Source organism: Abramis brama (genome assembly GCF_963993115.1).
Source record: "Abramis brama genome assembly, chromosome: 12".
Lineage (NCBI taxonomy): Eukaryota > Metazoa > Chordata > Actinopteri > Cypriniformes > Leuciscidae > Abramis > Abramis brama.
Genome location: NC_139974.1, coordinates 6,516,522 through 6,588,610, shown reverse-complemented (window position 1 = coordinate 6,588,610; position 72,089 = coordinate 6,516,522). Strand labels below are relative to the sequence as shown.

Sequence of the window (72,089 nt, the reverse complement as noted above, 5' to 3'; positions counted from 1 at the left end):
ATAAAGGCATGAGGGTGTGAGAGGAAGGAGGAAACATAGAGATGATGGGGTAAGGAAGGAGAAACCCAGAGAAACCATTTACAGCTAGCATGATGGGGTGAGAAGATAGAGAAATAGGGAACAGAGAAATCTAGAATGAAGACCACCTCTCATGTAGCCTTATTCTTATGCCTGTTTCTCTCTGTCTGACACATGACACATGTATAAATAATAAATCTCTTGGCAAAAGTAACTGGTGTAGCTTCCGTGATTCAACAATAATGGGGGAAAGTAGGATTTTCAAATCTACAATTATACACTGCCCATCATTTTAATCCCATATCAAACATAGTATGTTATGTCTATTTTAATTAATTTATTTTATTTCACGTTTTTAGGTACAATATTATGTTAGTCCACAGCCCCCCACCAGGGGGTGCTGATGCTATGACGAGGGGGGCTGCAGCCCCCGCAGCACCCTCCTTCCCTCGCTACTGGATAGCATGTCTATAGAGCAGAGGGTTTCTTTCTAGAAGTTGCATAACCTTAATAACCTTCGTGTTCTTCACATCCTGAATAACCTTCGTGTTCTTCACATCCTGAATTACCTTCACAGCTGAAGATGCGTCTGTTTGTCGTCTCGATGCTGCTGGTGTTTGGCTTTCCGTTCATCATGACTGATGTTGTAGATACATTCACAACATGCAGTCAGTTTTTTTTTAAAGATCAGCCTCCAGTGATTCCTGGCATTCTGGAGAATTCAGTCTCAATGAATCAGAATCGGTACAAAATAATCTGTCAAAAATATGACAACAAAAACAGATTTGCAACTCTCTACGACACAACAAATAAGATCCCGATATTCTCAGCTTACAAATATACTGGGCATGCAGGGACACGACCTAAACATCCTAAATGGAGGACAGAGCCACAGGTAAGGTTGCAATTTCCTATTTTTTTTTTCTTTTCTTTTTTTCAGTTATGTTTTAGAAAAAATCCATTATTGTCTCTTTTTTTCTTTGTCAATTATCTGTTCTGTAGCTTGAAGATTCAGAACAGGCTAACAACAGAGACTATCTGAACAACACAATGAATGTGAATCATGGACACTTGTTTCCCTGCTGCCATGCAGCTGATCAAGACACTGTCGAAGCTACATTCACACTGACCAATATTGTGCCTCAGAACATAAACTTTAACCGCGGTAGCTGGAGGATCATGGAGCAAACAGTTGGAGAGATCATGAATTCTGACTGCCGTGATGAAAATATGCCTGGGAAGATCTTGGCCTATGTGTTGACAGGAGCTGTGCTGAACACTAAAACACCACCAGATTTATTGAATAACAGAGTCAACATTCCCTCACACATGTGGACAGTGTTCTGCTGCTATAACAGTACGAGCAACACATGGGTGTCTCAAGCTCACTGGGCTGAAAACATAGATGGGAGCAAAGAGGAAGACAAAAAGATCATCAGTGTAAAGACACTGGAGGAATTACAGGACTTTCTGAAGAGCAAATATAATAAAGAAAGCTCACTGTTTAAAGGTGACTGTTTGGATCTTTTAGAAGCAGATGTAAGTCCACCTCTAGACACAGATGGTCATGATGAGCCAGACGTCGAGGAACAATCATAGTGGTCGACCATTAGAAATTTACCAGCAGCATTTTGGGCCTGGTTACATGGCTATTATTGAGCTTTTCTAAATGTAGAGTTGTCATGAAATAACAAGTATAACAGATTTCTGTTATTAATTCTGACACTATGTTCTTTGACTACTACAAAACCATACAAATAAATGCTTTCAAATCATGCAAAATAAAACTTGTCTCTATGGGTTATTTCTGTGTTGAACATGTCACTCAACCGTCTCAGTGATTTTGGCATAACTCAAGAAGTAAACCAAAGATACTAGAATGCTGTATAAATGCTGCCAATATTAGTTGTAAAACACACAGACCAGGTCACAAAAGACAAGTCAAATGGAAACTCTAGGGCTTAGGTCAGTTCTAGTGAAATATGATTATGTTGCAGGGCTTGTAGTGGAGCATAATGTGTGAAAGAATCACACTCACACTTCAGTCTGTGGATTCACAGGCTTAGATGTGTGAACATGTGTATTAAAGATCATAATTTTTGCTGCTAAACTATTTAAGTGTGCAAGAACAGAGGCTGACTGAACTGCAAGACTTTTTGTGGAACTAAAGTTTGCTTTAAAAAACATTAACCTCCTACAACCACATTTACTTTCTACAACATTTATTTTTGTTTGTTATTTAGCTCTGCGTGAATATGCGTTTATCGTGAGCGTCCTCGCTGTGCTGCTGGCGTTCAGCTGTCCATTCGTCACGTCTGAAGTTCTAGATGAATTTACACACATTACAGTAATCTATCATTTACTTTTCTTCTGTAAGTGCTGCACCTCTTTTCCTTTAACCTTTAATTCTGTAGTTTTAGTATACATCTGCTATTCAATGCTGATTTTACATCTAGTCTATCAATTTATTGTCTTAAAAGGATAGTTCACACAAAATAAAAAATCTGTCGAATTTCAGTGAATAACTCACATAAAACCTGGTAGTAGTCGAATCAGACAATACTTGATTTTTTTTTTATCCTATAAGAGCTTGACAGATGAATGGTTGTTCCATGGAACAAAAAACTCAATTGAGATTCTTCTAAATTCTAATTTTGTAATAAATAATTTTATTTTACATGAAAATTAGGAGGTGTAAATGAAAAAGGCAAAAAAAAAAAAAACCCCACAAAAAATCTTTTTTGAGTCAATTTTGAACTTACTGCTGAATCTACATTCACACTGACCAACGTAGTGCCACATAAGATCAGCTTTAATGCCGGCAGTTGGAATCGCATGGAAAATGAGACTAAAGGCATCATGAATAAACATTGCTATGACAATATTAATAAAGTTTTAGCCCATGTGCTGACCGGAGCAATACCTGGAAACAATAAACTAAATGAGAAAGTGAACATTCCCTCTTACATGTGGATGGCATTCTGCAGTTACAACAGTGCAGATATATCATGGGTCTCTCAAGCTTATTGGGCCCTAAACAAAGAAGAAAGAAAAGATGAAGAGAAAACGATCAGTAAAAAGAGTCTGAAGGAATGACAGGATTTCTGAGTAAAAATGGGTGAAAAATATACAGTTGTTTGAGAGCAACTGTGCCAAAAAACAAACAAAAACAAATCAAAACAAAAAAACACATACAACAAACATACCAAAAGCAGCATAAGGATTCAAAATCATTGAATTATCAGTTATTACGTTTGTAGGATTAGAAGCCTGTCAAAGGCCATTTTTAGCATTTACATTTCCTATACATATGTCTGAAGTCCAGAGCCTGTTATAAATGGGACTGTGTGTAAACTGTCTTTTCTCTAATAAAGCTTGTGCAAAAGTTGGCATATCAGAGTTATTTTACTGTCTACAGGGAAATGAGGACTAGTTCACGAGTTCACACTTACATACAATTAGAGGAAGTAAAGTTTAATGCATATTTGGCATGCTGTCCGGAGTTCGGCCCGAACCCAGAGTAGTGCGCCTCTGACAACAACACCGTAGTGTCACGAGTGCTCACCCTCTGCCCATATAGCACGCAGCTACATCCTGATTGGTCCAAAGGGTGTGATGACACCACTACAACCAATCAACCTGCTACAGTTTGAAATGTGTTTTAGTGAGTGAGAATGTGTTTAGATTTTTAGCAAAAGAGTTCATGAGATCTGCAAAAGGTGTCTTAACTATCTGAACTTGATTAATGTTTTACTGAAAGAGTGATTTATTCGACAAATTGGTTCAGAGAATGGAGTTGTTTTAGCAATTCAGAAAACAATTAAAACTGCATGGCAAGAAGATTCCAGCATGCTGTAAAGAGGCCTCGAGTGCTGAGAAGAGCACCCTAGCGCAAGATACGAAAGCACTAGAGCAATTGTGGATATTTATTGTCGTTCCGCATGTCAGAGGGTGTGAAAGAAACTTAACGCTGATATTACCTGATACCATGACTCTGTTTCTCAGAAAGTGTACGAGACTTGAGTTCACAGAATTAGATTAGTGTGTGTGTGTGTGTGTGTGGTATCACTGCTACAGCTTTTGTTTAATCTTCAAGTCAAGTCAATAACATTTTTGTGCATGTCTTTAATCAGATATCAGTGTTTCAGTGAAACTGTCTGGCCAACAAACGAATGGCACGAGTAAAATATATTTAATGCACCAGTACAGTCAGCAACATTAACTGTGCACAAAGTGTCTGTTTTCTTTTTTCCACCATTCTCTTCATAACTGTTGCTGTCATGACAGAGCTTGAGGAACTCACAGCCAACTACACCAGTAAGTAAAGTTACATTCAGATTCATACATATCAAAATGTATCACAGTTCTTTTTGTTCAGTGAATATAAGTCAGGCCTTTCAAACACATTTCGACCATTTGTGTTCTTCCTTTTTCATAACTGTTGCTGTACCAGTCATGGCTCACAGACAACTACGTCAGACTGCATTTTCTCTTTCAAAATGTTTGACAAAATTTCTGCACATTAAACCGAGATCACTGTGTGAGTCGAGGAGGACATCTAGTGATCATAAACAGCCAAGCAGAGCAGGTGTGTTCTGCACTTCAACACTTCATTTACAGTATATTAATCCCTTTTACTTCTGTAACATGATGTATTTCTGAGTAAAAAAAATAAAAAAATGTAGGTATTGATGATCATGGTTTAATGACGTCTCTATATATTCATTTAGAATAACATGCCCGATTAATCACTCAATAAATCCAATGAGTAGACAATTTTGATTTCCCACTGACATTAAATATTAGGCTACACATTTATCTGCTCCAAACCTTATGTGCATTATAATATATAAAACAAAATTTTCAATCAAAATTGAAGTTTTTCTCCATCAGAATTTTCTTTCCTCTAAAGTTAAAGTGACGCACTGGATTGGTCTTAATGATTTGGACACTGGGTGAACAACCAGCCACTAAGCCACTCTTCTCTTTATTCCAGAGCATTTGATGTTTTGTATCAATTATCTTTGAACTGATTATGAAACTGGCATGATACATTTACCTGACATAATTGTACTGATGAGTGCCACTAGGGGGCACTAATGCGCTGAGTAGTGCAAGTACAACGGTTCGGGAAAAGAGAATAAAAAGAACGCACATGGCGTGTAGAAACTAAGCATCTGTGTTGGTGGTCTGTGCAACGAGGTAAATGAAACATGGTACCAGGAGAAATCGATTAATAGTGGTAAAATGAGTGTAAATAGCATTCGGCAGCCAAACGAGTTGAATCTGAGCGGAAATATCCATGCAAACTGGAAATCCTTCAAACAGAGCTTTGAGCTGTACCTGTTAGCGACCGGGCTGGAGAGGGATAATGACCGCAGGAAGATTGCACTGCTTCTCACGGTGGCGGGCCGATCCGCGATAGATGTCTACAACACGTTCCAGTTCTCTGAGGAGGAGAAAGATAAGTACGATGTTGTTATGACAAAGTTTGAAGACTATTGTACACCAAAGAAAAACGAAACGTACGAACGTTATGTTTTCCGTAATCGAATGCAGAAAGAAGGAGAGACTATAGAACAGTACGTGACAGATTTACGTCTGAAAAGCCAATCGTGCAATTTTGAGAGTTTGTCTGATTCGATGATCAGGGATCAAATAGTCATTGGCATTCTGGATAAGAAAGTAAGAAGACAGTTACTCGGAGAGACTGAATTGACTTTGGATAAAGCAATTTGCATCTGCCAAGCGTCAGAGAGCGAACGTCCAACTCAAATCATTCGACGCGGAAAGTGAGTCTGCAGCAGCTATGGATGCCGTGCACGAACGCGCAAAGAGAACTGTTAAAGAAAAACACTGCAAACCGAGACGAAAAGAGAGTAAGGACTGTAATAGATGTGGTACCAACCATGCACCACAGAAATGCCCAGCTTATGGCAAAGACTGTCGCAAGTGTGGGGGGTAAAATCATTTTGCAAGATGCTGCTTGACTAAAAGAAAGTTTGAGTAGTAGCTAAGGATACCAGAGACAGCGATGAGGACGAGCAGTTCTTTGTGGAGGCTGTGGTGGATGAAGTGAGCACCAAGGACGAGTGGATAGCTCATCTAGATGTCAATGGAGTGACTGTACCCTTTAAACTGGACACCGGCGCACAGGTGAACCTTCTGCCAACAAAAGATTTCTACAGATTGAGGAAAAAGCCGAAAGTTCAAGATAAAAAGATAAATATACGAACTTACAATGATGAGCCGATTCCCACAAAAGGGGTATGTAGGATCACACTTACAGCAAAAACAGGACAGACTGTGAATGTAGTGTGTGTACTGGTAGAGGGTAACAGACAGCCTATACTTGAGCTGAAGGCCTGTGAAAATTTGGGGCTCATAAAGAGAGTTCATGTGATCAACAGTAAAGCAGTTACACAGAGTGACACAGCTGAGAAACAGAATGAGATGGTAACTACTGTTAAAGAGATAGTTAAACAGTACCAAGATGTGTTTGATGGAGTGGGCTGTTTACCAGGCAAACACAAAATACAGCTGAAGGAAAATCCTCAAGCAGTCATACATCCAGTCAGAAAGGTGCCAGTAGCTCTCAAAGAAAGGCTGAGATCTGAATTGCAATCCTTGATGGAAAAGGATATAATAAGAAAAATAGAGGAACCAACAGAGTAGGTAAATTCTCTGGTAATCGTGGAGAAAAAAAATGGTGATCTCAGACTTTGTATAGATCCAAGAGATTTAAACAAGTGGATCAAAAGAGAGCATTACAAGTTGAAGAAAGTGCTAAACTGTGTACTTTCAACACACCCTTCGGGCGGCACTGTTTCCTTCGCTTACCTTTTGGTATCTGTTCAGCGCCAGAGGTATTTCATAGAACAGTGCAACAGCTGTTTGATGGCATGGAAGGTGTGGGAGTTTTTCTGGACGACATAATAATATGGGGAAAAACTCAAAATGACATGACATGACATGACAAACATGACAAAAGACTCAGTGAAGTGTTAAAACAAGCACAGAAGTCAGGACTGAAACTAAACAGACAAAAATTTGAGTTTGGAGTGACTGAGATCACTTACCTCGGAGATAAGCTATCCGCAGCTGGAATACAGCCAGACCCAGAAAAAACGCGAGCTGTAGTTGACATGCCAGCACCTAAAGACAAAACAGTTACAGTTACAGAGTTACAGAGAGCATTGGGGTTAGTCAATTACATGAGTAAATTTATACCCAAACTTTCTGCCAACACAACAGCAATGCGTAGTTTGCTTGAGAAAAAGAGTGAATGGCAATGGGAGCACCAACATGCACGAGAATGGGAAATGCTTAAGAACAGCCTCATCAAAGAGCCAGTGCTGAAATTCTATGACCCAGAAAAAACGGTCAAAGTGTCGACCGATGCATCGAAAGATGGACTTGGAGCAGTATTACTCCAAAAACATGGGACAGAGTGGTTTTCTATTGCTTACGCATCATGCACAATGACAGCAGCAGAAAAAGAGACATTAGGCGTAGTTTTCGGTTGCGAGAAGTTTCATGAGTATGTGTATGGCAGGGAAGTGATGGTGGAGACTGACCACAAACCTCTGATCACAATATCAACCAAGGCCCTGGGTGATGCACCACCACGCATCCAACGTCTTCTGTTGCGTTTGCAGAAGTACCATTTGACGTTTGAGTTTACTCCAGGTAAACTTTTGATAGTGGCTGATGCTCTTAGCAGAGCCAGCCTGCAACACACTGGTAAAAGTAGCACGGAAAATGATGTACAAATTCATGTGGATTGTGTTGTGGGCCAGATACCTGTGTCCAAACAGAAGTGGGTGGAGTTTGCAGACGCAACAGCAAGCGAAAGCGTATTGCAAGAAGTGATTTGTAAAATCAACTCACCGGAAGACGAGACCCTACCAAGCCCGTATCAGCATTTCAGGGATGAGCTTTCTATCATTGATGGAGTCCTTCTGAAAGGAAGTAGGATAGTAGTCCCTAGTACGATGAGACAACAAATGACAGAACTTGTACACGAAGGTCATATGGGCATCGAAAAATGCAAACGACGTGCCCGAGATGTAATGTATTGGCCCTATATGAATAGAGATGTAGAAACACGTGTACAACGCTGTGAGATTTGTCAGCAACACCGATACAAACAGCAAAAAGAGCCGCTGTTACCTCACTTTAAACCATGCAAGCCTTGGAGGAAAGTGGGAGCTGATTTGTTCCAACTGAATGGGAAAGATTATATAGTTGTCATGGAATACTACTCCAACTATCCAGAGTTTGCGTTGTTGACAGACACCTCCGCAAAGCATGTGATCTCGCATTTGAAAACAATTTTTGCGAGACATGGAATCCCGGTCACTTTAGTCAGTGACAACGGACCTCAATTCAGTGGACTGACATTCAAAGAGTTCGCAAAGCAGTATGGATTCGAGCACATAACATCAAGTCCATATTACCCACAGTCAAATGGGTTAGCCGAAAAGGCGGTGCAGATTGTGAAACGTCTGCTGAAGAAAGCAGCTGGAGCTGGGGAGGATCCTCACCTTGCTATCCTGAACTACAGGTCAACACCTTTAGAAGATGGGAAATCTCCAGCAGAACTACTGATGGGTAGGAAGCTGAGGACAAAGTTACCCTCAGCTGAACATTTGCTACAAAGCAAAGACCAATCTGTGCCAAGGAAATGCAGCTCTGAGGTCACCTACAACAAAACTGCAAAACCTTTGCGCCCACTGGAATGTAAAGATTTGGTGCGAGTGAGATGTGACGGTAAATGGGGACCAAAAGCAAAAGTTCTGAAAGAGATCACGCCTAGATCTTACGAAATGTGCACAGAGTATGGTAATACTCTTCGCCGAAATAGGAGGGATTTGCTGAAAATTCCAAAAACAGAATTCAATGTGGATGATGGGAGCAATTATTTGGCTTCAAAAGAAAATTGCAATGAGAGAGATGTTGGACAGAAGAGTTCCCCGAAGAAAAGCTTTGCAGATAGTACGCTATCGTCATCTCTGAATGCAGAAAAACCAGAGAGGCCAAGGAGAATAATTGTTAAGCCCAAAAGACTTATTGAAGAGTGTTGAGCGTTGATATGTGACATTGTTAAATAGTTAAAATGTTGTGATAAAAAAAAAAAAAAAAAAACACAACAGGAAGTTTTCTGAAATAAATTTTGTTTATTTTATTATTTGACTGTTACATTGGAATATCAAAAAAAAAAAAAAAGGAAGATGTACTGATGAGTGCCACTAGGGGGCACTAATGCGATGAGTAGTGCAAGTACAACGGTTCGGGAAAAGAGAATAAAAAGAACGCACATGGCGTGTAGAAACTAAGCATCTGTGTTGGTGGTCTGTGCAACGAGGTAAATGAAACAATAATAAATTGTTATTTGATTATTCTAACTGACTTTGACAGAATAGTCAAACATTCGCTCACATTTAATGATGCACAGATATCATTACAACCTTTTCATTTATGGAGTCAGATGAAATAACGAGAGAATACATATTCAAATGTATTACATTTAATCAAAAAATACTTTGCCTCGAGAAAAGACCTTCCGCGCTGGTCGGATGCCGGTTTTGGGCCGATTGAGCGTGAGCCTACACCAGGGAGCTCCTTACTATCCACGCTGAATCTGAGATCGTTCGCCAGCTTTGTGAAATGGTACGAAATGCGTTAGTGTAGCCTACTACCGAATCCGGAAAAAAATGCTCGAGCGTGGTTTCTCGAGATCGAAAGCGCAGATCATTAGTAAAAAATCCACCAAGTGCACGACTACATGGCACCCCTGCCTGGATGCAAAGTACACACACTGCATTTCAATATTCTGTAACATAATTTCTCTGCACAAGTAAATTCAGAGTTATACTCAACAATAACATTAAACAAAGCAAAACAAAAGAGATATAGCAAAAACACTTGAAACAACTTGAGCAAAACAAACCAAATACAAACTGAACAAATTTAAGCAAAACAATATTTATAAACAAATGTACTGAAGACCAAGTAAAGTAAATATACAGGAAGCAAAGAAAGCAAAACACAAACAAATTGAAGGACTGGTTGAAAAAAACCCAGCAATCGCAGAATCACATGAAAGCTGGAGAGCAGGGGTTTATACCATGAAGCTGGTTTAGGTGGCTAGCCCGATATGTTTCAGTTTAGTTTGTGCCAACCCTGGGTTTCAGGCACCATGAAAGTGGTTTGGCTTTAAGCAGTGATCAACGCCTACTTCAACACTGCCTGTTTAGCCCCGCCCACCAATTCACGCATTACATGCAATAGCTAAATAACATAGACCTACAAGGTGATAATTGCTAAACCGGATCGAGCTACCAAGCAATAAACATGCCGTTTACGAAATATTGTGCAGTGCCTGGTTGTGGAAGAAGACAGTCGCTGCATAAGCTTCCTTCAGATTCCAATATTAGGAATGTGTGGTTAAACTTTATTAAATCAGTAAATCAGTCACAATTTCCGACACAGGCTTTGCAAACAGACTTTGAAACAGATCTGCCAGCAACGCCACAAACATGTAAGTAACCATGTTTATTCTAATGCCTGATCTGTGATCAGTGATTTCTGATGTGTAATTATTCAAGTTCAGATAGATTATCTTTCTTTTAGGCCAAAACATTGTTTGTCACATACAGCAAACATCTCCTCACTGTCCGCTAGCTGCCTGTCCCCTGAACACACTGTAAGAAAACGCAGTCTCCGTAGACAGCCCAGACTCCACAAACGGCAACAAAAACAAACTGGGCTAACCCGCACCATGAAACATAACAAACTGTTCCAGCCTAATAACCGACAAGAAGGATTTGGGGGTGGGGTTTGGGGGGTTAGTGCGCGGATGAGGAGGAGGGAGGGTCTAGCTAGCCTCCATTTTTTTTGTCAATACTTCGAATGTCAACAAGAAGTGACGTCACCCAACATCACTTAGAGCACCTTTATTTAAATTGTGATTAAATTACATACAGAAAGCAATCAAAGAACGCCCCCTTTCCAATCGCCCAAGCTGTCAATCACACAGCGCGAGTTTATCTGGACACTTGCCAAAACTCGTTATGAAATCAATGACGCTGTTACACTGCACAACGAGGCTCTTACTGTATTTACATCGTATTTGCATTGTTATTTGGTGAGAGTGCAGAAATTGCGTTGCAATAATGAGATCTTTATTCACGCGATCAACAGACTGTCTTTCATCTGCTCAGTGCTCATCACTGCAACCTTTCATGTGATGAAATAGATTTAAATATAATGCTTTAAACCACAGGTGTCAAACTCAGTTCTTGGAGGGCCACAGCCCTACACAGTTTTGTTCCAACCCTGCTTCAACACACACACACCTGCAGTTTTCAAATAAGCCTGAAGGACTTGATTAGCTGATCAGGTGTGTTTAATTAGGGTTGAAGCTAAACTCTGCAGGGCTGTGGCCCTCCAGGAACTGAGTTTGACACCCCTGCTTTAAACAATACTTTTCTCGATTTTTTTAATCTCGATAGCTGTAATAGTAAACACGTAGTAAAAGTTTTTGAGAGAGTTTCACATGTAATGCTAGCTATTTCATATGCAAACATGTCAGCCAATCACAGCAGTGGGCGTTTACACTGAAGTCTCACACAGACACGCCCCTTCAAACAGAGCGTTCAAATCAGAGGCTAAAATCAGACTAGGAAAAATGCCTTTTATTTCTAAATAATGACAATTTTTGATGTAAAAATCATACTAACATTATAAGGGCAACCCAGGCAACATTATAAAATAATAAAACAATCCAGTTCATGACCCCTTTAAATAAATAATTTTATTTTACCTCACTGTTTGGAAAACCACAGATGTAGCATGAAACGTCAAGTTTGCCACTGGCCATAATTCTAAAAAAAAAACCTAGTTGGGAATAAGTTGGTATAATATATAGAGTAAATGCTAGTTCACAAAACTGGCTGATGGCCAGGTTAAAGGTTAAACCCCTTTAGTCATTATTCTGAGCTGTGACTCAAATACTATTTCACACTTTTAAGAGCCCCCAAAACAAATAGTTATCGTTTAGTGTAGTGTACACATGGCCATTCATCATCTTAGCAGCAGGAAAAACGTACTCGGTTACCTAATGTAACCTCGGTTCTCTCTAGAAGAGGTTCTCTCGTATTGCGTAAGTTGCTTACGCATCGGGAAAGTCTTCTTTCTTCGAGATCTGAAGCCAAAAATTATCCTTAATTTTGTATTCATTGTCAACGCAGTGCGGCAGCCGGCAGACCTAGGCAGGCTGTATAAGCGTGCTCATTGGCTGCTCGGCGGCAACTGCTTAAGCCTATCAGTGAGCACTCTGAAACGTGGCCAGCAATGAGGGCGCTTCGCGCCCTCCACACCCTTCTAACCGTCAGAATGGGTGTGGCCAGCGTGTATATAACCAGTGCTCACAGGCTAAAAATCTGGTTTTCGCAGTCAGAAGCGCAAAAGCTCGTGGCGCGACACGGCAGGTTACGCAATACTCGTTCCCTCTTCTAGAGAGAACCGAGGTTACATTAGGTAACCGAGTACGTTCTCTTACGAGAGGTTCTCTCGTATTGCGTAAGTTGCTTACGCATCGGGAACCCCTTGTCAACGCCGTGTGCGCCGAGCATCCAGCCCATGAATCCCAGGGAGACCGGGGAAAACATTCTGCTGGAATAGGTGGCCGGTCGGAGAGACGGGCCAACACAGTACAAAGCACTTGACTCAAAATATACAATAGAGCGGCGCGGCCGGTCTATAAGCGTATAACAGTGCAAAAAATAGTAGGGCCGGCAGAGCGAGCCCACACAATACATATGCTGGAATAGGTGGCCGGACGGAGAGACGGGCCAACACAGTACAAGCACTTCACTCAGTATATAAAATAGAGCGGCGCGGCCGGTCTATAAGCGTATAACAGTGCAAAATGGTAGGGCCGGCAGAGCGAGCCCATACAGTACATAAGCACTTATTAGGGTAAGAAAAAGAGCGACATAGTCGGTCTTTCATGAATAGAATAGACCCCCGCGCCACAGAGTGGAATACGGGCGGCCAGCAGCGCGGGCCAACTCCGGAAAGCAGCGCGTAAAGGGAATGAGAAACAGAGCGGTCCAGCCGGTCTGAGTATAAAACACTTCACCCTGAGTATTATTCCAGAAATATCATCAGCATGTGAACGTAGTCTGCACATGAGAGACTGGGCAGAGCATATATGTCACTTACACTGACAGTAATTTTGCCTGTAAGGCGGGAACTTCCAGGTTATAAAACCTCACGAATGTTGATGGGGAGGCCCAGCCCGCCGCCATACAAATATCGTGGATAGAAATTCCGCTGGACCAGGCCCACGAAGAGGCCATGCCTCTAGTAGAGTGGGCTCTGATACCCAGAGGGCACTGCAGGTGTTTGGAGGCATAAGCTGCTGCAATCGCGTCCACTATCCACCTGGACAGGCTCTGTTTCGAGGCGGCGAGACCCTTGGTACGTCCGCCGAAGGAAACAAAGAGCTGCTCTGAACGCCTGAAAGCGGCGGAGCGCGTGATGTAAACTCTCAGCGCCCGGACAGGGCATAGGAGGTTATCACTGTCCCCATTATCGGATGCTGGCAGAGCCGAAAGGGAAATGACTTGTGCCCTAAAAGGGGTTCAAATCGCTTTGGGGATGTAACCGTGTCTTGGTCTGAGAATGACTTTCGAGTCGTTCGGTCCGAACTCAAGACATGCAGGGCTAACAGATAGCGCGTGCAAATCCCCCACACGTTTAACTGAAGACAGAGCTATCAGAAAAACGGTTTTAAGCGACAGGTACTTTAAATCCACGGATTCGAGTGGTTCAAAGGGAAAAGCCTTCAGGGCCTCCAGGACCAAGGACAGATCCCAAATAGGAACCGAGGGGGGCCGCGGGGGATTCATCCGTCTAGCTCCTCTGAGGAAGCGGATAATGAGCTCGTTCCTTCCTATTGCCCGGCCGCGCGTCGTCTCAGCGAACGCTGCAATAGCCGCCACATACACTTTGAGCGTGGAAGGGGACCTGCCCTTTTCCAACAGCTCTTGTAGGAAGGAGAGCACCCGCGGGACCCCGCATGTGCGTGGATCCAAGCTCTTAGTAGCGCACCATTTAGAAAACACTGACCATTTAGATGCGTAGAGCCGTCTCGTAGAGGGAGCTCTAGACTGTGTGATCGTGTTCACGACCCCTTCTGGCAGGTCAACGGGTATCCGTTGATCACCCATGCATGCAGAGACCAACGCTCTGGATGGGGATGCCATATCGATCCACCGGCTTGGGAGAGGAGATCCTTTCTCACCGGGATCGGTCTGAGAGCTCCGTCCATCTTGGGAACGAGGAAATAACGGCTGTAAAAGCCTGACTCGCTCATGGAAGGGGAAACCGGTTCTATAGCCCTTTTGCACAGAAGTGTAGCTATTTCTGCTCGAAGTAGATGTGCTACTTCCCCATTCATATCAGCGATAACTGGCCGTTTTACACACAGCGTCCCGGTGGCTTTGGACGGGGAACATACAGTGTGGGGCACGACGCTTGAAAGCGGCGTCGGGGGCGAAGTATTCGAGAGGATGTGTGAGCGCGTGGGAGCGGGCACAGCATCTGTATTTATAACATGACCGGTCGTGAGGGGTTGTGTAACAGAGCGGGCAGTGAGTAGGTGTGGGCACAGCGGGGTGGACACGTGACCTACTTTTAACGCTCGAGCGGCTTCTGCCTGCTTTATGCGAGCGGGCTCTGTGAGAAACACGGGGTTTATGGTGCTTGTGTGCAGAGGTGAACACAGATAAGTGGGCACATTTACTGCATTTGAAACACATACAGCGCGAGTCGCGCGACCAGGCATAATGCTCTTTTCGAGATATCTCTGGGTCGCCGTGAAAACGGCGGTTGTGTGCAGGCGAGAGGGTGAATTCACCGGCTCGTTGGCTGCGAGATGAGAGTCTGCAGTAACCGTAGCAACGGGGACTGACAGAGCGTGAAGCTTTGACGATGGTCTGGCAACGGCGGGACACGATCGTCGCTTCTTTCCTCGGGCTAGGAGGTTTTTGCAGGCTCAGGCTTCACCGCGATCCTCTGCCGGGGTCCCCGGGGAGGAGGCGGCCTGACGCGGCTGGTCGAGCGAGAGCGAGGGCGGCCGCCCTGTCGTCGCTGCGAGGACGGAGGTCGAGCTGGGCGCTGGGCAGAGCTTTGTGCAGGCTGGTCACGAGGACGGCGTGCAGCAGGCCTGGAGCGCCGAGGCAGAAACAAATTAATCGCCTGTGTGGTCTTCTGAACCTCCGAAAAGCGGTCCACGATCCCGTTTACCGCTGGGCCGAACAGGCCGGTGGGGGAGAGGGGGGCGTTAAGGAACACCGCGCGCTCAGACTCCCTCATATCCGCAAGCGTGAGCCAGAGATGCCTTTCTGCGACAGTCAGAGAGGCCATGCACCGTCCAATGGCCTGGGCAGCGGATTTCGTGGCGCGAAGGGAGAGGTCCGTCGCGCTCCTCAAATCCGTGATGGAAGCAGACTCCGAGCCCTTCTCGTCCAGATCACGGAGGAGGTTAGCTTGGAGGATCTGCAGTATGGCCATAGAGTGGAGTGCAGAAGCAGCCTGCCCGGCGGTGGCGAAAGCGCGGCCGACGAGGGCTGATGTGGTCCTGCAAGCCTTAGACGGGAGGGCAGCCTTTGAGCGCCAACCAGAGGGCGGGCAAAGGTGCGCTGCGACCGCCTCTTCCACGGGGGGAATGGCATTATACCCCTTCTCCGCGGCGCCGTCAACCTGTGAGAGCGTCGATGAGGCGTGTGAAGAAACCCTCGCGGAGAATGGAGCATTCCACGATTTAGAGAGCTCGCTGTGAAGCTCAGGCAGGAAGGGTGCGGTTCTGGCCGCTGGCTGTCGGCGGCGATGATGAAGAAAGCAGCCGTCGAGTCTGTTCGGTGCCGGCTCCTGAGGAGGAGACCAATCAAGGCCCAGCTGTTCAACAGCTCGCGTGAGGAGGCGTAACAGTTCCGCGTCCTCGCCCGCTCGAGTACGGCCCGACTCCTGGACTGAAGAGGAGGCAGTAGACCACTCCTCGCTGTCAGAGGCCAGGATGGAACAGCTGTCTGCGGCGCGTTCATCAAACTCGTCCGCCTCATCCCCTGAAGTGGCGGCGGCGCGGGCGGGAGCCGGCGGCTGTGCGGCCGGGAGGGGGGGCGGGGAAGGCGAGAGGGAAGCTCAAGGGAGAGGATCCGGCGAGCTTCTAAGCGCCTCGTCGGTCTCCGGTGGTCGCTGTGAGCGCGCTTCTTTTTGCGCGGCCCAGCAGAGACAGGCGGAGCGACATCCTGGTCAAAAACTTCAAGTCGAGCCCGCAGGGTCGACATTGAAAGTTCCTCGCACTCAGGGCAGCCGCCCGTGGAGAGTGCGGTGGCGGCGTGCTCGCGGCCCAGGCAGAGAGCGCAGATGAGGTGGCGGTCTCCGTTGCTGAGCGGAGCGCGGCACGAGCCGCAGGAAAAACGGGGCATTTTGAGAAAAACGCCCCGTGCTCTTTTAGAGAGAGAGAAAACGTGTGTCGCAGTAGGCGAACACACAGCAGTAAAGGATATGACGCCGGATAGCGTAGCAGGCACGGAAGGCTGAAGGCGGCGAAGGCGGCCGGCTTCCTCAGGCGCTGTCCTAGGCTTGCTGGTCGCTGGTTTCAACGGCGGCGGCTCTCAAGATCCAGCGATGCGAAGAGCTTCGCTGAAGACAAGAAAATCAGATTTTTAGCCTGTGAGCACTGGTTATATACACGCTGGCCACACCCATTCTGACGGTTAGAAGGGTGTGGAGGGCGCGAAGCCCTCATTGGTGGCCACGTTTCAGAGTGCTCACTGATAGGCTTAAGCAGTTGCCGCCGAGCAGCCAATGAGCACGCTTATACAGCCTGCCTAGGTCTGCCGGCTGCCGCACTGCGTTGACAATGAATACAAAATTAAGGATAATTTTTGGCTTCAGATCTCGAAGAAAGAAGACTTTCCCGATGCGTAAGCAACTTACGCAATACGAGAGAACCTCTCGTAAGAGAACTATATATATATATATATATATATATATATATATATATATATATATATATATTTATTTTTATTTTTTTATGGTGAATAGATTATACTTTATACAGTAAGCGAGCATTGAACGCTCCCTTTATAATGACTGAAGCTGTCAATCACAATTTGCTAAAATGCTCAACGCTGCAAACTGTGTTGTAAATAGAAAACTTTGATGGTCTTCAGACTAAAGAAGATGAACACAAATAAACACAGGACTGTTCAAAAGCAGCTGCATATATCAGTGGGTACTGAACTGAGTATGAATAGTCTTGGCTATCGGACCCGCAGTCCGCCTGTGCCTATCGATTCCAGACCCGCACCCACACTGCAAATGACACATTTATTCCACCCGTTACATCAAATATTAGTAGTTCACCCGTCCACATGCGGGGTTCTGGGTCAAACATCTACTATAATATGATACATTTTTGCTATTAATATAACATACGCAAAATAAAATAAAAAGTCAGAATGCACAACTATAAATGCTGTCAAATGAGAATATTGTTCTGATAATAGTGCAGTTCCAGCATCTACCAGTAGGGGATCACTGGACTTATAAACCCTATACACTTCCTCTTCATATAAGTGCAGTATTGTCCTGTCCATATGTGACATACGGTGATTTTATTTTATTTTTTAAGGTGGCAAATCTACTGCAGCAAAATGCCAACAATATGAGATGTTATGCTTAATGTTGTGGATGTACTTGTAAAGCAATAGTAGACAGCCTCATTCTTCTCTCTTGGAGAATACAAACATATAATATTACATCTTTTTATAGAGGCTATGACATATTTAAACATTCAAACATGGGGCAGTCGTGGCCTAATGGTTAGAGTATCAGACTGGTAACCTGAAGGTTGCAGGTTTGAGTTTCAATGCTGGCAGGAAATGACCTTCACCCAATTGTGCCACAGCAAAATGTGTGTGTGTCTGTGTGTCGTGGTTTTGGTATGTGATCCTCTGGTGTCTTTGGTGTAGGGAATGCCGTGTTGGCTCACACTCCTGGTGTGTGTTTCAGCAGTCAGATTAATGACTTTGACCTCTGTGATGAATCCCTCCTGTTTAGTGAAACTCAGGAGATAAAGATCAGGATCTGTGTACCTGTGTGCAAAATGACACACACTTTGATGCTGAACCTAAGGACAGCAAAAACAAGTGACAAATTATGTTGAACATGGTGAAAGTGATGTAATCTCACCGACGGTCAACGGCACCTTTGATAGACTATTTCAAAATGTGTATCTGGCAAGCAAAATAAGGTAAGACTTTACAATAAAGAACTCATTTGTTAACAGTTAATACATTAGCTATAGCAATTTTTTATTTTTTATTTTTTTTATTCATTGTTGGTTTATTTAATAAAAATGCAATTGTTCATTGTTTGTTTATGTCAGTTCACAGTGCATTTTATCATGTTAAAATGTTAAAACAACAATTGTTGTTTTCATGAAATATTGCAGTATTTATTATGATTTATCCGTGCACATCATTTTTTTATTTTTTTATTCATGTGCCCTCTTAAACTTTAATCAAAATCACGGGACGGGGCAACCTGTCACTCACATAAGATCCACCAATAGCAAACCACAACCATCCAATCAATTCCCCACTAACAACATCAAGCCCCGTTCTTCATTTTTTCTTGTTTTCGAGAAGCTGTTTCACTCGGATATACGTCACAATAGGACAAAAAGACTATCGAAACTTCCGCTTCATGCCGACATTTTATTTTTAAAATACATTGGTAAATGTTAAAATTTACATTATCAATAAATGATAGAAGTACAGTTCATTTTAAATTCACATTAACTTATGTAGTTAACAAATGTTAACAATTGAAGCCTTTTTTGTAAGTGCAAACCAAAATCATTACAGTGGCATATGAAAAAAAAAAAAAGTCTTCATCTTAATATTTATGATGTTGAAAACATACACTATAATCCAATACAGATCCTAAATAAATAAATCAGAACATCTAAAATAAATCAATAACAGTCTGGACAAAAATAAACACACATTCTAATGTAAATATGTGTTGAACAATGTATCTTTGCCTATTTATATGTATTCACTCATCAGGTTTTACAAAGTGTTTTGAACCATTTATTCTAAGCTCATCCTTTCAAAATGAGCTCAATACACTATCTATTGTCTTTCGAAGTTTATTTATTACCTTGGACACATTTCTCTGGGTTTACACTCACATTTTGCAAGTGTTTGGCGCCCTCGAGTGTTTATTAATGGAACAGCATTACCAGGTTTAAAGGGTTAGTTCACCCAAAAATGAAAATTCTGTCAGTAATTACTCACCCTCATGTTGTTCCAACCCCGTAAGACCTTCGTTTATCTTCGGAACACAAATAAGGATATGTTTGATTAAATCTGAGAGCTGGCTCACTCCTCCATAGGCTTCTAAGACATTATAACTTGCTGGCCCAGAAAATGCATTAAAGACATCGTTAATATAGTCCAAGTGACTACAGTGGCTCAATCTTAAGTTTATAAAGCGACGAGAATACTTTTTGTGCGCAAAAAAAAGTGATCCAGCTCTCAGATTTAATAAAAAATATCTTAAGTGTTGTGTTCCGAAGATGAACGAAGGTCTTATGGGGTTGGAACAACATGAGGGTGAGTAATTACTGACAGAATTTTCATTTTTGGGTGAACTAACCCTTTAAGGTGTTTCCAAAGTGTAGCCTGTTTTTGAAAGGATGTCAATGAAGAAAGATGCATTTAGCCTTTTACCAGCAGAAGCTAACTGACCTCATGCTAACCAAACACATTTGATGTATTAATTTATTCTTGTGATCAAAGCTGAATTTTCAGCATCATTACTCCAATCTTCAGTGTCACATGATCCTTCAGAAATCATTCTAATATGCTATTTAATATTACTATTATATTAAAGCTGCAGTCCGTAGCTTTTTTGGGTTAAAAATTATCCAAAATAAATTTGTGAGCAAGTACATAACCAGACAGTGTTCAAAACTCTCTGCTTGCCTTAGCTCGATTCAAAACGGTAAGCTTGTAATAATGTATTTAATTCCAGTGTACTGGTGGATTTCTGCGGGAAATTCGAGCATGTCTTTGCGTCATTACGTCACATCTGTCCACATAAAGAAGAGTCTCGGCTAGAAGACTATGAGTGTGAGGATGTTGGTGGTGGAGATTTATAGCCTTTTCTCACAGCACTTGATATAATTAAACTTATCAATTTGATGGCGGATCCAGAAAGGTTCAAACGACAATCACCAGTGACAACTGAAGATTCACCCGTTGTAAAACGCGAAAGACTTCGGACTTTGGAGAAAAACTGCAACCGGCCCGTGCGAAAACAAGGACAAATATCCGAAGGGCATTAAATGTAGTCACGCAATGCTGATGTTGTTAACATTAACAATTTGAGAACAAAGTATAATTTGCACGGTTTGAGTGATATGATAAGCGATCGTTAGATTTAATCGGCGCGATTTACTGCACTGCTTTTTTCCCTTTACTTGGTCAGAACAAAAGTGAATGTTACTTGTTCAGACGACATTTTCCGGTTTAAATTCTTATTCTTAACTGCAATTGCAGATTTCGAACAGAGATGGCGACAAAGAGGAAAAACTGCAGACTGCAGCTTTAATATTACTATTCTAATATTACCCTCTTTGCTGCTTAATTATTATCAATTATTGGTGCTCAGTTATTTATAATGATTCTTATTATTGTCAATGTTGAAAACAGTTTTTACTGCTTAATATTTATGTGGAAACCGTGATCCAGTTTTTTTTTTTTCAGGATTCTTTGACAAACAAAGTTTAATAAACAACAGTTAGTTGGAATAGAAATCATTTGTAACATTATAAATGTCTTTGCTGTTTTTGATCATGTCACGTTTTGGTTTTGTTCATGTCATGTTTCTGTGTCTTGTCATGTGATTCCCTGTTAGTCATGTGATCCTGCCATGTGTTCCCTTGTCTGTGTCATGCTGCCATTGGTTGATTGTTTCATTGTTCACAGGTGTCCCTTGTCTTGTCATTAGTCTTGTGTGTATTTAAGCCCTCATGTTTGCCATGTGTCTTGGTCAAGTATTGTTTCCTGTGACCACTGTTGTGTGAGTCCATGTCCTCGTTTTTTTTTTTGTCTGTGTTTGTTATGTTTTGTTTAAATAAACTACACTTGGGTTCTCATCTACACTTGCCTCCAGTGGATCCCTTACAGATCAATTTAATACATCCTTGCTGGATAAGATTACTCTTTTTTTAAATACTTTTGAATAATGTTTTTCACAAATAAAAAACAACACAGATAATAATCAGAAATGTTTCTCGAGCATCAAATCATCATATTAGAATGATTTCTGAAGGATCATGTGACACTGAAGACTGGAGTAATGATGCTGAAAATTCAGCTTTGATCACAGGAATAAATTACGTTTTAAAATATATGAACATATAAAACAGTTGGTTTAAAGTGTACTATTTCACAATATTGCTATTTTTGCTGAATGTTTTATCAAATAAATGCAGCCTTTGTGAGCAGAAGAGACTTCTTTCAAAATCACAAAAACTTCGTAATTATTTCAAAATGTTGACGGTTAGTGTTTGTATAAGTTGTATATTAATAAAATATTTAGTAAAATTGTAAAATCTAAAATTATATTTATTAATACTATATTTGTGGACATTAGACTATTTTAACCTCTTTTGTGTGACTGTAATGTCTCGAGCAGCACCACGGACAGCTCCACACACCACACACTGTCCAAAATGACCCGAAGGAAACCAGCCAGAACTCAACTGTACTCAACTGAACATATTTCTACATTATTTAATATACAGGGAATTTAAAGGGGAAATGCTATTTCATGCATACTGAGTTTTTTACACTGTTAAAGAGTTGGATTCCCATGCTAAACATGGACAAAGTTTAAAAAATTAAATTGTACGTTTGAAGGAGTATTTCTGTGCCAAAAATGCTCCTTCCGGTTTGTCACAAGTTTCGGAAAGTTTTTTTCGAGTATGGGCCTGTGTGACGTCAGATGGCGCGGAATTTCCTTATATGGGTCGTAAGGGCACTTCTCCCGGAAGAGCGCGGGCGCGCGCGCGCGCAACCGTAGACCAGACCAAGAGACGAGAGCGAAAGCACTTCCTCATCAAAGCGCTGTGCTCGGCTATAGGGAAGTCAGTGTCACCAAAGAAGTGGGTTTTTGGTTGCCAGGGCAAGACAACCCTGCACAGATTCCCAAAGAACCCAGCGTTAAGGGACCAGTGGATGGAGATTGTTTTTCCAGAACGTCAACGGAGTTGTGTAAGACTGTTTGTTCCCTGCATTTCGACGATGATTGTTTTATAAACAAAGCCCAGTTCAACGCCGGATTTGCAGATCGTCTAATGCTTAAGGATGGAGCAGTCCCAACGATAAAGGTTCACGGTCGTGCGTTGGAACTGCAGGCGGTGAGTAAATCTGCTTCAAATGTCTCTGTGTTGTTAGCTATCGGCGCGTTAGCACAGCTTTAGCTCCGCTCACACGGCACGCCTCCAGCCGCTCGTTTTTTTTCCGTAAAGACTCGGTACAGCCTATCTTTCTTTTATAAATATAATAAAACTAAAGACTTTTTGGAGATTTGAAGGATGCAATACTACTCTATAGGTACTCAAGATTAACATGAGATTGACTGAAAATGAGTGTTTCACCCCCCCTTTAAGTCCATTCAGGTAGGCTTGGTCTAACCTAGTGTGCGGACGGTTTATTTATTTGATTTTTTTTTTATAAATCTCAATATGTGCGTGGAAAATGGTGTAATGCCCATTTTGCCCATTACGTCAGGCCCCAGGTAATAAGACATGTGGAAACTTCCATGTAGTTCTAAATTCAAAAGTAGTCAGGGGCGGCTGGCCAATAGAGGGCGCTAGGGTGCTGGGCGATTCTGTTAGCGCCCCACGCTGCGGCCTATCTCGTCAGACAGCGGCAGTGTTGCCAGATGTACGATAATTATCGTATTTGTACGATCATTTTGACCTCTGTACGATATACGATCAATAATGGAAAAAATCCTATAATGTACGATAATTTCAGAACTGTGTGACACTTCAAATGATGGTTGTTGTAATCATAGTTCACATTGATCTAGCTGTGGATTCTACGTCTACTGGGGGAAGAACGTGTAACGTTAGAGAGAGGGAGCGAGAGACCTTGCGTGTGTGTGCTAGTGTGCCTCACGAAGCGCATGTAAGGACCCAACCAATCAATTGTAAGAACCGAACACCCCGATTTAAGGGGGCAAATATTGTCCCTTACTGAAAAAAGTGTGATTGAAGAGTGGGGGTAGCTTACGCAGAAGGATGTTAAAAGCCTCTTGGGGTACAGCTCTAAAAAGTTTGAGAACCACTGGGACTGGGTTAAGGAATAGAACAAAATAAACATCAAAGCACAATACACATATCAAGGCCAGAAAGTAGGCCTAATATTCAGAGGTCACTTACAAAGTTAGGTTAAAGATACAAACAAAGAGGGATTCGAACAAATAGCATATCAATAACAATGTAGAATTTACAGACTGTGAGCTGAAGAGTAATATTCAGATACAAAATGTGTTTTTGAAGGAGAGAAGGGTGGATGTTTGACGGATGTCTTGAGGAAGCTCGGAGCCACTACGCTAAAAGACTCACATGGTTTCCAGACTATTAAAACCGGCTGAATATGACACAGCCCCACCTAAAATATTTTTCACCAGCCGCCACTGAAAGTATATATATATATGTATTTATATATATATATTACATCATGGCTTGGTTGAATTCTAATGTAGAATGCGGTCTGTTATTTCTTGATAACACACCGCTGCTAAGGATAACACACCGTTGCCATGAAAAACAGAGTGTTGCTATGGACGCAGGATTCTAACCGTAGAGATGGAACAGACTATTTTCTTTAGCGGAAGCAATACAATCGTTTTTAAATCAATAAACTCCTTTTTAAATCAATATTTTGTGTCAAATTATTGATTTATTTGGTAGGTAGCCATGTAATAAGCGGGATGATGTAGAGTGAGGCAGTTGTTATAGCGAATACAACCCCTTCAGGCTGATTCAAGACTTCTTATAGAATCTAATAGATTCGCTATAACAACCGCCTCGCTCTATATTATCCCTCATAATATATATATATATATATATATATATAATATGATGCAGGGTATATAAGATGCATATATTTATCATGTAGGAGTAGATCATGTGTAAAAAGAAAACTCACACTTCAGCTCTATTTTTAAAGCCTGTGGGTTCACAGGTTTACAGTAGATGTGTGAATATGAGTATATGACAGATCATCATCTTTGCTGCTAAACTATTTAAGTGTGCGAGAACAGAGCCTGCTAATTTGACTAGCGAGACTTGCTGTGGAACTAAAGTCTACAGGCCTACTTAATTTTCTATAATCAGTTCGTCTTTAATTTTGGGTTTGTGATTAAGTTCTGCATGAATATGCGTCTGTTTATCATGAGCGTCCTCGCTGTGCTGGCGTTGAGCATCCCATTCGCCATTTCGGAAGTTTTAGAAACTTTTACTAAATGTAAAGAGTTTTTCTTTAAAGAACAGCCTCCGGTGATTTCTGGCATCCTGGATTCACGCTCTAAAAATAATCATTACAAAATAATCTGTCAAAAATATCGTAATATGTACACATTTGCAACATTCTACAACGCAGAAAATAGGATTCCCGTTTTCTCATCTTACACATTTAATCCACATTTAATCCAGGCTTTTATTCACATATAAACATTGATCAGCGAACAATGTTTACAGCACTCAAATATGGCAACAGAAGCTCAAGCACATTTGCTTGACATGCGAGAACCAATGAGGTTGCACGTGCAATGGAGGGACATAAATCAGATTTCATTAAAAATATCTTTATTTTTGTTCTGAAGATAAAGGAAAGTCTTATGGTTTGTCTAACATTTGTTCTCATTATCTATCCTCTTAAAACATACATGATGATGTATCACTTAAAACCAATCTGTTTTACAGCAATTAATTCATCTCTATGCTCTAATCCAACCTCAGACTCTTTACTATCCTGAGCTGTGATGTCAAAGCCAGTATGCAAGGAAAAACTTTTTAAGTCTGCATTAAATTCTTTAGGGCAGGACTTGATTGTGAGTGACAGGTTACGTCGTCAGAGAAGAGAAGAGAAGAGAAGAGAAGAGAAGAGAAGAGAAGAGAAGAGAAGAGAAGAGAAGAGAAGAGAAGAGAAGAGAAGAGACATTTAGTAAATGCGATTACTTTTTAAAAAGAATTCCCTTAAGAGAGCAGCCAGAAAAATGGAGCGCAACTAGAGAGCACGATTGCATACAGAGAGGCCTTAAAAGCTGCTAGATCTGCTTATTTTTCAAACCTATTAGAAGAAAATAAACATAATCCTAGGAATTTATTTGAAACAGTGGCTAAACTAACAAAAAATAAAACCTCAACCCCAGACGTTTCTAAACAACACAGCAGTAATGACTTTATGAACTTCTTCACTTATAAGATTGATAATATCAGGGAGAAAATTATAACTATGCAACCGTCTACTACAGTATCGCATCAGGCAGTGCATTGTAGTCTCCCTGAGGGAAAATTTGATTCATTCATTGCTATAGGAGAGGAAGAATTTACTAAACTCGTTAAATCATCTAAATCTACAACATGTATGTTAGACCCTATACCGACTAAGCTACTGAAAGAGATGCTCCCAGAGGTCACAGATCCTCTTCTTAATATCATTAATTCATCTTTGTCTCTAGGATATGTACCGGAAACTTTTAAGCTGGCTATGTTAAAAAAACTTTAAAAAACTGTTAAAAATGTATTCCCAAACAGTTGAATGGTGATTACGCCTCAGGAGGTGTTTTATTAGTATTATTATTATTAAGCAAAAATAAATAAAATAAAATATAAAATGTCTATAGCATGGTGACCAGGAAGGGACATGTTAGTTTCACTTAGTTTTGTCACGGCCACGAGTCACGACATATTAACTTGTGGGGTAACACTTTAGAATACTGTTCCGTCATTAATGGATAACTACACAGTAGCAAATGAGTAACACACTATTAAAATTCTATTAAAGGGTTAGTTCACCCAAAAATGAAAATTCTGTCAGTAATTACTCACCCTCATGTTGTTCCAACCGCGTAAGACCTTCGTTCATCTTCGGAACATAAATTAAGATATTTTTGATGAAATCTGAGTGCTGGATTACTTCTCCATAGGCTGCTAGGTGACCGAAACTTGCCTACGTGGTGACGTGTAACACAGACGCGCAGCGCAAAAACACTACGAGACCCAGAGAGAAGGAAATGAATAGTGGAATAAAGTCGTTATTTTTGTTTGTTTTTGCGCACAAAAAGTATTCTCGTCGCTTGATATACTTAAGATTGAGCCACTGTAGTCACTTGGACTATATTAACGATCTCTTTAATAACTTTTCTGGGCCAGCAAGTTTCGGTCACCTAGCAGCCTATGGAGAAGTGATCAGCTCTCAGATTTCATCAAAAATATCTTAATTTGTGTTCCGAAGATGAACGAAGGTCTTACGCGGTTGGAACAACATGAGGGTGAGTAATTACTGACAGAATTTTCATTTTTGGGTGAACTAACCCTTTAACTACTAATAACAAACAAGAAACTCTGTAAATAAATTAGCAAGTAATAGCTCTTAGTCGAATGTGGCAGTTTGTTAATTTTCATAAAGCTAACAGAACATAACTGAACTTCAGTAATAGACATTTATATATGATGCTCTATTGATGCAAGGATTGACTGAGGTTCCAAACTGGTTTTGCAGTGACATTTACATTATTCCTAGTCTTCTATAGAAGACAAATGTAATGTCTTTTTGAAGATGACAATCTAAGATTAACAGTCAAAACTAGCGATACAAATGAATGTACCCTAACTGTAGGCCTAAATGAAGGTTTATTACCATAACAAAAAATAAACATTGTGTGAAGTGTACATCTATACACCCTACTTAATTATTTTGGAAATGGTCCTCATGTCTAGACTGCATGGGTAAACCCAGCCCGATCTGTGATTTGATTTCGCCCTGCAGCTCAGGCTGGAAACCTGTACATTCTTCTATCCTGCTTCCGTTACAAATTTGCGGGGACCAATCACAAACTGGCTTATCCACCTGGCGCGCTATTGGCAGGTTTAATCCAATCCAATTCCTTTTAACCTCTCGATGATGCTCAATGGCTTCTTTAGTTTAGCAAACAAATCGCTCGAGTGGGTGTAAATACCACTCACTTTCATGTTTTTTTTTTTTTTTTGCACAACCTGCAAAAATCTCTCGATTCCATTGCTGCTTCTGCAAACCGCTGATCAACATGTTTGGTTACACATTTCCTGCCTGGAGTTTGGTTTTGTCAAAGTATTGTCAAAAGTATTGTCAAATTGGTCGTTCAACCACGTTGGTTAAGGTGGCAAATCTACTGCAGTAAAATCTAAATGCCAACAATATGAGATTTTATGCTTCATTTTGTGGATGTACTTGTAAAGCAATAGACAGCCTCATTATTCTCTCTTGGAGAATACAAACATATAATTTTACATCTTTTTATAGAGGCTATGACATATTTAAACATTCAAACATGGAGCAGTCGTGGCCTAATGGTTAAAGTATCAGACTGGTAACCCGAAGGTTTTGTGTGTGTGTGTGTGTGTGTGTGTGTGTGTGTGTACCACTCACTTCTCCTAATGTGTGTACCACTCACTTCTCTTAAATGGTGACAGTGGACAAGTTCTGAGTATGGGTTGCCATGCTTGGCATTTAGGTGTCACTTTTTTTTGTTTTTATAAATTCATTATTTCCTGTCTGTCTGTCTGTCTGTCTGTCTGTATAAGAGTGACATTTTATGTGACTTCCTTATTCTCAACAAACTCAAGCAGCACAAAAGACACGTCTTCTGTCAGGCTCATGAAATGGATTCAATCTATGAAAATTCTAGTTTCATACCAGTTGCTTCAGGTAAAACCTGCTCTCAATACAAAGGTAAAGGCAGAGGATGTGTTATCAGTATTTATTACAATTTCTATTTCTACTGCAGTAACTTATGTTTTTATTATGTTTTCTTACTTTCTTGTGTGTTCTTTCAACAATTACACAGCCATTTGACAGCCGCTTTTGTCCAGTGTGACATAGGCTACATTGCATTCAGACGCGTCATGCCTATTCAACCCAAGGGGAGCATGTGCGCCCTCAGATTTTTGAGCCAAATTCAGCTTCCAAAAGACAAAAAATTATATATTTTGCATTTGATAATTAACCATTTAAAGCGTACAATCACACAGGTGTGATTAGAACTCTCAGTGTGTCACGTTATCAACTACTGAATTCAAATCTATGTTGACGCTTTGGCTGGTGCTGAGCCACAGTATTGAACTGTTCAGTGCTTTCAACTAATGTTTATTTTATGTTTCTGACATTTACATACTGATGAGAACTAGCAAAACATGTATAGTTAAATATACAGTAGCCTACTATGGAAGTGGCAATAATCAATTCAAATATAATATGACAACGTGTTTTATTGATATCCGATAGTCTACATATTGTGTAACTATAAAGTTTACTCTAATCTTAGAATATTGTAGCTAGCCTACAAAATGAATAGTGCACCAAAGTTGTCGTCTTTTGGTGAATTTATTAGTTTTTATGCTAAAATGTCACACATCTGTCTAGGCGGCTCGAGCAGAGCCATAGATTTTTCGTGTGTGGACTGCGGGTGGTTGGGGAATCCAGTCACATTTAGTTATGAATTACATGAATCAAATGTATGATAGCATATTTTAAATTCAAAATGGTGAAATATCATAAGTTGAGTAGCTTGTATCTCTGGATATTACTGTTGGTTATCTTAGTTAAGGTTTAAATCAAATATCCAGTTGCTCTGGTTTTCTCTAGCAGCAGTTTTGTATGTTTTATTTTAAACATCCAGTTTGAAACTCCTAAGATCTTAAGATGTGAATTCTATTCTTCAAGCTAAACTTTCAGTACATATATTTTGTATATTTGAGTAACAATCAGTCACTCCGAGTTATGTCAGTAACTGACGAATGGGGGTTTCACTTAGAAGCCTATCACCTTTGAGTTCTTACAAAACGAGCCAATGGCAAAACAATGCCATGGGTCTGCGACTTAAACTTTTGTTCAAAGTCCTCGACCGTACCGCCGAAGAGGCCAGCCTAGGATATGGGGCAAGGCAAGGCAAGTTTATTTATATAGCACATTTCATACACAATGGCAATTCAAAGTGCTTTACATAGAAGAAATTAAAATAATAAAAGAAATAAGAATAATTAAAACAGTATAGAAAAATAGAATAAAATACAGTACAAACATTCGGACGAACAGTGGCACAGTGCTCATTCAGTAAATGCATAGCTAAACAGAAGTGTTTTGAGTCTGGATTTGAAAGTGACTACAGTAGGAGCACATTCTGATCTCCTCTGGAAGCTGGTTCCAGCTGCGGCTGGCATAATAGCTAAAAGCAGACTCGCCATGCTTAGAGTGAACCCTTGGTATCTCTAGCTGATATGATCCTAATGATCTGAGTGATCTGTTGGGTTTATATTCAGTGAGCATATCTGCAATGTATTGAGGTCCTAGGCCATTGAATGATTTAAATACCAGTAGTAATACTTTAAAATCAATCCTAAATTTAACTGGGAGCCAGTGTAAAGACCTGAGGACTGGTGTGATGTGTTCATATTTTCTGGTTCTGCTCAGAATCCTGGCAGCAGCGTTCTGTATGAGCTGCAACTGTCTTATGGTCTTTTTGGGAAGGCCAGTGAGGAGTCCATTACAATAATCCACCCTGCTGGTGATGAAAGCATGCACTAGTTTCTCGGTAACCCTTCCTTTTACAGTCCCCTAATTACTAGGTATTTACCTGGTAAATATATGGTAAGTTATAGTTGGTTATTGGTAATTACCACAGGTAACAAGAATGTAAATGCAGAGAAACTACAAACTAATTACTAGGTATTTACCGGGTAAATATATGGTAAGTTATAGTTGGTTATTGGTAATTACCACAGGTAACAAGTATGTAAATGCAGAGAAACTACAAACTAATTACTAAGTATTTACCTGGTAAGCATATGGTAAATTATAGTATTTTAGTGTGTAATTACTTAAGGTGATTAGTATGCAATTACAGAGAAACTACCAGGGAAAAAAACACCACTGTTAAATATCAACTCAACAAAGTACTGTGTACTTGTTACCTGTTTAGGTTGGTAATAACTCAGATTTAATTGTGTACTTCCTCAGAATGTAGGCAGCCAATTTTTAGAAACACCTCCAGTATTACCCATCAATTCAAGTTAGGTGTGTACTAGTTATCCTAAGGTTATGTTGGTAACAGTCCATGTTTATTTATTACTACCTTGAAATTAAGATGGTAGTTTCCAATAAATTACTTTGTCTTACATAGTTGTTGTTCATTGCTACATAATAATAAAATAATTTACCTTACACTTACCTGGTAACTACCCCGCAGGAACAGTTTTCCCTAATGTCATGGCACATCTTAAATACTGGGTATGTTCTTGCAGATGTTTTTACAATTTACTCAGTAAGTAAAGTGCAACTGTACTGTAAAATGAAGCCTTGTTTATTTCCATGGTATTACCGGAATTGTACCATATAACCTAATCATTCCCTTTTCCATAGTCACATTTTTTTTTACCTCGTATGTCCTGCAACGTTACCAAGGAAAACATGACAATTTACTCGGTAAGTAAAGTGCAACTGTACTGTAAAATGAAGCCTTGTTTATTTCCATGGTATTACCAGAATTGTACCATATAACCTGATCATTCCCTTTTCCATATAGTCACAATTTTTTACCTTGTATGTCCTGCAACGTTACCAAGGAAAACATGACAATTTACTCAGTAAGTAAAGTGCAACTGTACTGTAAAAGGAAGCCTTTTTATTTCCATGGAATTACTGGGATCTTACCCTATAATCTAATAGCTACGTAACTGTAGCTATTACAGATTATTGGGTAAAATCCCAGTAATTCCATGGAAATAAAAAGGCTTCCTTTTATAGTAAAGTTGCACTTTACTTACTGAGAATGTTCAACGTGATCTCATGAGAATACGTGTATATTTTTACGTAAAGTGTAATTCTACCGTACATTTACTTACGTTTTATACACACAGAAACGTATAATACTGACGTATTTACAGCACTAAAATGTAAAATGTTTACAAATTAACAGCACAAAAACGATTAGCCTACATGCATTTAAACAAGAATACACTTTAAAACCTTAAAAATACCTTATTTAATCGTTTAACCATTTTAATATTTAGTTTATTTACAGTGAGACACAAAATGCGTTTTCTCCAATAGAACAATAATACACCAACATAAATTCACAAAATACATCAATTTTATTATACTTGATATAATCCAAATCTTTAGAATCCATACGTTTGCAAGAAAGAGATCCAAATTCAGCCCTTTATCCAGTGAGTGATCTTCATCTCCATTTCACAGGCTATCACAAGCAGCGCAGTCCGTAACTGTCAAATCCCGCGCTCGTGATGAATTCAAAATTCAAAAATTGCGCCCTCAAGAAGCGTTACGACATGTTTTACGGCAGTGATATCAAACGCTCATTGGCTCTCACCTGTTCGTCCATGTTCGTCACAGATTGCAACATGCCGTATTTCAGTCGGTAAACTACATTTGAAATGGAGAAGCGTGCGCGCATTCACACAGAGGGAAGCCGGATTAACATTTTCATGGATTAATAACTTAAATTCTGCTCTGTACCTCATTCAAAACTATTATATACTGAGAGAGAGGACTGTGACTGCAACACATCGTCATGTGAACGACTTTTGGTACCGGTTTTGACATTTTCGCAATAAATAAATTATTGTGATTACACGTATGTTGTTTTTCTTCATAATTGTAGCCTATGTAGTTTTCAATCTTTGAAAATTACGTATTAATACTACTTATTAATGAGACCAGGCTGGAATGTTTTAGTTAAGTTGCAGAACACACATGGTAAAAGTTTGTGATTTCAAAAATGTTTAAGCAGCAAAGGATGTGGTAAGAGTCTGGTAATACAATAGAAATAAACAAGGCTTCCTTTTACAGTACAGTTGCACTTTACTTACAGAGTAAATTGTCATGTTTTCCTTGGTAACGTTGCAGGACATACGAGGTAAAAAAAATGTGACTATGGAAAAGGGAATGATCAGGTTATAGGGGTAAGATCCCAGTAATTCCATGGAAATAAACAAGGCTTCATTTTACAGTACAGTTACACTTTACTTACCGAGTAAATTGTCATGTTTTCCGTAACGTTGCAGGACATACGAGGTAAAAAAAATGTGACTATGGAAAAGGGAATGATCAGGTTATAGGGCAAGATCCCAGTAATTCCATGGAAATAAACAAGGCTTCATTTTACAGTACAGTTGCACTTTACTTACAGAGTAAATTGTAAAAACATCTGCAAGAACATACCCAGTATTTAAGATGTACCATGACATTAGGGAAAACTGTTCCTGCGGGGTAGTTACCAGGTAAGTGTAAGGTAAATTATTTGATAAACCCTCTATAAATGGGTGTAACAATGAACAACAACTATGTAAGAAAGTAATTTATTGGAAACTACCATCTTAATTTCAAGGTAGTAATAAATAAACATGGACTGTTAACAACATAACCCTAGGATAACTAGTACACACCTAACTTGAATTGATGGGTAATACTGGAGGTGTTTCTAAAAATTGGCTGCCTACATTCTGAGGAAGTACACAATTAAATCTGAGTTATTACCAACCTAAACAGGTAACAAGTACACAGTACTTTGTTGAGTTGATATTTAACAGTGGTGTTTTTTTCCCTGGTAGTTTCTCTGTAATTGCATACTAATCACCTTAAGTAATTACACACTAAAATACTATAATTTACCATATGCTTACCAGGTAAATACTTAGTAATTAGTTTGTAGTTTCTCTGCATTTACATACTTGTTACCTGTGGTAATTACCAATAACCAACTATAACTTAAACATATATTTACCCAGTAAATACTTAGTAATTAGTTTGTAGTTTCTCTGCATTTACATACTTGTTACCTGTGGTAATTACCAATAACCAACTATAACTTACCATATATTTACCAGGTAAATTCCTAGTAATTAGGGGACTGTAAAAGGAAGGGTTACCAGTTTCTCTAAGTCTTGTCTGGAAACAAAGCATCTAATTCTTGCAATATTTTTCAGATGATAGTATGCTGATTTAGTTATTGCTTTGACATGACTACTGAAACTAAGGTCTGACTCTAGTGACACACCGAGATTCCTGACTTGATTTTTAGTTGTTTGACCCCTAGAGTGAAGGTATGTGTTCACCTTGAGAACTTCATCTTTGTTTCCGAACGCAATGACTTCAGTTTTGTCTTTGTTTAACTGAAGAAAGTTTTGACACATCCAACTGTTGACTTCGTCAATGCATTGGCACAGGGAGTCAATTGGGCTGTAATCGTTAGGCGATAGGGCTAAGTAGAGCTGTGTGTCGTCTGCATAGCTGTGGTAAGCAATTTGGTTCTTTCTCATTATTTGGCTCATTGGGAGCATATACAGGTTGAACAGGAGTGGCGCAAGAATCGAGCCTTGAGGGACTCCGCATGTCATGGATGTCCACTCAGACTTATGATCTCCTATACTCACATAATAACCTCTCCCATCTAAGTATGACCTGAACCATTTTAGGACTATCCCAGAAAGCCCCACCCAGTTTTCCAGCCTGTCAAGAAGTATGTTATGATCGACAGTGTCAAATGCAGCACTAAGGTCAAGTAATACCAGCACTGATAATTTGCCTGAATCAGTATTTAAGCGAATATCGTTTATTATCTTTATGAGCGCTGTCTCTGTGCTGTGGTGCGGTCGGAAACCAGACTGAAAATTGTCAAAGGATCCATTCAAGCTCAAGAATTTGTTCAGCTGATTGAAGACAACTTTTTCAATGATCTTGCCTATGAAAGGAAGATTTTAGATCGGCCTATAGTTGCTTAATATAGTCTTATCCAGATTGCTCTTTTTCAGGAGGGGCTTGACAACTGCAGTTTTCAGGGAGTTTGGAAAACTCCCAGAGCGAAGTGAGACATTTACCACTTCTAGAAGATCTGCTTCTAAACTGTTTAACACACTTTTGAAAAATGATGTGGGAAGTGTGTCAAGAGCGCATGTTGATGTTTTAAGGTGCTGTACAGTTTCTTCCAAAATTTTGCCATCAATTTCTTTGAAATCAGACATAGTAACTAATTTCTCAGGTGGTTTGATCTGTCTGACCTCAGTGCAACTCAAGGATGTGCTGATCACCTTTCTGATATTACTGATTTTCTCAGAGAAGAAAGAAGCAAACTCACTGCACTTGTTCTCTGAGAGCATTTCACTGGGAATCTGGCTTGGAGGGTTTGTCAGTCTCTCTACAGTAGCAAAAAGAGTGCGTGTGTTGTTTAAATTGCTGTTTATCATATTTGAGAAGAAAGTCTGTCTAGCTTTGCCTAGTTCCATATTGAAAGCATGAAGGCTGTCTTTGTAGATGTTATAATGGACTACAAGTTTAGTCTTCCGCCACATGCGCTCTGCTTTTCTGCATTGTCTTTTCATAGTTTGCACTGCTGTTGAGTTTCTCCAAGGTGCTTTTTGTCTGCCACTCTTCTTCCTGACTTTCACAGGAGCAATATCATCAATTATACCTTTAACTTTTGAGTTAAAAGAATCAAGGAGAAAATCAACAGAGTCTGCAGATATGCTTGGTGTTAAGGATATAGCCTTCATAAATAGTACACTAGTGTTCTCATTTAAGCATCTCTTCTTGACAGACACAGATCTAGCTTCAGTGGCAGGAGAGATCAATATATCATATATATGATATATATCTTAATAACAATTAATGAAATGTTTAGACCCTTACTGATAAGTAAATCTAGAGTGTGTCCACGATTGTGTGTGGGTCCATGTATATGCTGAGTCAGATCAAAAGTTTTTAAAACAGTTTTGATTTCTTTTGCCATATTGTTCTCTGCACTATCTATGTGAATGTTAAAATCTCCTGCAATGGCAAAACAGTCAAACTCTGAGGTAATTGTTGATAACAGTTCTGTAAAGTCCTCAGCGAAGGCTGGAGAGTATTTTGGAGGCCTGTAAATAATGATAAGTAAAATGCGTGGAGCACCTTTCAACACAATACCCAGATATTCGAAAGAAGGGTAATTCCCAAATGATATTTGCTTACATTGATAGATATCTTTAAAAAGAGCAGCTAGACCCCCACCTCTCTTAACAGCTCTGCAGACACTCATAAAAGTAAAGTTTGGAGGGGCTGCTTCATTGAGGATTGTTGCACTGCAGCTGGCTTCTAGCCAGGTTTCATTTAGAAGCATAAAATCCAGGTTGTTTGTGGTTATTAAATCGTTGACTAGAAGTGATTTATTTTTAAGTGAACGAATGTTTAAAAGTGCTAACTTAACAGTCTTACTTTTTGTCCCCACATCAATCTTACTTTGACGTGTAATAGGCACCAGATTAGTTAGGTTTGCTGCACGGCTACTGAAGGCCTTAGATTTTCTATCTTGTAATAAAACAGCAATAGAGAAAGATACAGGCACACTGGGTTCCCGCTTGTTCTGTAAACATTTGAGAAAGTTACTGTTATCAGAGCGGGGACCCAAAAAACATCACTGAGAGCTGGTATCAGTTGTTTTTGGTTCACCTCGAGTAGATGGAGGAGGGTGTGGGCCCTGGCGTTGTGGCAGAGGCCGAAGAGCTCTCACAGGAGGGGGAGGGCGAGCTGGGCCCGCAGGCTTTGGTGGTAATGGTGCCTGTCGTTTTTTGGTTGGTATCTGGGGGCTTGCAGCAAAAGAGTGGGATAGTCTGGTTCCAGCATGCACCAGTTCTTCCATTTTCTGTGAGAAGCACAGTAGTGGCGATGCTGGAGAGAGGGATAGCGTGTCTGGTGAAAGGGGCTGTTGCTCTGGTGTTATAGGAGGTTGTGATATGCTGTCCTGGCTTCCCTGGCTGTTTTCCAGGAAGTTGTCCTTGGGTGCTGAAACTTCAAGCAGTTCTGATAAGTCTCTCTGTGGGCAGGGCTCAGCTGAGATTGTGTCCGTGAGCAGAGGTTGTTGTGGCGGAGTGGTGTTATCATTGTCCTTGTGTGATATGTCAACCGCATGTCCATTTTGCTGCTGAAGTGAAGTCCCGTGGTCATTCATACTGTGTCCAGGTGTGTGTGTGCCGTTCAGATTGAGTGGATTGGCACAAACTGCAGAAGGATGTATGAGGGAGAAGTAGAAATTGTCCTTTAACACTCTTGAACCAAGTTTGTTTGGGTGATGGCCATCCCGATGAAAAAGTTGTCTCTGACTCCAGAAAAGATTGAAATTGTCAATGAAGTTTACTCCGTTTATATTGCAGGTTTTTTGCAGCCATGTATTTAGCCCAAGCAACCGTGAAAACCTGTTTGTTCCTCTTGCTGGGAGAGGTCCACTGATGAATGTTTGAACTTTCAGTCTTTTAAGTGTTTCAAAAAGTTCATTGAAATCCTTCTTAAGGAGTTCTGACTGCTCTTTATGAATATCATTCTTCCCCACATGTATGATGAGTCGATTTGCAGTCTTATGTTTCATCAGAATGTTCTGAAGTTCCCTGTTTACATCAGAAGTTGTTGCTTGTGGAAGGCAGCATGTAGTTGTATCACTGCTGCTAATGTTTCTGATTGTGGAGTCCCCCACTATCAGAGTCCTGGGCTCGGCTGTGCTCTGAGCTGAGTGCCGCTGTCTGCTCGACCTTGAGCGCCAGTTAGCATCAGTGTTAGCTACTGGCCCATTCAGTCTGTGTTCGATCACATTCATCACATTTGGGGATTCCTCATTTACATTCATTAGTACTTCAAATCTGTTCTCAAGATGTATAGGCGGTGGTAGGAGACCAGTGTTTGCAATCCTTGTCAGAGCTGTATCTGGGGTAGAAGATGCTACTGCGGCAATATGTGATGCTCGTGACAATCTGATGTCTCGAGTGCCTTTGGGTCTCGCTCCCTGTTTGTGCCATCGATTAGTAAGTCGATCGGCTTGTTTCTCTACCTGTCGAGGAGCACTAGTTTCATGGGACTCACCGGTATGCTGAGGGTGTCCATGACGAAGCTCTGTTGTGTGCTCCGTCTGGTTTGGTGGTCCCGTAAGTAACTTTGTTTCGAGAACTGCAATCCTTTGTAAAAGTCTGTGGCAGTTAGTGCAGCAAGTAGATTCTTGAACCTGAAGAGGCATTTTCTCTCTTATCCGTATGAATGTAGGCAGTTGTGTTTTCCTTTCCCGGAATGTAAGCTGGTCGGGTAAAAGAATTCTGCGTTTTTGTAGTAATCCAAACTTTGTTGTCTGAGCACTGTGCAGTTTGCTGAAGTTAAAATTAGGTGATAAAAGGAAATAAAATATAAAAATATAGGAGATAAAATGTAAAAGCGATAGAGCAAAGCGCGGAGCAGTAAGCAAGAGCGTCCGAACAGTAGCTGAGCAGGAAGTTTCTGTTATGGGGGAGTTGAGGAAAGGGATTCGCTCAACCTCCCGAATATCACACCAGGACGCTCCGCCTCCCACGTCTGGGCCGGTCATTCTGCCTCACTGCCCCATTGTGGGTACGTCCAGCCCGTTCTCATCCTAGGGCGTCATATATTGACGCTCGTGACATTTCGTCGACATCGAACGCACATGGCACCCTTTAGCGTCAATATGAGACGCAGATAGAAATGGGCCAGAAGGCGCCTCCTAGCGGTCTAACCCTAACCCTACACTAGACCTAAACCTACCCATAACCGAACAAAGCTCTGTGCGTCTCATATTGACGCTAAAGGGTGCCATGTGCGTTCGATGTCGACGAAATGTCACAAGCGTCAGTATTATGACGCCCAAGGATGAGAATGCGTTGGTACGTCTGTGGTTCACATGACCCCGCTGGTTCAGTTTTTGGGAGGCTGGTTAGAGCTTCCCATTCTGTCCCGCTGGCCATCAGGCTCGGCTATGAGATTAAATTTGCACGGTCCCTTCCCCGCTTTTGGGGAGTCCGCTATACCATACTGGCCCCGCGGCCAGCTGTGCGTTAGTGCATCCAAGCCGAGGGTCCCCTCGGTCAGGATATAGAACCAGCGGCAGTGGGAAGAGTCTGGGGAGGCAAACAGATCAACGACTTTCGTGACGACACGAGGAGACAGGGCTAGCCAGAATGTAAATACCGTGTACTGGTATGCCTGCCCCTCGAAAGTAAACAGTAGAAATGGTCTGTGTCGAGGAAGAATGGAGACATGAAAGTATGCGTCCTTCAGGTCGATCGCTGGAAACCAATCCAACGGACGGACACATTCGAAAATGCGTTTGGCTGTCAACATCTTGAATGGAAGCCTGTGAAGGGTTTGGTTCAAGATGCGCAGGTCCAGGATTGGTCGTAACCCACCGCTGTTCTTAGTTACAATGAAGTAGGGGCTGTAGAAGTCGGACTTCTTTTCGGCTGGAACGAAGGTCGCGATCGTATCCTTCACCAGTGCATATGCATCCCGTACTCGGGTCATGTGTATATTCTAAGTCCTCCCTACGGGTAGGCGCTGTGTTACATATTCCACCTGGGATATGCCACCCAGTGTACCTTGGTATTCTTGCATTAAGCCTAGCCCTTTGTCCGTGCTAATCTCACGACAGGGAGCTCAAACTTGCCCAGGGCACTGGAAGACAGCCGCTGTGGCGTGATTGAATTGGGACCCCCATTCGTCTGTCACTGACGTAACTCGGAGTGACTGAACGAAAGGGAACGTCTAGGTTACGTATGTAACCCTCGTTCCCCTGCCACAACCGCTGTACTGCTGGAACAGCCGGGAGTTCAGTCTCTGCTCCTCAGCATAACATAATGCCTCGCTGCTCCTTTTATACCCACGCGGTGGGGCGGAGTTGCGCTATGCAAATTCCACAGACACATGGCATTGTTTTGCCATTGGCTCGTTTTGTAAGAACTCGAAGGTGATAGGCTTCTAAGCAAAACCCCCAATTGTCAGTCACTGACGTAACGTCTCCGTTCCCTCCTCAGGGAACGAGGGTTACATATGTAACCGAGACGTTCTCAGGACAACAGGACAAAGTTCATAAAATGTCTGGTTGGGGCAACTTGTCACACATGTTGAAAATGCATTTTGCATAATATATATTGCAGAAATGTTATAAATGTAAATTCAGGAATAGTTACTGGCAGAAATTTTGTGCTGATTCAAGGATTCAGATTTGAGAAATAACATCTCATCAAACTTCTGACCCCAGGTAACTCCACTGAAGAGCAAGAGCGAGAGAGGGAAGTTCATCTCCCTAAGTGGACTAAAGTTCTTCTGATTGTCTTTATTGTTTTTGCTCTTGGGAGTCTCTGTATTCTAGGGATTCTGTGTGAGTAGTGCAATTTAATTAATTACACATTTTCCGGTAATTAATCATGATTAATTAACATTAAAGTTTTTAATATATTTTTATATAATTTTTTTACATTGAATCTCCAAAATAATGTAGAAACAAAGATTGTATATTTTATATAACGTCACACCATTTATTTCCATCAAGAGATGAATCCAGAGTCCAGCACTCTGTAAAGTCTCCTCCAGCACATCCCAAAGACATTCAATGAATTTAAGGTCTGGACTCAAAGGAGGCGATTCTTCTGAAAATGATTCTTCATACTCCTCAAAACCATTCTTTCACAATTTGAGCCTGACGAATCTTGACATTGTCATGCTGAGAAATGGCCATGATTTGTCTTCCATGGTTGTTTAAGAAATGAAATGCTACACACTCCATCAATTAGGGTTAGAAGAACTATTGCCAAACATATAATATGCTAGAAACATACTCTTATTGTTCCGAATATAAGAGTGTTTTTTTCTTGGAAATAGGTTACATCTGAAAAAATGGGGTCTTATATCCAGGGTCTAGATTTCTACGGCAATAATACACCTGCAACAATAAGAAGAGCCAAATACGTATAAAACGAGTGTTTCCCCCAGGACTGAAGCGACCCGCTCTGGACTGCATGTTAAAATTCACGAATAGTTGCTGATAGAAATTCTGTGCTGATTCAAGGGTTCAGATTTCAGAAATAATGTCTCATCAAATTTCTGACCCCAGGAAACTCCACTGAAGAGCAAGAAAGAGAGAGGGAAGTTTACAGTGCCATGTGAGTGTGACCTCATGATGGCAAATGACCGCCCAGAACAGAGAGGTTAAATGTCAGGCAAGTGAACCAGCAACTGAGGAGACGTTATGATACAAACATTATGCTCATGAGATAAGTGCAGAGGAGTCAAACAACTCTCATTAAGCAGATGAAAAATACGACGTGTCAGAGTATAAGATTAGAAGATGGCGAGCCCAAAAAATGCTAACGGTCAAACAAAAGCTTAAAAGCATCATCTTTGAAGAAATTGACAGGCAAGTGTGTCAGTACATAGCCAGAGCAGTCATCCAGCTAAAGGCACTGGATATCACCAAAGAGCTGAACATACCAGAAGCGAGGCCCATCATTTCTTACTTCGGCTAGGTACTGACAAACTTGCCTGTCAATATCCTTGCTTAAGTATGATGCGGCGTAATGGATTAGCATTATGCCACAGAAAAGTCTTTCCCAGCACCTGCCCTCCGTCTTCAGGGAGAAACTGCTGTTTTTTTAGGGAAAGAAATTCATACCCCCTTGATTAGATAGGTAATGCGGATCGCCAATTGTTTTGTCATGCCAACATCTGTCACTGTACACACACACACAAAAAGGTGAGGAATCAGTTATTGTGAGATCTACTGGAAATGAGAACTGCAGGTTATTTTTATGGTATACCATAAATACCATTGTCTTATATTTGGAACAATATAGTAATAATCACTGGAATAATGATCCAATCATAGACTTAAGCATTTGCCTATTTAAAACCAAACAGTGTGTGTGTGTGTGTGTGTGTGTGGTATCACTGCTACTGCTTTTAATCTTCAAGTCAAGTCATGTATTTTTGTGCATGTCTTCAATCAGATATCAGTGATTCAATGAAACCGTCTGCCCAACAAACGAATGGTACAAGTGAGTAAAATATATTTAATGCACCAGTACAGCAACATTAACTGTGCACAAAGATACATGAATATGAGAGTGACTTTGTCTGTTTTCTTTTCTCCACCATTCTCTTCATAACGGTTTCTGTACCAGCCATGGTGAGAGAGCTTGAGGAACTTACAGCCAACTACACCAGTAGGTTAAGTAACGTTCAGATTCATACATATAAAAATGTATCACAGTTCTTTTTGTTCAGTAAATACAAGTCAGTCATTTGAACACATTTCTCCAACCATTTGTTTTCTTCCTTTTTCATAACTGTTTCTGTACCAGTCATGGCTCACAGACAACTACGCCAGACTGCAATTCTCTTTCACACCCATGACACAGGCTTAGACAAAGTGTTCTGCACACTGAACCAAACTTTGATTAACTTCAAGAGTATTGTGTTCTGAAGAATGGATCATTTTCATCCTGATTGTGTTTGTTTTTGGCCTTGTCATTCAGATTACAAAGAAAAGTTTGATGCGCTCCACAACCAGCATGAGGAGACACTTAGAAAGCTGAACAGATTAAATCGTATGTCTTCAGATTTGAGTCTTGTGCAAAGTTAAAAGACATTCATTACACACATACTGTACTATAAATAAGCACAATTACTAAAAATGAGTGAAATAATGAATAACTGAATTGTCTCTCTTTCTCAAAAGCCAGCACAGGTTGTGCACTTTGTGCCGTAAACTGGATTTATTCTGGGGGAAAGTGCTACTACTTCTCTATGGTCAAGATGAACTGGACACAGAGTCGAGATCACTGTGTGAGTCGAGGAGGACATCTAGTGATCATAAACAGCAAAGCAGAGCAGGTGTGTTCTGCACTTCATCACTTCATTTACAGTATATTAATCCCCTTCACTTCTGTAACATGATGTATAGTTAAACAAAAAATGTATGCATTGATGATCATGGTTTAAAGAAGTCTCTGATGGTCTCAGAAGATTGAGTGAAAGTTAGCATCTTGTTCAAAAGACTTGTGAAGAAACAACCAGGCTTGGCTTGTTCACCGATCAAACATGTCAAAAGCCTTAAATTTGATGCATGATATCTAAAAAGGAAAGTAGTTCCCCTTCGAGGGAACTCGCACTGCGTCGTCGTCGTGACGACACTATGGGAACGCCCCCAGCGTAACGCATCTGAAGTATGAATGAAATCTGTCCAATCCTGATTGGTGCTGCGTCATGACGTAGTAGATGACGGCATACCCGGAAGCTACAAAGGGACGCCGGCTCAAACACACGTTAGCTTTTTGCTCTTCAGCTGAAGCGCTCTGTGTTTGTCAGTCTTATTTATTGTTGTCTGTCCTTTCACAAGTCACAAGCATTAAAATGAGCGAGCAGTTTAAAAGGTGTGTGCATCCGTGTCCGCGCTATATTTCGGGCTCGGACACACACCAGCTGTGTGTGTATTGTCTCGGCGTGCAGCACGCTAGGGCGGCTCTCGAGGGAGCCGCTTGCAGCGAGTGTGATAAGCTGCCGCTGAGAACGCTGCGCTCACGGCTCGCTGTGTTTGACCAGCACGGCCAGGCTCGCGAGCCTCGCGGTTCTGGACCCGCTGTTGCCGAGGCACAGCGGCGTCGCAGATCGTGGGGCTCACAAATGGATCTATCAGCGGGACTTGGGACTGCTACGGCATCTTCCCAGTCCTCGTCTGATGATTCAGATGTTCTCCCGCCCCGTGTGGAAGCCCGCGAGGCGGCTTCTTCCCGCGAGGCGGAAGATCAGATGTTACAGTTGTCTGGTTCTGAGGAATCAGACAATTTGAACATCGAGCCGGGTGATGCGTTAGAGAGTACACAAACGCACGCACCCGCTCAAGAGGAGCTTGTGGATGTTTTGACGCGCGCTGTGGCCAAACTTAATATCGATTGGCCGCAGGAGGAACCTCAAATTCAGCCGCCCAGTAAGCTGGATGAGAGGTTCTTCAAGCGCAGATCTCAACCTCCACGCCGGGGTCTTCCTTTTTTCCCCGACTTACACAATGAGTTGTGTAAGTCGTGGGATAAACCATTCTCAGCCAGGCTCTCTAATCCCCCAGTTCTTGATTTTGCCAATATTTTGGGGGCGGCTGAGTCTGGTTATGGGAGATTGCCTCGGGTAGAGGAAGCTCTCGCGAGCTATCTCTCCCCTGAGGCCGCATCGTCCCTTAAGGCCCCGGTACTGCCCACTAAGCCGTGTCGAGACACTTCAGCGCTGGTGGGCAGGGCTTATATGGCGGCTGGGCGTGCTGGTGGCTGTTTGCACACAATGTCAGTGTTGCAAGCCTACCAGGCCGACCTCCTTAAGGAGCTGGATGAAGGCCAGGGGCCTTCTCCAGAGGATATTCTGGAGCTCAGGAAGCCCACCGATTTGTCTCTCCGCATCACCAAGGAGACGGCCCGTGCCATCGGCCGCTCCATGGCTGGTTTGGTGTGTGTGGAGAGACATTTGTGGCTGAATTTATCGGGGATGAAAGAGAAAGAAAAGCATTTTCTCTTGGATTCCCCGATCTCGCCTTCTGGCCTTTTCGGTGGCGCGGTTGATACCGTTGTTGGAAGGTTTCAGGAGGTGAGAAAGCAGTCGGCGGCCTTCCAGCAATACCTCCCCCGTCGCCCCAGCTCCTCTAGGAAGGCTGCCTCTAAGGGGCAGCCTCAGCCGTCTACCAGCTCCTCGCACCGTCAGGTGCAAAAAGAGAGTGTCGCCTCCCAAGCCCCTCCCGAGGGAGCCTGGCAGAGGAGGCGGCGCTCTAGAGGTAAGCCTTCGGAGCCTAAGGTCGATCTGAGGACCGTCCTTCAGGCGAAGAAGGCTTCCTCTAAGCGGTCCTAATTGCGGCCGGACCGCTGAGAGCTGTCCCCCCCCGGGATGGAGCGATCGAGGTCGCCTCCCTCCCGGAGCTCTCGGGAAATCAGTGCTGTGTTCCCGCCGTCCAGTACGCTTCGGGCCACACTGATTTCCCGCGCACGCACGCCGCTCCAGCCGCCTCAAATAAGACCTGCGGCTGGGCAGCGAACGCGTACGCACACCGAAAATCATTCTCGACTGCTCCCTGCCGGTCAGCCGCTTCAGGGGGTCGGGAACGAGGCTCGGTTGACACCCGAGGCCAGCCTCGAGAGGCTGGTTCCCTTAGTAGATTATCTCGGCGCATGGTCATGCCTTCCGAATATATCTGCGTGGGCCCTGCGTACTGTAGAGCTGGGTTACAGACTGCAGTTCAGCTCCCCCCCCCCGAAGTTCAACGGGGTGGTCTGGACTGTGGTCGGCCCAGAGCAGGTTCGGGTTATGGAACAAGAAGTTCAATCCCTGTTGGTAAAAGAGGCCATAGAACGTGTTCCTCTGCCACACAGGGAGTCCGGGTTCTACAGCCGGTACTTCATAGTTCCCAAGAAGGATGGGGGGTTGCGTCCAATAATAGATCTCAGGCACTTGAATCGTTCTCTGAGGAGATTCAGGTTCAAGATGCTCACAATTCCAGCCATCGTGAGTCAGATCCAGTTCGAGGACTGGTTTGTCACGATAGATCTGAAGGACGCATACTTCCATATCTCCATCCTTCCATGTCACAGGAAGTTCCTGAGGTTCGCTTTCGGGGGCGAAGCGTACCAATATCGGGTTCTTCCCTTTGGCCTAGCTCTTTCCCCTCGCACCTTCACCAAGTGCATGGATGCAGCGCTGGCTCCGCTGAGACTCCAGGGCATTCGTGTACTCAATTACATCGACGACTGGCTAATATTAGCCAAGTCGTACGATATGGCAGTTCGACATCGAGATGTCGTTCTCGCTCATATCAGGTGCTTGGGGCTGAGACTCAACACGAAGAAAAGCGTGTTGACGCCCTCCCAGAGGACTACCTTCCTGGGAGTGGTATGGGACTCCACGACGATGCGGGCACAAATGTCTCCTGCTCGGGTGGGTTCCATACAGGCGGTGGTCTCCAGAGTGAAGCTAGGCCACAACCTCACTGTGAAGCAGTTTCAAATACTGCTGGGGCACATGGCAGCAGCGTCCAGCGTCATACCTTCTGGCCTGCTGCACATGAGACCCCTACAGTGGTGGTTGAGAGCCAAGGGGTTTTCCCCGAGGGGAAATCCGTTCCGTATGATCAGAGTAACGCGCAGATGCCTTCGTTCTCTCGTCATATGGAGGAAACCTTGGTTCCTGTCCCAGGGACCAGTGTTGGGAGCGTCATGTTGCCGGAAAACCGTTTCAACAGATGCCTCCCTCACTGGTTGGGGCGCGGTCATGGACGGCCGCTTTGCGAGAGGTCTGTGGGAGACCCGGCACTCTTCCTGGCACATCAATTGCCTGGAAATGCTGGCGGTCTACAGAGCTCTGAGGAGCTTTTTCCCAGACCTCTGCGGCCACCATGTCCTGATACGCTCGGACAACACTTCCGTTGTCGCGTATCTGAATCACCAGGGGGGTATGAGGTCGCGCCATCTATGCAGACTGGCACACCAGATCCTCCTGTGGTCCCAGGGGAAACTGTCGTCTCTCAGAGCGATGTATGTCCCCGGGGACCAAAATCAGGGAGCAGACGTCCTGTCGAGGCAGGGGCTGAGGCCCGGGGAGTGGCGGCTCCACCCAGAGGTGGTGGAAGCCATGTGCGTGAGATTCGGCCCAGTGGAAGTGGATCTGTTCGCGTCTCGAGAGACGTCCCACTGCCCACTGTGGTTTTCTCTCAGGCATCCAGCTCCGCTGGGGTTGGATGCCATGATGCAGACGTGGCCGAGGCTGCGTCTGTACGCATTTCCCCCGATCGCTCTGCTCCCGGGAGTCTTGGAGCGGGTTCGCCGAGAGGGGATCAGTCTACTTTTAGTAGCACCCCGCTGGCCGACCCGAGTTTGGTTCTCGGACATTATAGCTCTGCTAGACGGCCTCCCGTGGCAGGTCCCTCTGAGGAGGGATCTGCTGTCTCAGGCAGGGGGCACAATATTTCACCCCCGGCCAGAGCTGTGGAACCTTTGGGTCTGGCCCCTGAGGGGGCTCGGTACCTAGAGGCTGGCCTGTCGGCAGACGTTGTCGAGACCTTACTCAGCTCCAGGGCTCCCTCTACCAGGAGACTGTACAGCCTGAAGTGGAATGTGTTTTCCACTTGGTGTAGAGAGCGTGAGGTGGACCCAGTTAACTGCCCAGTGGCTTCAGTGCTGGAGTTCCTCCAAGATCGTTTCTCCGCCGGTCTAACCCCGTCCACACTAAAGGTGTATGTGGCTGCCATTGCGGCTTTCCACTCGCCTGTAGGTGATGGGCCTTTGGGGAAGCACCATCTGGTTGTACGTTTCCTCCGTGGGGCTCGGAGGATGAGGCCTGCGGCTCGCTCCAGAGTTCCAACCTGGGACCTGGCGGTGGTACTTGAAGGGTTGGCTGAGGCCCCCTTCGAGCCACTGGAGTCGGCTGAGGCAAAGAACCTGACCCTTAAGGTGGCCTTTCTCCTTGCTATCACCTCTCTGAGGAGAGTGGGGGATCTCCAGGCCTTGGCTATAATGCCAACTTGCCTGGAGTTTGCCCCTGGCGGAGTTAAGGCCATCTTACACCCTAGACCGGGCTATGTGCCCAAGGTGCCATCTAATGTGGCACGGTCAGTGGTTCTTCAGGCTTTCCATCCTCCACCTCACGTGACGGCGGAAGAGGGGAGACTTCACCTGCTCTGCCCAGTCAGAGCCCTGAGAGTGTACCTTGAGAGGTCCTCTCAGTGGAGGAAGTCAGACCAGTTGTTGGTGTGCTTTGGTTCACCCAAGAAAGGGCTGCCTGCATCCAAGCAGACAATCAGTAATTGGATTGTTCAGGCTATAGCCACGGCTTATCAGGTGCGCAATCTGCCTTCACCTATAGCTGTGAGGGCTCATTCTACCAGGAGCATGGCCTCCTCGGTAGCCCTCCTTTCTGGAGCCTCGCTTCAAGATATTTGCGAAGCGGCTGGGTGGGCCACTCCGCACACCTTCATAAGATTTTATAGTCTGCAACTCCCTGTGACGCCTGGCGCCAGAGTGCTCGCGTCCTAAGTGTGCCTGGTCTTCCAGCTTCACACTAGGGTGGCGTGCTTACGGTGTGGCATAGTGGGCATTGCGTTCCCATAGTGTCGTCACGACGACGACGCAGTGCGAGTTCCCTCGAAGGGGAACGTCTCGGGTTACGACTGTAACCCTTGTTCCCCGAGAAGGGAACGAGACACTGCGTCTCGCCGCCACACCTATCACGTTAAGAGCGCTTGCTTCATCGCAAAGTAGCTAACGTGTGTTTGAGCCGGCGTCCCTTTGTAGCTTCCGGGTATGCCGTCATCTACTACGTCATGACGCAGCACCAATCAGGATTGGACAGATTTCATTCATACTTCAGATGCGTTACGCTGGGGGCGTTCCCATAGTGTCGTCACGACGACGACGCAGTGTCTCGTTCCCTTCTCGGGGAACAAGGGTTACAGTCGTAACCCGAGACGTTTCAGCAAAGGAGCACATTATTACATTTTGAATCAATTTGTTGCCTAAAAAATAAAAAAAAATAAAAAAATATATATATTAATTCATTTAGAATAACATGCCATGATTAATCATTCTCAATAAATCCAATGAATAGTCAATTTTGATTTCCCACTGACATTAAATATTAGGCTACACATTTCTCTGCTCGAAACCTTATGTGCATTATAATATGTCACAAGACAAAACATTTTTTTTTCTCCATCAGGATTTTCTGACCTCTAAAGTTAAAGTGACGCACTGGATTGGTCTTAATGATTTGGACACTGAGGGACACTGGGTCTGGGTGAACAACCAGCCACTAAATGATTCAGCAGAGTAAGAGCTTCATTAATCTTGACAATACAACCTCTGCATTAAAACTAACAATACTTCAAGATAATTAGTAGGTTGCTACCAAACAGAACCAATTATTATTTTTTTTCATCCTGTAGATTCTGGATAAAGCGAGAGAATGGAGTCAGAGAGCCTGATAACTGGACTAAAGGCCATCCTGCCGGTGAAGACTGTGCTAGTCTGGGACATCCAGCGGGAGAGACAGATTTCTGGACGGACGCTTTCTGTTTCCAAGAGAAAAAATTTGTGTGTGAAGCTGCTGCCCCGGTTTAATTCATCCCTCCTGAATAGTTCACCCAAAAGTTGGCAGTCTGTCATTTACTCAAACCAACTGTTGTGAAACAAAAGACATGCATGTAAATTAATGGCACCCCTGCCTGGATGCAAAGTACACACACTGCGTACCTTGACATCACCAGCATTTCAATATGTCTTGTTTAACATTGTTTCTAAATCATGTATGCATATGTCAGTAATCATGTATGCCAATTAAAAACAGGGGCTGACTTTTCCTTTGCCATGAATGTTTCCTGCGATTCAGTGAGAATGCAATATAGTTTTGTAGCCCCGTTTACATGTAGCATTGTATTCCGATTATAACCAGTTTAAAAGTCCAATCAGAATGAAAATGCTCCATGTCAACACCTCAATCGGAATAAAAATGCTCAAACCGATTGAAATTTCAGTCGGATTGAAGGGGGTGGAATAAACCTTTTCATGAACAGATCAAACGAAAGATTACACCATGTAAACGAGCTGATCTGATTACACTTTTGAGTGTACGTCTTTCTGCGCATGCCTGGTTTTGCGCCAGATAATTCTGTCAGCTAACATAATGCCTTCTGTTTGTGATCCGATGTGGATTCTGATCACAGTATAAGGTAGGAATATTTATAGCCGATGCAAAAAACTATGCACGCTAAATATTACCATAGTAAACATGGTAAATATGAACGCTTGAAGAAATCAGACAAATCATATAGGTTATCATAATCCTGTTTTTATTTTATCTGTCAGTAGCCTGCGTCTAATAGCCTACCGGACTATCCTCTTTTTCTCTGACTGAAAATATAACTGTATCCTTCTGGGAGAGAGTGCTAAAGCTCCAGGTCATATTTTTGGTGGCATATTTGAAGAAATTATCATTCTTTCTAAATGTGATGTAATATGTCCTGTAAATAAACAGACACAGACGCGACTGAATAAGTTGTGTGTCCTCTTTCTTTTGTGAAATAGACGTTCACAATTGTCTAAACGTCTAAACGTCATAAACGGTAAACCAGTTTATTTCTGTGTGACTAATGTGCAATTTTGACACAAATTAATTCATTATGATCAATGTATCGCTTTTTATTGTAAACCTGTGGTAAAATATCGACATGAATTTCAAAACTCTGGGCAAAATTATTTATTGAGGTATTCTGAATGAAATGACTGTCTGTCATGTAAACACGGAAATACAAATAATAATAAAAAATAACTCGGAAATACAAAAAATTGTTTATTTTTTTTTACTATTTTAATTCCAAAACTCAACTATCATGTAGGATAAACTCGAAATTACAAATAGGCCTAAAAATCATTAAAATCGTGAACTCAAGTCTCATTATGAAACAAACACAATGACTGCGCTTTAACAGCAACATCCAATCAAATCACTCCTCCTCGTAGCTGCCTGCATGTGCACTTTCCCTGGCCTCACGGCTGCAACTTGCGCTCTCTTCATCTACTCTATAACATAAAAAGGGGACAGAAAGGTTGTATTTCTTTGTGCGTATAGAATAACAGAAACAACAGAGGTGAAAATGCACTACCTCCTCAGATTGGGTTGCGCTGGAGGCCCGGTGCTGACATATTTCGTGGAGGATTCCACTGCTGCCAACACTCTCGGCTTTCCCATTATGAATTTGTGGAATTTTCCACAGCTCATTTGTAAATTCATTTTTACTTTAATTTCGTTGTGGACCAGGTTAATTGAACATCTGTTTCTAACATCAGTCCAGCCACCTTTCATGATGGAAAACACCCGCTCTGAGTAAGTATTGCTCACGGGAATGCTCAGGACGAAGGACAGCAGCTTAGAATACTGTGGGAATGCAGACCTGCTCTTTAGCGCTTGGGCCCAAAGCTCACCTACAGGGTGGCTGTGTGTCGCCAGTTTTGGCAAGACATCCTGCAGAGCACAATTCTCGTTGTAGAGCTCATCCATGTCAAGATCCTCATCCATTTGAAGGGCGGATACAACTGTGGTCAATTGCCGGTAGCTTATGTCTTGCCTTTCCTTAAGGTTGAAACACTGGAGGTTGAACATGCAGGTGCCCAGTTTCGGAGAAGTTGAACCATTTCTCCAGGTATTGCTCCGCGGTATCATAGAAGCTGATCAATTCTTCACGGAGCCTGTCAACCCTGAAAGTAACAGAGGACGCGAAGACACTGTCAACTTTTGCTCCGAAGAAAGCATCTTTTTTGCGCTGTTGGAGTTTGGTTCGGAGGTCGTTCATCAGCACATAGACTCTTCAACTGAGGTGAGATTGTCACTCTCAAGACTCAGCACAGCACCTAGAGAAAATCTTGCAGCTCGCTGCATTCATCTTCCTCTCCATGCTCGTTACCCCGGAGCGCATCCCAGATGACACAGGGGCACTCTTCGCCTCCCAGCGACAAGTAGCTCTGCACAGCTGGCCAGGTGTTGATAAGTCTGTCAATTGCAGGGAGCAGGCTCAACCAGCGTGTCGGGACGTGGCGCAACAAGGTAAGGTAGTCCATGTCAGCAAATTCAAACATTTCTTTGAGGGTGGCGACTCTCTTGGCAGAACAGCTAAAATGACTGAATGATTTAATCACTATAGACTCTACATCTGTTTTCAGCACACTGCTGGCACGTTTTACTGCATTATGTATTATGTGAGCTGGGCAGTTTGCTGGCAGGATCTTGCTGTTGTGTTGTGTTGTGTTGTGTTGTCACAAAATGATTTCGATTGAAAGCGTCAGCACATGTAAACACCAGATCGGTTTAGATAACATCCCATGTAAACAGTCAACCTAATCCGTCAGTCAGAACGATCTCAATCAGAATAGCAAAAAGGTGTGCATGTAAACGGGGCTGTATGTCATTTACAATAGTCAGTTGATAGCAGTGCGCTGGAAGAGGTTGATTTAGCGTTTAGAGGTCAGCCGTTCAATTAGAACTAAAGCTGAATGAACACAGTTCACACATCGTTTTTTTTTTTTTTTTTAGAACTCGAGAGAGTACAATATAGTGGAATGAAAAACGCACAGGGTATTGAGACGTATTTAAAAAAAAAAAAACTTTTTTGATATACCATTTAAAAAAACGTGCGTCAGAAAAACATGTCGTAATGGTTAAAGACAAGAGTCAAGCACAGGGTGTCAAACTCGAGTTTAGTTTCAACACTTCTCCAAAACACATACCTGTAGTTTTCAAATAACCCTGAAGGACTTGACTAATATAATAATAATAATAATAATAATAATAATAATAATTTGTTACATTTATATGCCGCTTTTCTGGGTACTCAAGCACTTTACATAATGAAAGGGGAATCTCCTCAAATTTTATGTGCAGAATCCTCTTTCCTCATTTTAAAGAGGTGGTTGAGTATAATTTCACTTTTCTAACTTTAGTTAGTGTGTAATGTTGCTGTTTGAGCATAAACAACATCTGCAAAGTTACAACGTCCAAAGTTCAAAGCAAAGGAAGATATTTGCTTTTAAAGAAATCGTTTTTTAAGGACTACAACAAATGGCTGGTAGGGACTACAGGGCATTCCTCCAGGGTGAGTGTGCATCTCACAACAGTTCCTATACGAGCGATTTATAGACTATCATGACAGAATATGCTAATTGAAGATAGTTAACTTTGCATCAGCAACATAAATTCATCAACTAACCATTCAGAGACGTCCTGTTGCATTCTACGTGTTGTCACTTCTTCTTGAGTCTCTCCATCTTTGTCTGACTCTGTTTAAACATAAAAGACAGAACAGTTTCTGTCATGGTAATGTGTGTCTGCGTGAGCTGTTAAAAGGAACCCCGACTAGTGCGGCATGTTGGCCTTATAAGATTAACGTGGGTGTCAGCTATAAAAAGGTGATACAAAAACTCTCCAAATGTTTTTGTTTTTATTGAAAAAAGCAGAAAATCCATTCACTCGTAGGCCGTCATAGTTATTTACGTCTCAATGCATTCTGGGTAGTGACGTGTAGGTTGTAGCCTTTCTTTTAGTCTACTGTATATGGTTGTAGCCGGTTGTAGCTTAGCCGTTGTAGCAGCTTCGTTTATCGTTTTTCCAACGTACCGGCTAGCTAGCTAAGTTTTGACAGTAGCGAGATGAACACGTCTGCTGTTCAGCCTTTTCAGTTTGAACCCGAGCGCACCGTAGGGCTGTACCGGTAAACTTGACAACCGCACCACCGCGGTGGCTGAGTAGCACCGGCGGTGGTCCGCCTAAACAAATTTTTTTGTATGTGAATACTGTTTTACATGAATATTATGACACGAGTGAAGCACAAAGCTTTGTTTACCAAAAAAATAATAGGTTAGCAATTAAATGTTACATCGCAGCCATGGAAAAGTTTGGATTCATGACAAATGAGAGAGTTGTGCGTGAGCCCATAAATTTAAACTTTGTCGGCTTTGAATTCTGGTTTGCGATCTGGTCACCCGATTATCAGCGAATTTAACAATATTCCATTAGTTATTCCATATAGAAGGCTTGAATTGTCTACATTTAAACAAAACGATTCAACCAAAAATAAACCGACTAGCCTACTCTGCATATGAATTCTGTATGAAGTGTGCATTTCTCTCTATAGGCGCGTTCATTGCGAAGATGACGAGTCAGCATCGTCAACTTCATCTTTGCAGCCCAACACTGACACAGAAAACACTAGTTTATTAATAAACAATACAAATGTCTCCATGCTATGTTAGACACATTCATAAACATTACTTTTGCCGGTTCTTTGTGACAGCTGTTATGTGCGTTATTGGCAGCGTCACCATCTGGTTACATGAATGCATAACCACCGCATCAGCACCAGAACATGGAGATTTTATTTTAGAAAATAATCGCACAACCCTTTAGATATTCTATAATTAAATCAACTAATCGAATATTCAAAAATTGTGACTCATCCCTCCATGGAATCTCTTGTTTCTTTTTCCATATCATCACTCGCGTCTCACCCATTTCCAAAGGGGATTATAAACGTTTCTTCCATGGTTCGCTTTTAATTAGGCCTATTATTTTCGTATTCTTTACTGTGGTAAAGTAGAAAAAACTTGTAGGACAGATAGCCTACATTTTTACTTGTACATCAGATTCCTTTTCACACAGTTTGTGCTTGTTATTAGACATGGTAAGGCACGTCAAGTTTATTTGTAAAGCGTAGAAGCGTAGCAAGTAGAAAACATAAAGATATCAGAAAAGAGATCGATGGTCTCTTTCCTGCTCGTGTCCCACATCCCTCTCAAAGCGCAGAGCGGTAGGCTATATCACGCGTCTATGTGTGGAAATATTAAACAAAAGGTTTTTTTTTTTTTTTTTTTTAAATAGATTCAACTTTATTATATTATTTAAGTTACCAGTATTTACTGATATTTATTTCAATGCTTTACAGGCTTTAGTGTGTTGTTTCTTTGTTTTGTTTTGTTTTATTTCAAAACAACCCCCCAACCAAAAAAACTGCCACCGTAGGCTTAAATCAGGAGAATAACGCGGAAGACGATCTTTTAGCCGACTAAATGCCTCAAATGCATCAGGGCTGAAGTGACGGGAACACAGCCGTGGGTCTTTAGGGAGTTGTACTCGTCCACAAGCAACTTCCCACTCTTTCCGTATTTTCTTCTCCTTTGGAAAGCAGTGGAGGCTTCCATCACTCCCCTTGTTGCCTTTGGACTGGAAATTACAACCAAACGCTGCACAATGTGGCATTATATTCACTTTTAGGATGTAGCTACAGTTAAACTTAGCGCCATTAGCTCACCTCTCTCTGTTCTGAACACAACCGACACAACCTATACACGTCATCGACCCAGAATGCATTGCGCGCGCAAAAATAATGGCTGCCTTCATAGTTTAAATTCTGTAAAACACTGTGAGGATTTTTTAAATAACGAAAATATTTTATGTATTTCTAACTTTGTATTGTGTAGGAGAGAGCAATTGTAAGATATTTAGTCCTATGTGTCTTAATAGTCGGGGTTCCTTTTAACACCTGAGCTCTTGAAACCCCGCCCTCTGTGCCGGGAGCAGCAGCATATTTGCATTTAAAGGGCCAGACACAAAACGGTGCGTTTTTTGCTCACCCTCAAAAAGTGACAACTTTAACATGCTATATAAAAATATCTGTGGGGTATTTTGAGCTAAAACTTCACACACACACTCTGGGGACATCAGAGATTTATTTTACATTTTGTGAAAAGGGCATTATACCACCCCTTTAAATATCACTGACATTTAAATAAATAATTTTATTTTACCTCACTGTTTGGAAAACCACAGATGTAGCATGAAACATCTGGGTCAAGTTTGCCACTGGCCATAATTCTAACCTTAAAAAAAATACTGGTTGGGAACAAGTTGGTATAATATATAGAGTAAATTTTAGTTCACAAAACTGGCTGATGGCACCACAAGAATAGCCTGGTAATACCAAACTCTGCTACTTCGCTTTGCTTTCACATAACGTTTGGTTATGGCGTGTGTTATGCGCATGCTCAGCCGCATAACTTCCACTGTAAACACATGTATGATGTGAAAACAAAACCATCGAGCGAAATACCAGAGTGAACATGGCTGTGAATGACTTTTGCAGATTATGTGAAGTAATACGCATCCACGGTACAATCAGCATCTACGTCACGGCTCTCAGCCCGCCCTCTGTTCGTTGATTGGCCGGCTGTTTTCAGGCCGGAGAAAAACGGGGAAAACGGTCGCTATCTCAGACTGAGTACAGAAGCGAACTGAAATTGATCGGAAGTATGAAGTCTGACGTAGTCAGGCTACCACAAGAACACACACCGTGTTAAACCCTTTAGTCATTATTCTGAGCTGTGACTCGAGGTCAGAATTCTATTTCACACTTTTAAAGGTAGGGTAGGTAGGATTTTTATAGAAAACTTTTTTTCAAATTTGTTTAAACTGTCTTTATATACCAATACATAATTAAAATGTAAGTGCTCTGAAAAAGAGAGTATAAAAATCGAGTGACTGTAGACCTTTTAATCTGCAATAAACACAGCTCATTATTTCCATTCGGGACGAAACAATTGATTGGTTTGGGCGACTGTCACTCTCTCTCGCAACCATGGCTACCACCCCTGTTGCTACAAGATCTGCCCATATGCGCGCACCCGTTTGATTTGAGGAGTGCAAGAGAGGCGTGGAACCTACGAAGAGTAAAATTATGGCAGAGAAAGAGCATTCAAAATTCAAAGCACCTGCATATGCAGTCAGCGAAGGCAAACAAGGCAAAAACTACTTCCTCGGACCCTGGTTGCCCGCACTCTTGAACGACCTTCTCTGCTTCGCCCTCGACCCCGGACCTGTCCTCGAACCGACGATGCGGTACTTGTCTCCGGAGTTAGTCCTCATCAGAGTCAACAATGTTTTCATCATGGAAACTCTTACATGCAAAACACCGTATATGTTATGAATCTTACACGAAATTCACCTTCATCACAGTGTAACTGATGGTAATGGAAAAACGTGTATCAATGCAACCTGTTTTTAGCTTTGCCTTATAAATATAGCTCGTTACCTATAAATATAGCTCGTTACCGAATCAAACAAAATATATTTTAAACTTTACCAGTATCGATATGCTAGCTTGATAGTGAGTACTAAAAGCCATCTTATTTGTTTATATTTATAGTGATAAAGTTAGGTATTTTATTACATGTGATTCTGACATGATGTCACTGCATGCACTGCGCTCCTTCCTCTCAGGTAAATAAATGCGTCTTCCAGCTGAGCCTGAGCGTTTGGCGTCGCGCGTTCATGTGTTTTGGGGGCGTGGCTTTGGAAGGAGCTCAGAAGGGAGGGGGTGGAGTGAATGGAAATAATTAGCTGTGTTTACAACAGTAGTGAGAGGTCTACAGACACTCGATTTGTATACTCTCTTTTTCAGAGTACTTACATTTTAATTATGTATTGGTATATAAAGACAGTTTAAACAAATTTGGAATGTTTTTTTTTTTTTAGAAAAATCCTACCTACCCTGCCTTTAAGAGCCTCCAAAACAAATTGTTATCGGTTAGTGTACACATGGCCATTCGTCCTCTTAGCAGCAGGAAAAATATATATATATTTTTTTAAATGGTGAATAGATTATACTGTATACAGTAAGTGAGCATTGAGCGCTCCCTTTATAATGACTGAAGCTGTCAATTGTAATTTGCTACAATGCTCAACGCTCCAAACTGTGTTGTTAATAGAAAACTTTGATGGTCTTCAGACTAAAGAAGATGAACACAAATAAACACAGGACTGTTCAAAAGCAGCTGCATATATCAGTGGGTAGGCTACTGAATTGATTATATAGTCTTGGCTATCGGACCCGCAGTCCGCCTGTGCCTATCGATTCCCGTCCCGCACCCACAACATACTACTTTTTATTAAAAAAATGCAGTGGTAAATGTTAGAATTTACATTACCAATAAATTATAGAAGTACTGTTCATTTTAAATTCACATTAATGTAGTTGTAACAAATGTTAACAAATGGAACCCAAAATCATTATAGTGGCATTTTAATGTTTACAATGTTTAAAACATACACAATAGGCTATAATCCAATGCAGATCCTAATAAATCAAAACATCTCAAATAAATAAATAAATAACAGTCTGGACAAAAATAAACTAACATTCTATTTTAAATACGTACAGCTAAACAATGTATCTTTGCCTATAAATATCTATTCACTCATCAGGATGCTTTTATCCATTTATTCTGCTTTATCTTTAGGTCATCCTTTCAAAATGAGCAAAATACACTATCCTTTGTCTTTCAAAGTTTTTTTATTACCTTGGACACATTTCTCTGGGTTTACACTCACAATTTGCAAGTGTTTGGAGCCCTCGAGTGTTTGTTCATGGAACAGCATTACCAGGTTAAGGTGTTTCTAAAGTGTAGCCTGCTTTTGAAAGGATGTCAATGAAGAAAGACCTCATGCTAACCAAACACTTTTGATGTAATTTTCCACGTTCCGTTTTTAAAATATAATTTATTCCTGTGATCAAAGCTGAATTTTCAGCATCATTACTCAAGTCTTCGGTGTCAAATGATCCTTCAGAAGTCATTCTATGCTGTTTTGCTGTTCAACTATTATAAATTATTGGGGCAGTTATTAATAATGATTCTTATTATTATCTTTATACTTTCAGGCTTCTTTGACGAACATAAGGTTTAAGATCATGATACATAAACTCATTAGGTCCGTTGTCACATGGTCATTCTTCCTGTTCTCCACAAGAGGGCACTATTACAACACCAATACAACTTACAAACTGCAGGAAACTTTTGTGAATCCAGAATACCAGAAATTTGATTTATCTACATGTATGTCAGAGTAATTATATACGCTTATTCTAATGGATACAAAGCAAGAGGCAAGATGGCGGATGTAGGCGGCAGGAGTGTTTCGAGTAAATCTCGAATAAAACCAGTTTATATGGCATTTTGACACGAATACATATTAATACATGTCATTTTGATGTTTGAAAGTGTCTAGGGTTTGACATAAATTCAATTTAAAAAAATAGTATCGATTTTCAAATACTGCACCTGTCAATACAGAACGAAATATTCTATAGCCTATATTGCCGTCAACACTGCCAACGTTGTCTTTGCTGCTATATATTTGTTTAACATGAAGTATAGGCCTTCCACAACTCTCTCCCCATATGTCAAATATATCACCAATATGTCACCTAGCAGCAGCAGCAGCAGCGCCGCGTCAGACACGCTTCTGGTGTGCAAAGACATGGAAAACGCCACGCCCACGCCACGCAGCTGACACGCAACAGAAACGCCACGCTCACGCCACGCAGCCAGTGTGTCACTGGCCTAATACTGTATGACAGATGTGTCGCTTTTATTTCGCTTTTCCTTTTTTATTCAAAATATTCACAAACTTGCTTATCATGTCATCAACTAGCCTATCTGATATTCCGATTCTCAAATACGTGTAAGTGAGTGTGTTTGGTCGTTTAAAAACCTTTATAAATAATCTTGATCAACTTGTGAAAGTGCATCCAATATGGATTGCTTAATGAAAAAGAATGATCAGTGGGATTTGTTCTTATGAAGCAGTGATTGTCTTGGTTTTCTTTATTTGTGAGACAAAATGGGTTCCCTTTCGTTGTCACTCCGAGTTACGTCGGATGACGACGAATGGGGTTTCGCTTAGAAATCCTATCATCTTCGAGTATTAAAACACGAGCCAATGGCAAAGAAATGCCATGGGTCTGCGGAATTTGCATAGCGTAACTCCGCCCCACCCTGGGGGTATATAAGGAAGTCGCGAGCAACATGCAGATATGTTTTCGCTTCGGAGCCAAGTTGATGTACTTCACTCCACAGCCAAATCCTGAGTTATCTCTTCATCTCTTCGAGACGAGCCTCTCTCCAGGTGTTGGTGTGACAGCGAGTTCCAGCGAGTGCACATTCCCTGCTGATCTGTGCAGTGATTTGCCAGAGTTTGTGTGTTCTCTCCCTGGTCGCTTCAACACTCTGCGGAGAAATCTCCTTTCACAAAAGAGCATTGCACGTGGCACGTCTTTTTAAAGATGCCTCGCCCGTGCACTTCTGGTTGCGGTCTATTCGTGTCTGACTCTGATGGGCACAATCGCTGTCTTGTGTGTCTGGGTGTTGAGCACGCTAAGGCAGCGTTTGTGGATGAGTCATGTTCCCACTGCGGGAACATGCCCATCGCACGGTTGAGATCGAGACTCAATGATCTTCATGTGAGAGTCCCCTCATCCGCACCCCGATCTACTGGTCCCGAGAGGGCTGGTACTTCGGCTGGCGGCCAGGGTGATCTGAGGGTTACAGTGTGGAACAAAGCGCCGACTATTCCACGCTCCACACTTCCCTCTGTTCCCGTGCAACCCGCGAGTGTCCGCGTGGAAACCGCTGTACAGTCTTCTGACTTGCCGCGAGTTTCATTCGGCGCTCCAGAGGAGGACGTGATGTCGATCGCTGCATCACAAGGTGGGCAGGAGTCCTCGGGAAGTGAGGATTCGGCTGTGCTGCCACCCTCGGGTGTCCCAGCATTGTCCGAGTCTGATCCCGAGATGACGGCCATGCTTTCCCGGGCAGCCGCGGCGATCGGTCTTGAGTGGTCCCCGCCACCTGGGCCGGTTCGTTCGCGGCAGGACGATTGGTTTTTGGGTGCGGCTGCTGATCCGCGTCGGCGGCCAACCCCAATGCCTTTTTTCCCGGATGTGCATGAGGAGGTCACGAGGTCCTGGAAGGCACCATTGTCTTCCCGTGATCGCTCGGCGACCGCCTCCGCCTTGCCTCCCCTTGATCAGGCGGCCGCCAAAGGGTACACTGGGGTTCCCCAGGTTGAACGCTCTGTTGCGATGCAGCTGTGTCCTCAGAGTGCTTCTTCCCGCGGGGACCCAAAGCACCCCTCCAAGGCCTGTAGGTTCTCCTCCACCCTTGTGGCGAAGGCCTATAGAGCTGCGGGGACGGCGGCCTCCTCACTGCATGCCATGGCGACTCTGCAGGTCTACCAGGCCCAGATGTTGCGTGATATGCACGAGGGGAGGTCTGACCCAGCACTCTTTGATGAGTTGCGTGCCGCCACCGACCTTGCTCTCCGAGCGACGAAGGTGACCGCACGCTCGCTGGGTCAGGTGATGGCCACTTCGGTGGTCCAGGAGCGACACCTATGGCTAAACCTGGCTGATATGCGGGAGGCCGAGCGGACCCGGTTCCTCGACACCCCCATATCCCAGGCTGGCCTATTCGGCGGTGCAGTCGAGGACTTTGCCCAGCAGTTCTCGACTGCCCAGAAGCAGACTGAGGCTTTAAAACATGTCCTGCCCCGGCGGCCCGCTGCTTCGGCGGCGCAGCCGTCGGCACAGGTGCCTCAGCCCGCTCGCCGCCGAGGGCGCCCTCCTGCGGTTCCCGCCCCTCCCGATCGGCCCCAGCAGTCCGCTGCTCCCGGGTCGCGTCGGCGAGGAAGCCGTAGGAAGGCGCCACAGCCCTCTCCCGCCCCGCGCCCCGCTAAACGCCAGGCTAAGCGGCGCTCCTGAGACGGGCTGCTCAGAGATGGCGATGAGTTCTGCACAGGAGCCGGTAGCAGGGCCGCTCCTTCCCCCGGTGGAGGGCCGGGGGAGAATCCTTGGTTTTCCCATCCCCGCTGCTCGTCCCACGACGGGCAGCACCCTAAAATGGTTAAAGAAAGAACTCACTATCCCATCTCTGAGCACACGGAGTGTGCGGATGAGAGCACGCGCCGCCCACGGGCCACGCTCCTCTCATCCCCCTCTGTCGCCAGACCCCTGCCAGAGCACGCCCCCGTGGGACGCTGGTCCTCCCCTGGCCTCCTCTGGCAGGACGCGGCTAATGACCGTGCCCCCGCACCGGGCCGCTATGCCACCCATGCCTGGGCCGGTCATTCCGCCTCGCTGCACCCCCGACGGTACGTCTGTGGTTCGTATGACCCCGCTGGTGCACTTTCTGGAAGCCTGGCTAGAGCTTCCCAGATTGTCCCGCTGGGTCGCGAGAACCATCAGGCTCGGCTACGCGATTCAGTTCGCGCGATCTCCTCCCCGCTACAGCGGAGTCCGCTTCACTATGGTCGGTGGCAATGCCCCGGTCATGAGAGCGGAGGTCGCCACCCTACTGGCGAAGGGTGCGATCGAGATTGTCCCTCCAGCCGAAATGAGGTCCGGCTTCTACAGCCCTTACTTCATTGTTCCGAAGAAATCGGGTGGGTTACGACCGATCTTGGACCTGCGCGTCCTGAACCGCTCCCTTCACAGGCTGCCGTTCAGGATGCTCACGGCCAAACGCATTTTCGAGTGTGTGCGGCCACAAGATTGGTTTGCAGCGATCGACCTGAAGGACGCCTACTTCCATGTCTCCATTTTACCTCGACACAGACCGTTTCTACGGTTTGCTTTCGAGGGGCAGGCATACCAGTACGCGGTTCTCCCTTTCGGGCTAGCCCTGTCTCCTCGCGTCTTCACGAAGGTCGTCGAGGCAGCCCTTGTTCCCCTCCGGGAACACGGGGTTCGCATCCTGAACTATCTCGACGACTGGCTGATCCTAGCTCACTCTCGAGACCGGGTTTGCGAACACAGGGATCTGGTGCTCCAACACTTAGCCCGTCTGGGCCTTCGGGTCAACTGGGAAAAGAGCAAACTTTGCCCCGTGCAGAGGATCTCTTTTCTCGGTATGGAGATCGACTCGGTCGCCATGTGCGCGCAGCTTACGAGCGAGCGCGCGCAGTCACTGCTGACTTGTCTTCGCCAAATCGAGGGCAAGAGTACGGTTCCACTGAAATTATTTCAGAGGCTCCTGGGGCATATGGCATCCGCAGCCGCAGTAACGCCGCTCGGATTGCTTCATATGAGACCGCTTCAGCTTTGGCTTCGCGATCGAGTCCCGAGGTGGGCATGGCAACACGGCAAGCTCCGGGTCCCAGTGACTCCGACCTGCCGTCAGACCTTCACCCCGTGGTCGAACCTCAGCTTTCTACGGGCCGGAGTGCCCCTGGAACGAGTTTCCCGGCATGTTGTTGTCTCAACAGATGCCTCCACCACGGGCTGGGGCGCCATGTGCAATGGACATGCTGCCGCGGGCTCCTGGACAGGACCCCAGCGCCTATGGCATGTCAATTGCCTCGAGTTGCTGGCTGTACGTCTCGCCCTGCACCGCTTCCATGCGCTGCTCAGGGGTCAGCACGTATTAGTCCGATCAGACAATACCGCGACAGTAGCGTACATCAACCATCAAGGTGGTCTGCGCTCCCGCCGTATGTCACAACTCGCCCGCCACCTCCTCATATGGAGTCAGAAGCATCTGAGGTCGCTTCGAGCCATTTATATCCCGGGACACCTGAACCAGGCGGCCGACGAGCTGTCTCGAGTTCGGCCTCTCTCTGGAGAATGGCGACTCCATCCCCAGACGGTCCAGCTGATTTGGGATCAGTTCGGCGACGCACAGGTAGACCTGTTTGCCTCCCACGACTCGTCCCATTGCGACCTGTTTTATTCCCTGACCGAGGGCACGCTCGGCACGGATGCACTGGCGCACAGCTGGCCGCGGGGCCTCCGCAAGTATGCGTTTCCCCCAGTGAGCCTTCTTGCGCGGACCCTGCGCAAGATCAGGGAGGACGAGGAGCAGGTCATATTGGTTGCCCCATACTGGCCCAACCACACCTGGTTCTCAGAACTCATACTCCTTGCGACAGCACCTCCCTGGCCAATTCCTCTGAGGAAGGACCTCCTTTCTCAGGGACGGGGCACCCTGTGGCACCCTCGTCCCGGTCTTTGGAACCTCCACGTGTGGCTCCTGGACGGGACGAGGCAGGTTTGAGTACCCTACCACCAGCGGTGGTGGCTACCATCACTTCCGCTAGAGCATCGTCCACGAGACATGTCTATGCGTTGAAGTGGAACCTCTTCGTCAACTGGTGTTCTTCTAAACATCAAGAACCCACAAAATGCCCCATCAGTGTCGTGCTTTCCTTCCTGCAAGAAGGGTTGGAGCGAAGGCTGTCTCCCTCCACCCTGAAAGTGTATGTTGCCGCCATTGCCGCACATCACGACGCAGTTGATGGTAAGTCCTTGGGAAAGCACGACCTGATCGTCAGGTTCCTGAGGGGAGCCAGGAGATTAAATCCTCCTCGTCCTCCCCTCGTACCCTCTTGGGACCTCTCAGTGGGTTTAACTGCCCTGCAGAGTGCTCCCTTTGAGCCTCTGCAATCAGTGGAGCTTAAGTTCCTGTCAATGAAGACAGCGCTCCTGGTTGCATTGGCCTCCATCAAGAGGGTAGGGGACCTGCAGGCATTTTCGGTTGACGAAGCGTGCCTGGAATTCGGGCCGGCTAACTCTCACGTGATCCTGAGACCCCGGCTTGGATACGTGCCCAAGGTTCCTACCACACCCTTTCGAGACCAGGTAGTGAACCTGCAAGCGCTGCCCTTGGAGGAGGCAGACCCAGCCTTGGCACTGCTCTGTCCAGTACGCGCCCTTCGTGCTTACGTAGACAGAACGCGGTGTTTCAGGACCTCAGACCAGCTCTTTGTCTGTTATGGTGGGAAGCTGAAGGGAAAGGCTCTCTCCAAGCAAAGGTTGTCTCACTGGATAGTGGACGCCATTGCTTTGGCTTACCAGCAGCAAGGTCGACCGTGCCCCCTTGGTGTGACGGCCCACTCCACTCGGAGTGTGGCATCCTCTTGGGCTCTAGCGCATGGCGCCTCGCTAACAGACATCTGCAGAGCTGCAGGCTGGGCGACACCTAACACATTCGCGAGATTCTACAATCTCCGAGTAGAGCCAGTTTCTTCTCATGTACTCGCTTCAACTAGCCGGTACTAGATTCTGCTCAGGTGTCTTCGCTTGCTCGCCATTCCTCTCTACGGACGGGATACGTGCGATATTCTCCTCAGGTGAGCCTAATAAGCCCTGAGTCTCCTCCAGCACTGACGACGTCAACGCCAGAGTTATGCCACTGGCAGCTTTCGCGCTTGGCTAGGTGCCTCCATGTGCATGGTTCCCTTCGGGCGACCCCCACATGTGTATTCCACTGTAAGCCTCTTTGAGCATGTGTCTTTCCCTTGGCAAGCCACCTTGCCACCCCTGGGGTTGAAATATTCCACCTGCGGCTGGACACCCCAGTGTTGCTCCGTATGTAGCCCTTCGGGGTCATATGTGTATTCCAAGTCCCCCCCTTCGGGTTGGGCATGATTGCATATTTCCACTGGATATGCTTCCCAGTGTACCTTGGTATTCCTGTGTTAAGTAGGACTCCTTCGTCCGTGCTAGTCTCACGACAGGGAGCTCAGACTTACGCAGGGCACTGGAAGACAGTCGAGAGGTGGCGTGATTATACGGGAACCCCATTCGTCGTCATCCGACGTAACTCGGAGTGACAACGAAAGGGAACGTCTCGGTTACGTATGTAACCCTCGTTCCCTGAGTAGGGAACGGAGACGTTACGTCTCCCTGCCACTTCCGCTGTACCGCTGGAACGCCTGAGTTCAGTCTCGGCTCCTCAGCGAAGACATATCTGCATGTTGCTCGCGACTTCCTTATATACCCCCAGGGTGGGGCGGAGTTACGCTATGCAAATTCCGCAGACCCATGGCATTTCTTTGCCATTGGCTCGTGTTTTAATACTCGAAGATGATAGGATTTCTAAGCGAAACCCCATTCGTCGTCATCCGACGTAACGTCTCCGTTCCCTACTCAGGGAACGAGGGTTACATACGTAACCGAGACGTTTCCTATAAACAATCTTTTTTACCATAGCACAGATGTCAACATTTGTTTTTAGTGCATGATTTTCCATAGTAAGGTAAATGCCATTTTCAGGATTGTCACATCCATAACAGTACATAGGCCTAATCCTCGTGAATGGCCACATGAAAATGAAAATAAAGTTATTATTTCTGTGAAGAGGCATTCCTTTATTTGTTGGGTAGCCTGCTATTGCTTATGGTTTGTGCATTTTATTTTAAAGAAGTCATACAAAGTTTTTTGTTTTTGTAACATCCATAACACCTGTGTATTTCCTTTTTTAAAAATAGAAAACTATGCATATTATTCTAATATTTTAAATCTATCAACAAGGGTTTAGTAAAATATAAACAGATGATTCAGTATATTGGAAACAAATACAATCTTTGAGAGTTTACATGTTACATCAATACCACACAATGTCAAATTTATTGCCCAGGACAAAATAATGTTTTCCTTTTTAATACAGTATATTGTTAATTTTACAGCAATAACCCGTATTATGTGTTAATATACCAGTTAACCAGTTAATATGTTTTTAACTGTTAAATTTACGGTCTTACTCTGTAAAACTAATTACAGTTTTTCACTGTAAATTCTACAGTTATAACATGTTTTGTGAAATACAGTTTTATCCTGTAGCATTTATACGGTATTTTACTGTTAAATCTACAGACATTTAATCCACACATACCAGATGTGGCCCGGATCTAGGCAGACACAGACAATGGAAATGCTGCTTGATTTCGCAAATTTTTGTATGCGATATCCAAATTTTGGAGTTGTTGACTCGAGAACAGATGCAATCGGATTGGTCAAATGATTCACAAATGAATCGTTTAGTGCTATTTTCAAATCGATTGAACGGGTTTGTCAGACTCAGGCACAGAGAGGCTTAGACAGTGTGTTTGAATGTTTATACACATCGAAACAACTGTTTATTAACCTAGGAAAGGAATATTCGATCGATTCAAATCGATTAATCGCTATTATTTGCATCTAAGATAAAAGTTTTTGTTTATATAATATATGTGTAAGGGAGGCAGGGATGAGAAACTGGATAAATAATTTGTGAGCTAACTTTGAACACTAAAATTGAGTATAAAAGTCATCAATTATTGAAGGCAGCAACCCTGAATATCAAGCACAAACACAATGCAAAGTCCAATCAATATTGAATTTTACTTTCTTATAAAGTAAAAAAAAAAAAAAAAAAAAAAAACTGAAGTAATCTACTAAAAGTCAGTGCATTGAGCACTTCAGACTGAATAAATTGCAGAAGTTTAAAAACAATCCCTAACCATAATGTTTGAGGAAAATATCATTACATTACTGCTTTAAAAACAGCATAATGAATAAATCACTATCAATAGATGGCAGCTATACTGAGTAGCTATTTGAATATGCAAGCATTAGCTTGAAGTTATACAAAAGGACAATAACAAGATCTGTGTTGTGTGTGACACATAAACTGCATTAATTGAACTTGTCATGCTATGATGATGATAACATTTAAACTGCAGTGCATGAACTCATTTTCACGTTTGTTTTTTCCTCTATTCTCCACTAGCCTAAATGTCACTGTTGCATCAATCTTTACCTTTAACAGCATTTACCATCCACTGACATCCAGCGGTGGTTTAGAGTCAGTGAACGTACTGACATACTGATACCATGTCCCAAACACAGCGTGTGAGTGGAGTGACTGCATTTCCTCAAAGCATTCTGCATGTGCAAAAATCCTTGTTAATGTTAGAGCATATAAAACACTTGTTTTTGTCATACTTATTTTTTCCCAAAGGATACAATTTAACTTCTGAAGATATTTTAATGAACAAACTATTTTCAACTATTAAAATTTGTATACTTATATATTAGTTTGTTGCATTACATGCTTCGCCCAATACTGATAACTTTCCAGTATTAATATCACCAAATATGGTGAAAAATCGAAGACATTTCATGGGTTGTACAGACTTTTTCCACATTGAAATCTGTGAGACACCAGATAGATTGACCTGTAACTCACTCTCTTAGTTGTGAGTTTGAGGTTTTGTAACTTCCTGCATGTTAAGATGCACACAAACACATTAGAACAGTAAAGAGTGAAAGCAGCATCACTGCATCCTCAACACCGGTATGTACGGCATATTATTTTGTGTGCAATTAATGACATAGCATTTGTTAAATATTTGTTTAAATGTAAAAGGACATGCGAACGTTTTCAAATTTTAATGTCCTGACAATTAAAAAAATTACAAAACTGAAAGAGGAAATGCTTTAAATACGCAGAGATTAAATATTAATTCTATTTCACTAATTATCTTTAATGGCAGATCTTTAACTCTAGATCAGTGCTTAGATATTAATTTGCACGTATCAAGTTTAAAAAACAAGTGTTTTTTTCTAAATGTTTTGCTCACTTCTCAGTTTTTTAACTGTTTTGTCGATCTGCACTGTACTGATATTTAGATAAAGGACTGATTTTGCATGTTTATTCTCAATTTTAAACTGCCCCTATGCTTTTTTATTACCCTTTATGTAGTGTGTAATTTAGATCTGTGTATGTAAAACATCTGCAATGTGTCAAAGATCAAAGTGCAGGACAAATTAAGTTATTGTCCCCCAAAAGAGAGAGATCCGATTCGATTGCCATCTAAACGAGTCGTCAGCAATTCCATTCTTTCTTCCTGGTCCTTTCTCTGAAAGACCAGGTTTTAAAAAAAAATCAATTAAAACTTGCCAACAAACAGTTTTTGTTTTATTCACCAAATAAGAATGAAGATTTTTCAAATTATATAAATATTAGCTTTAATGTACTTCTCAAAATAATAAAAGCAGTCAACTGTCAAAAGAAGTATTCAAAATAAGTTTTCACTTTATGTGCACTTAAACTGGCCGCCACATGCACATGTCCGTTAAGTCCACAAGACCATATGGGTGTCCCATTTGTCATTTTAGGATTCAGAAGGGTGCCTTACTTTTCTTAGTGATATTTAATGCCAGTTTATTAGGAAGTGACAAAGTTTACAGTATTTTGTTCTCTTCGACTCACTGAACCCACACAGCAACATAGTGTCGGCCCAGATCCGGGCCACATCTGGTACGCATTGAATCCACACATACCAGATCTGGGCCGATGTTGCTGTCTTGGAAATGATGCTTGATTTTGCAAATGTTTTATGCGATATTCCAATTTTTCGTACAAGTTAAATTCACAACTTTGGATGGAAACATAGCTAGTGAGTTGTTGACGCGAGAACAGATGCAATCGAATTGGTCCAAAAAATCTAGGTTATACTTTTAAATCTTGCTGGAATTCAGTCATCACATTTGATCTCTAAACACTGCTAATCAAGTTTAATTTGTTCTTTTTCCTCTATTTTCTTATACTTCAGTCTGTACAAATTACATTAAATGACCGTTGTAATATTTCTGTGGCTTCCTTGTTTCCAACAAACACTCAACATACACACATTTTATCAGGTTATAGAAATGGATTCAGTTTACGGAAATTTTGAGTACATGCCTTCAGCAAGAGCTTCAGATGGCAACTGCTCTCTGTACAGAGGTAAGATATTATAAAATATATAATATAACATTGCATTACAATGGAAATGGTAAATGGCAATTTTTTTTTGTGAAATCTTCAAATTTGGAACATAACTTGGTTAGGCAAAAAGCTGATTTTCTATGCAATTTTAGAGTCCAGATTATTTTGTAAAATATATATAGTATAAAATAAAATTAAAAAAATGTTTAGTTCAGTACATTTGCTTTACAATAAACTTAAACTTCTATAACTTTTGGACACTTTCATTTTTGAAGTTGCGAGTGTCTTTAAAACTTTAGGTTTGTATATTTCAAATAATTTATGAATAAAAGCCATTTAAGTTTAGATCAAAGCTCAAAAAGTGGGGTGACAGTTAACAGGTTAAAGATCATGCCATATTTATATATATGGCTTATTTATTATCTATGACTTATTTCTGTATATACAATGCTTTAAACACAAAACATCAAATGAAAAAAGTTAGCATTTTACAAAACTTAATTTTAATCAGAATTCTAAACATGCATATAGAGGTTTAAGTAACACCAACGCCATTGAAAGCTGGTGTTACGTGTCTGATTTTTCCTCTTTCTTTCTTTCTTTCTTTCTTTCTGTCATTGATCATTATCGATAATCTTCATTTTGTTTACATTAGTTTACATTACCCACAAATGCAGTGAGCTCATCTAAGAAATTTAGTCTCACAGGCCCATGAGGAAAATTCTGGGATTCAGAATTTATTTGTTTGGAATATTTATCAGAGTTTTAAATATTTTATCACTTTAATTACTATTATCACTTTAACAATATTTATCACCCCATGTATCTCTCTTCAAGACCGAGAGAGAGAGAGAGAGGTCACTTCTCCTAAGTGGACTAAAGTTCTTCTGATTGTTCTGGGTTTCTCTCTTGTTTTTGCTCTCGGAGGTCTCTGCGCTCTCTGGATGCTTTGTGAGTATAACTACTGATACTAGATCTCTGCTCTGTTCAGGGTGCATTTACTGTATCTATATTGTGGAGCAGAAACATCTGCAATAGAATTATTTTATTTTTCAAAATCATACTTTTCTCTGACAAATCTGTTTTAAGATGCAGATTAAGCAAGCATTCTTGAACACTGCATTTATTTTCTTTTGTCATCACACTGTGCATCATTGTATTGTGAGATAGTTAAGTCCCATGAAAATGTTAGCCCTCTTGTTGTGTCTCGTTATACTTTGTGTCTATGTATCTTTACAACCATTTATAAAGTTTGTCTGGATATTACATTGAAAATTTAATTTATGTTCTGATGCCTAAAATAATTATAAGTTAATTGAAAATATATAATACAAATAATTCATTTATAATAAATTAACACATTTAATAAACACCTAAACCTTCACATTAAATATATAAAATGGCAGTTCATTCAGCCTGAATCATTAATGTACAAACTCCATTCAAACTTTTGAAGATTATTTCAGTTTTAGGTGTGCAATCTTTTAGTTTAGTAAACTTTATACTTTAAATGTCTCTCCTTTGACTTATATGGACAGATTGTTCAAAATGTAATGGACAGCAAAATAGTTTTGTTATAATTGCTGCTGCTATTGTTTTCTCTTTAATTCAGATGTCAATACGCTTGCCGATTTAAAATCAGCTCAAGAGATGAACAGCACAAGTGAGAAAGTGTTAATATTTCATAAACATTACAGCACACACATGTTGTTCACTGAACTGTCCATGTGAGTAACTTTATTCTTCCCATTTTCTTCAAGTTATGAGAGAACTAGAGGAACTTAAAACCAATTACACCAGAGTAAAAGAACCGCTCTCCATTTGTATTGGTGAGTGGGCTTGTGACATCTTGTATAACATTGTTTTGTTGATTCAGCATCATATTTTGTCTAAACTGGTGTATGCAAACTGACATAAGTTACTATAAATGACTCTGTAAGTTCATCAAACTCTTTCTCCATTGCTGCTGCACAGAACATTCGTCTCTCTCCTTTACTTTTTAAAGTGGAAGGAAAGCACAATGAACTATAGTTTGATTAGCTTCAAGACCCTTATGATATAAATAATGAAATGTTTAATTGTCTTTTTTAATTAATTCCTCACAGCTCAGTTTTGTAATCTCTCTGTGAATGGATGGATAGCTTGTCGTGGAAATCTGTATTTATTCAGCTCTGATGAACTGAACTGGAGAAGCAGTCGAGATGTCTGTGTTTCAGAAGGAGCCGATCTGGTGACCATAACCAGCCAATCAGAACAGGCAAGTCAGATCAATTATTATATAATTGATATTAGATGTAAGCTAAATTAACACAAAGATTACACAGCACTGCATCTTGAACCCTGCAAAATGCGTAGAAGGATATTTCACCCAAAAATGAAAATTAGCTCATTAGCCCCCTAAATACCTCACATTCGGTTCCTCAGTGATTATAAAACTGTGCCATATGCATGTTACTGGATGAATTAATGAAACTAGTTAATAATGAGCATTAGACCATAAACAAACTATTTTTTTTCTTTTTTTTTTTTAAATCATACCCTCATTGGGGGCTGAGCCCCCCTAAAATGAAAATCCTAGAATCGCCCCTGCCTTTAACATTGCCTAATTTGAAAAAAAATTCCATCAGGTAGGCCTACAGTTTAAAAATAAATAAATAAGATAAATAAAAAATAAGTACTCAAAATGTATCATTTAACTTAAAATCTGCATATAAGATAAAATGTTCAAATACTCAATTTAATGTCAATGTCAAAGAACTTTACATAAACATAAGATGTTCTTTGTCACTGTTTGGCTATTTTAAAACACCCAGTGTATCAGAAATCTTTTTTTTCTGTCACTAGCCATAATTCTAACCTTGAAATCAGGATTAGGCATAAAATAATGTTATATATGTGGAAATCGGCTGAGAACTGAGCAAATAATTGTAACCTTGCTCAGAGGAAGATTAATCGTGTGGCAGTTTTTCTGGTGATAAAATGTAAAATGTGATGTGCTAAAGCAAAACCGCAAATGACTGAACCTCAAGAGGAAGAAGCTGAACACATCATGGCCAAAACCACACACACTGTTTCCTGCACTGTATTCTTCTGAGGTGTTACACGAGATTGTAACCCAAGTTGCGTGAAGTGTTTTCGGCTTGAGTTTGGCATCTGAGTTGTATGTAATGAGATAAAACATGACCAAACCAAATGTTCTCTTTTAGGATTTTCTGGTCTCTAATGTTAATGAGTCGCACTGGATTGGTCTCAATGATCTGGAGACTGAAGGACACTGGGTTTGGGTGAACAACCAAACTCTCACTGAAACTTGACTACAGTAAGAACTCTCTCTCTCTCTCTCTCTCTCTCTCTCTCTCTCTCTCTCTCTCTCTCTCTCTCTCTATATATATATATATATATATATATATATATATATATATATATATATATGAGAAATCTGGGCTTTACCTTTCTGTAAATCTACTGTGTATTGCAATATGTTACATTACAGATACATTGCATTTGTATTTTCTTGCCTGTTCATCTGTGAAATAAGTAATACTTATATTCAGTCTGTTCTCGATCCATGAAATATGTTGAATATACTTCTGTTTTAATTAGACTGTCTAATTTTCTGCTTCCAAAGGTTCTGGCACAAGAGAGAATATGAGCCGAGCGAACCTGATAACTGGAAACAAGAAGATCTTTCTGGAGAGAACTGTGCTAGTCTGGGAAATTGGGATGGTTCCTCTAACAAATGGTTTGATCAATCTTGCAAAGAGCAGAAAAAGTTTATCTGTGAAAAGAATTAACCATTTTCCCTCACTGATGAAAACTGAAAGAGGAAATGCTGTAAATACGCAGAGACTGAATATTAATGCTATTTCAATAATTATCTTTCATGGCGGATTTTTAACTCTAGATCAGTGCTTAAAGATTAATTTGCATGTATCAAGTTTAAAAACATGTGTGTTTA

General features: G+C 42.4%; 3 protein-coding genes across 5 annotated transcripts in view; all 3 read left to right on the top strand.

Annotated features, from left to right (window-relative positions):
* The first annotated feature begins 524 nt into the window (after window positions 1-524).
* On the top strand, window positions 525-1,799 carry LOC311093365 (endonuclease domain-containing 1 protein-like). Its single transcript, XM_084130706.1, has 2 exons — window positions 525-913; window positions 1,021-1,799. Exons 1-2 carry the CDS (start codon window positions 602-604, stop codon window positions 1,615-1,617), a joined length of 909 nt encoding a protein of 302 aa, XP_083986832.1. The 5' UTR covers window positions 525-601; the 3' UTR covers window positions 1,618-1,799.
* Window positions 1,800-27,871: 26,072 nt separating this feature from the next.
* LOC311093367 (asialoglycoprotein receptor 2-like) lies at window positions 27,872-49,461 on the top strand. 3 transcript variants are annotated; one of them, XM_084130708.1, is made up of 8 exons: window positions 27,872-28,118; window positions 39,466-39,585; window positions 41,210-41,257; window positions 41,384-41,425; window positions 41,738-41,809; window positions 41,941-42,095; window positions 47,946-48,055; window positions 48,172-49,460. In XM_084130708.1, exons 1-8 carry the CDS (start codon window positions 28,049-28,051, stop codon window positions 48,344-48,346), a joined length of 792 nt encoding a protein of 263 aa, XP_083986834.1. In that variant the 5' UTR covers window positions 27,872-28,048; the 3' UTR covers window positions 48,347-49,460. The 3 variants fall into 3 exon arrangements, with proteins under 3 accessions (XP_083986834.1, XP_083986836.1, XP_083986835.1); XM_084130710.1 differs by lacking the exon at window positions 27,872-28,118 and adding an exon at window positions 40,318-40,423 and having other exon boundaries at window positions 41,738-41,839; window positions 48,172-49,461; XM_084130709.1 differs by lacking the exon at window positions 27,872-28,118 and adding an exon at window positions 39,757-40,423 and having other exon boundaries at window positions 41,738-41,839; window positions 48,172-49,461.
* A 17,212-nt stretch (window positions 49,462-66,673) lies between these two features.
* The window catches only part of LOC311093370 (CD209 antigen-like protein C), a 5,668-nt gene continuing 252 nt past the window's right edge, over window positions 66,674-72,089 (top strand). Inside the window, exons 1-8 of the mRNA XM_084130714.1 lie at window positions 66,674-66,715; window positions 68,065-68,149; window positions 68,969-69,082; window positions 69,744-69,794; window positions 69,892-69,960; window positions 70,237-70,388; window positions 71,338-71,450; window positions 71,760-72,089. The exon at window positions 71,760-72,089 is cut by the window's right edge and continues 252 nt beyond it. Coding sequence (XP_083986840.1) covers window positions 68,074-68,149; window positions 68,969-69,082; window positions 69,744-69,794; window positions 69,892-69,960; window positions 70,237-70,388; window positions 71,338-71,445 — 570 coding nt within the window. The 5' untranslated portion in view covers window positions 66,674-66,715; window positions 68,065-68,073 and the 3' untranslated portion in view covers window positions 71,446-71,450; window positions 71,760-72,089. The remainder of the gene's footprint in view (window positions 66,716-68,064; window positions 68,150-68,968; window positions 69,083-69,743; window positions 69,795-69,891; window positions 69,961-70,236; window positions 70,389-71,337; window positions 71,451-71,759) is intronic.

What these genes read in the sequence shown, in the direction of transcription:
- LOC311093365 (XM_084130706.1), top strand. Translation starts at nt 602, where the DNA reads ATGCGTCTGTTTGTCGTCTCGATGCTGCTGGTGTTTGGCTTTCCGTTC. An exon ending in AATGGAGGACAGAGCCACAG is followed by an intron (nt 914 to 1,020) that starts GTAAGGTTGCAA and finishes TCTGTTCTGTAG; the next exon opens with CTTGAAGATTCAGAACAGGC.
- LOC311093367 (XM_084130708.1), top strand. Translation starts at nt 28,049, where the DNA reads ATGGATTCAATCTATGAAAATTCTAGTTTCATACCAGTTGCTTCAGGT. An exon ending in AACCTGCTCTCAATACAAAG is followed by an intron (nt 28,119 to 39,465) that starts GTAAAGGCAGAG and finishes TTCTGACCCCAG; the next exon opens with GTAACTCCACTGAAGAGCAA. An exon ending in AAAGCTGAACAGATTAAATC is followed by an intron (nt 41,810 to 41,940) that starts GTATGTCTTCAG and finishes CTTTCTCAAAAG; the next exon opens with CCAGCACAGGTTGTGCACTT.